Source organism: Pinus tabuliformis, chromosome J (assembly GCF_031772625.1).
Source record: "Pinus tabuliformis cultivar Carrire ecotype Pingquan chromosome J, CPIR1, whole genome shotgun sequence".
In the NCBI taxonomy this organism is placed as follows: domain Eukaryota; kingdom Viridiplantae; phylum Streptophyta; class Pinopsida; order Pinales; family Pinaceae; genus Pinus; species Pinus tabuliformis.
Window position 1 is genome coordinate 325,506,517 of NC_142295.1, and position 72,089 is coordinate 325,578,605.

General features: G+C 36.4%; 1 long non-coding RNA gene across 2 annotated transcripts; it reads right to left on the minus strand.

Annotated features, from left to right (window-relative positions):
• Window positions 1-27,455: 27,455 nt before the first annotated feature.
• Window positions 27,456-28,701, minus strand: LOC149227070 (uncharacterized). Of its 2 annotated transcripts, none has more exons than XR_016247093.1 (3): window positions 28,622-28,701; window positions 28,142-28,507; window positions 27,456-27,488 (listed from the first exon to the last, which is right to left on the minus strand). It is a non-coding gene; the product is annotated as an uncharacterized LOC149227070 (long non-coding RNA). The 2 variants fall into 2 exon arrangements; XR_016247092.1 differs by lacking the exon at window positions 27,456-27,488 and adding an exon at window positions 27,850-27,985.
• Window positions 28,702-72,089: the final 43,388 nt, after the last annotated feature.

The following is a 72,089-nucleotide window of genomic DNA, read 5'->3' on the forward strand; positions in this document are numbered from 1 at the left end:
ATGTAGTTGTACAATTATTGAAGAAGTGCAGACATTACTTGATGTCTAAGGAGTTTATACTTTATTCAGACAACCATGCATTGTAGTACATTATGCAACAACCAAAGCTTAGCCAGAAACATGCAAAATGGGTAGAATATCTTCAAGGTCTTAATTTTGTATTGAAGTATATAAATGGCCAATCAAACAAGGTAGTAGATGCCTTAAGTAGAAAAACCATTTTAGTTTAGGAAAGTCATATTCAAGTGTTGGGTTTTCATTTTCTTAAAGAATTGTATGAGAAGGATTTAGATTTTAAAGAGGCATTCGAAGCTTGTAAGAATCCTCTTTTGTTAGACATAAGTAAGTGGCTGGATCGTTTCTTGCAAGAACGGTTGTTGTTTAAAAGAAATCAATTGTGCATATCAAATTGTTCTATGAGGGAAAATTTGATCAATTAGTGGTGGACTTGGAGGCATTTTAGTGCAGACAAGACTTATGAGAAGTTGAGCCAGTTTTATTTTTTTCCCGAGCTGAGATCTAAAGTGGAGAAGTATGTGAAAAATTGTAAAGTCTTTCAATATGCAAATGGAAGGAGCCAAAACACAGGTTTGTATGTTCCATTACCTATTCCAGATATACCTTTGGATATGGTAAGTATGGATTTTGTTTTGGGTTTACCAAAAACACAAAGAGGAAATGATTCAATTTATTTTGTGGTTGACAAATTTTCTAAAAGGGAACATTTTATTCCATGTTATAAAACCAATGATGCTACTCACGTTGCTAATCTATTTTTTAAGGAGACTGTAAGGTTACATGGGTTACCTAAGAGCATTGTTTCATACGGAGATACCAAATTTGTTGGTCATTTCTAGAGGACCTTCTGGAAGAAACTTGGTACTAAACTGAGTTTCAGTTCAGCTTATCATCCTTAGACTGACGGACAGATTGAAGTTGTAAACAAAATCTTGGGTAATCTTCTGAGAAGTCTTGCAGGTGAACATCTGAAACAGTGGGATCAAGTTTTGGCACAGGATGAATATGCTTATAATGATTCTCCTGACAAGAGTACAGGGCAGAGTCCATTCGATATAGTTTATGTAATGCACCCAGGAGGAGTGTCTGAGTTAAGAGACTTGGGAAAAGTTGAAACGAGAAGTGCTAATGGAGAAGATTTTTCTTCAGAGATTCCAGAAATACATGAACAGGTAAAACAACATTTACAAGACAACAATGTAAATTACAAGAGCAGAGCAGATTTTAAGAAGAGAGAAGTTTTATAGAAGTTGGAAATTTGGTTTTGGCACACCTAAGGAAGGAAAGATTTCCAAAAAGGGAGTATAACAAGTTAAAATTTAAGAAAATTGGACCATGCAGAGTCTTAAGGAATTTTGCTGCAAATGCATATGAAATTGAATTACCCCCTAATATTGGAATATCTCCAATTTTCAATGTTACTGATTTGTATAGGAATGAAAGTGGAAATGCAGAGTATACAACAGTGGATCAAGAGGAAGAAGAGGTTGACTAGGTAAAATAGTTACCTACAACAAAGGCATTGCAGCCATAACAGATTTTAGACAAAATATTGTTTAATAAGACAAGGGGACAGGAGTACTTTCAGTCCTTGGTCAAGTGGATGGATCGACCAATTACTGATGATACTTGGATGACAATTGCAATGCTACAGAAGTTAGGCAGTCCTATAGAAGGGCTCATGGATAGGAGCCCATGAAGAATTTTGTCCTCGGGAGTCTGATGCGGGAGCATGAGGCTTGAAGACAAAAGGCTTCAAATTTTATTCCAAAATACAAAAAAATTTACAAGCAAAGGAGTGGGATCCTTTACCTGTCACTTTACAAAGCTTTCTAGATAGGAATTGAGCTAGAATTAAGAGATTTGAGTTATCTTGTAATTAATTCAAGTAGTTTAGTCTTAGTTGAGATTCTCAAGGAGAATATCGTGTAGAGAAGATTTTATCTAGGATTAAGCAGATTCGATCCATTGATTGAGGATCTGATTCTTGTATGTAAAAGTATTTATGTAAGTTTTGAGCTAGTGTAATAGGATTTGTCTAGATTTGGCTCAGGAGGATTTGATTGTAAAAATTCAAACATCTTTGTGTCTCTGTGTATTCTGCATATGAATGGCCAATCCTGGAGGTGTTTAATTTCTTTGAAATATTTATGAATTGTGTTGATTTCCAGTTTGTCCCTTTGGAATTAGAGTTTTTTGTAATCTTATGTTATCGCATCTAAACCTTCATTCACTCTATATTGAATAACGTGGATATGTTCTAATAAATATAACTTAGAAGTGGAGTAAACTTGGCGGAATGAGGAAAACGTGACAAATTTATGCTAAACCTAGAAGAAGAGAGAAAACCGTCTGATTGATAGTTCTAGCAGATCTAACAGTGATCGCGTGTCAACAAGCGCTTGTGTTAGTCAGAGTAGAAAAGCGGTATTCATATGTGAAAGTTTTTTCTCACACAGTTTCAAGGTGGTAAGTGGCATTTTAAAATTTCATGCGATTTCACTAGGTGGGTGACATGTAGCACGGGAAAATTGCTTTTCTCATATGCTCTTGGCTTGTTAAACATCACGCAAGAATCCACGCAAGATTATGTGTCAACTGTTGGATCAAGCAGGATTGATCAACGGTGGATATCATCCGGATAGTTTGCGAGTGGGGAAGTGATAACCATCAGATTGAGAAATAATATCAACCATGGAGGATTAATACGATAAAGGTTTGTGAAAAGGTAGACGCGATAAGGTTTTAAATTGAAGTTCTATTTCCCTTTTTATTCCATGGGAAAAAGTGGTAGTTTTCTATATTTTGGTTAAATTAACCAGTTCTACTATTTTACCAGAATATCTAAAATTGGAGGTTGATAACTGAAACTCCAAAGGAAATCTGAGAAGAACTTCAACCTGAACTTCAAACAATAGTTGCTCATTTTGAATGGTTATCCTTAGCACCTGCAACTAGCCAACCATTTTACAATATTTGGGTTCATAATATTCAAACATAGTCAAATAAAGTCAACCATTGGTTTAATTAAAGTCAACCAATTAATAATAGGTGTTATAATAAAGGGTTTATAATATTTAATCATAGTCAAATATAGTCAACCATTTGGTTTATAATATTGAGGTTTTTAATATCATGTTTTATAATATTCTGTTTATAACCTTATGGTTTTTAATCACATGGTTTATAATATCAATCCTAGGGTTTTTAATCCGTTGGATTTATAATATTAATCCTATGGTTTATAATCTCTTGGGTTTACAATATAAATCCTTGGGTTTAATATGGTTCCCTAGGATTTATAATATTAATAACCTCTTGGGCATATCATATTAATCCGATGGGTTGTTCTTATTGGGTTTATGATTTATTCAGGTTTATCATATTAGGTTTCGAGTTTATAATGTTAGTGTTTATAATAATAGGGTTTATAATATTAATCCCATGGTTTCTAACCCCTTTGGTTAATAATATTAATAACAAGTTTTAAAATAGAAATCTTAGGATTTAATATGATTCCTTTAGGGTTATGATATTAATCCTAAGGGTCAATGAATGTCTGCCAAGGTCAATGTCTCAATGTTACATTACATTGCAATTTCTCTATCGTCAAATATGCTTGACCATGATCAACCATAGCCAATCATATCCAATTATGAACAACCATTATCACCCATGCTCAACCAAGATGAGACATGGTTGAATGTGGTCAACATGCCTAGTCATGGTCAACCATTACAAACCGTTGTTTATAATATTAATCCATTGGGTTTATGATATTTATAATCCTTTCAGTTTATTTCTTAGGGTTTATAATATTGGTTGTAATAGATTTTATAATATTGGGTTTAATAGAGTTCACAATATTGGGTTCAATATTACATTATATGGTATAGGCTTTACAATATTTGGGTTTATAATATTCAAAAATAGTCAAATAAAGTCAACCATTGGTTTCATTGAAGTCAATCAATTAATATTAGGTTTTATAATAAAAGATTTATAATATTTTGGTTTATAATATTCAAACATAGTGAAATAAAGTTAACCATCGAGTTTATAATATTGGGATTTTTAATATGAGTTTTATAATTTGTGTTTAGTGTCACAGTTAGTAATATTAATATTAGGGTTTAATATTAACAAACTATGGTTTAATTGCTTGGCTTTATTTATTAGGGTTTATAATATTTAATATTTACAAACCATGGTTTGATTGTTCGGGTTTAATTATTATGGATTATAATTTTAATCTTAGTGTTTATAATCCATTGGGTTTATAATATAAATTCTAGGGTTTAATATGATTCGAGCGGGTTTATAATATTAACAATCCCTGAGGTATATCATATTAATCCCATCGGTTGATCATATTATATTTAGGGTTTATTTAGGTTTACTAATCCCCCTGGTTTATAATATAGCTCACTAATATGTATGAACATATATTAGGGTTTATAATATTAATCCCTTGGGTTTATAATATCAATAATATATACAATTTATTAATACCTTTCATTTATAATATTAATCCCTTAGGTTTACTAATCTCTCAGATTTATAATATTAATAAGTTCTTGGGTTTAATATTAGGGTACAACTTATAATATTCAAATATATTCAAATAAAGTCAAGCATTTGTCAAACATAGTCAACCATAATGGTTAGTCAAAGTCTCTATGGTCAACCATGATCAATGATCGTTAATGATAATGAACAACGGTCAGCCAATGATGCAGGAACATGAAGCTTAAAGGAAAAAGGCTATGAACTTATTCCAAAAATACAAAAAAACTTTACAAGCAAAGGAGTGGGGTCCTTTAGTTGTCAATTTACAAATCTTTCTAGTTAGGATTTAAACTAGAATCTAGGATTTGGATTATCATGTAATAAATTCAAGCAGTTAGATGTAGTGGAGAATCTCAAGGAGAATATTATGCAGATTAGATAGGATTAGTTAATGCGACCCTTTGATTTAGGATTTGTTTGTTAAACAAACCAATACTTATGTAAGCTTCGGATCATTGTAAGGGGATTTTGACTCATTTGGCTTGTTTTCCATATAAGATTTAGTTGCAGGAATTACATCTCTATGTATTTCTATATATATTTGGTCAATCCCAGAGGTGTTGCATCCCTCCGTAATATCTCTATGTATTATTGAAGTTCCAGTTTAGCCCTGAAAACTTAGAGTTCTGTGTGATCGCATTCAATCACTTCCATCATTTAATGGCAACTACGAGGTTAGAAGTGCATGAATTCTTGATCTAGGACTGAAGTACCACACTCATTGTTGACCATTGATTTCATTTTCAATGCATTGTGGCATAGTCAACAGCGAGGGTTGGCCCTGTTATTAAACCTTGTGTTAATCAAAGTCCTGCGAGCCATATATTCTGAAAAAAATCTCTTTCATCGGCGTCAATCTCAAGTTTGGACCTGAAGAGTTATAAATTGGGTTTTATAAGCCTATAGGCTCACTGAGGCGGTAAAATCGCATAGATCTTTGTGCGATATCATAGCGACAGATAGATCACTAATGAATGTTGAGCGTTAGATGGATCTCGCAATGCATCAGTTATAAGTGAAGGGATCCTGGCCTAGCAAAGTTGCAAAATGCGACATGCGATACAAGTGTGCCAATGAATATCACATTGCAATGTTAACAAATAAAGGAACCCTGCCTGGTGAGCTTGCGATTGTGATATGCGATGGTAAGCGGGTTTGTAAGGCATTTGGTGGTTGTGGCTAAATTAGTGGTTCTGTTGATTTAGCAGAGTATCTAATTCTAGAGGTAAATGACTGAGACTTCGAGGGTAATCCAGGAAGAAATTCCACTATAATTAGAAGAAATAGTTTCGGGTTTGAATGATTGTCACTTACGGCTACACCCCGGCCACCATTTGTGGTATCAAAGCAACCTACTCACATTGAACAAGGACTCAAGGATCAAAGAAAGGAATCCACCATGGCTTTCAGATTTGGAAGAGGACGTTGTAGAAGAGGAAGACCTGTTGCAAATGCTGAAGTGATGGAAGCTATGCAAAAAATGCAAGCTAGATTAGAAGCAATGGAAACATGGAGAGTTGCAGATGCTGGAGATGTCAGTGAACCTGAAGTTGAAGTTGCAGAAGAGGAGGAACCTGTAGAATTTATTCCTGAGATGAGATTCTTTAAGTTAGTGTTGAAATCAACATCTAGACCTAGAACTGATGTTTCAATTTACGTAGGAGGATTAAATCTTGAGGAGCTGATAGACTGGATTAATGACATGGAGAAATTCTTCGATTATGAAGAAATAAAGGATGAAAATAAGGTGAAATTTGATGTCACAAAGTTGAAAGGACATGCATTAGTTTGGTGGGATGGAGTTCAGGTGGAAAGAAGAAGACTTGGAAAACAAGCAATTAAGAACTGGAATAGGATGGCGTCAAAACTGAAAGGTAAGTTTTTGCCAAGTGACTATCATCAAACATTATATAGATAGATGAAAAATCTTAGATAGAGGTCTATGATAGTAAAGGAATACATAGAGGAATTCTACAAAGTGAGTATAAGAGCTGGACAAATCCAAGATACAGATGAGAAGGTGGCAAGATATGTGAATGGTCTTAGAATGGACATTCAAGATGAGGTAACTGTAATGTCTCCTAAAACAGTAGAAGAGGCTTATTAGATGGTACTGTAGGCTGAAGAAAAGCTCATGAGGAAGCAGTCTGCTAGAAATAGAGGTACTTTCCGAGGAAGGGGTAGTCAAGGTGGTAGAGGAAGGTCTACAACAACTAGAGATGGAGCAGTAGCTTAAGTTAGCATACACCCACAGGAGGTGATGAAAGTGGCAGAGGGAGTTTTTTTCTAGAGGAAGAGGAAGTAGAGGCAGAGGAAGACAGGTTATATGTTACAGTTGTAACAAGCTGGGACACAGAGCCAATGAGTGCCTACAAAATGTAGGAACACCTTAGAGAAATGCAATTGTTGCTCAGACTGAAGAAGAAGCAACAACAATGATGGAAGAAGAAAATATACCAGAGAGAGGAGAATCTTTGGTAGTTAACAAAGTATTGCTAAAGCCAGCAAAGGAAGTTGTTGAACGAGCACAAAGGAAGGCTTTGTTTAGAACTATGTGCAAGATTCAAGGAAAATGTTGTCAGATGATAATTCATAGTGGCAGCACTAATAATTTGGTCTCTACATAAGTGGTGGAGAAGTTGACATTGAAGACAAAGAAACATCCAACACATTACAAGGTGTCATGGCTACGAAAAGGGACATCAGTTGTTAGTAAATGAACAATGTGAAGTTGAATTGCAATTGGGAAAGTATAAAGATAAAATTTTGTGTGATGTGATGCCTATGGATGTATGTCACATATTGCTTGGAAGAACTTAGCAATATGACAAAGGCGTTATGCATGATGGAAAAAGAAACACATACAAATTTGGTAAAGATGGTGTCAATCGTACATTACTGCCTATGGAAGAAAAGGATGCATCAAGAAAGTCTAATCTGAAGACTCTACTGCTAAGTGGAAAACAATACTTGCTGCAGATTGAAGAGAATGAGGTGAATTTTGCATTGATTTGCAAACCCAAGGTAATAATTACTTCCACTAAAGTTTCTCATTTACCAATTGAAATACAAGAGATGCTGGACAACTATTGTGATATTATTGTAGATGATTTGCCTAATGAGTTACCACCCATTAGAAGAATTAGTCATCACGTAGATTTGATTCTAGGAGAAAATCTACCTAATAGGGCAGCTTATAGGATGACTCTCGCTGAGAATGAAGAGATCGGGAAACAGGTTTAGGAACTATTAGACAAGGGACTAATTAGAGAGAGTTTGAGTCCTTGTGCAATGCCAATAGTGTTTAGCTCAAAGAAGGATGGAGGCTAAAGAATGTGCAATGACTCGTGAGCAATCAATAAGATAACAATCAGGTATAGATTTCCTTTACCTAGAATCGAAGATTTGATAGATTGTATGAGTGGAGCTAGATATTTTAGAAAGTTAGATTTAAAAAGTGGTTATCATCAAATAAGGATTAGAGAAGGGGATGAATGGAAAACTACTTTAAAACAAATGAAGGATTGTATGAATGGAGGGTAATGCATTTTGGGTTGTCAAATGCACTCAGTACATTCATGAGGCTTAGGAATGAAGTTTTGAAGGTATTTATTGGTAAATTTGTAATATTATATCTGGATGATATATTAGTTTACAAGAGGTCTAAGGAGGAACACATGAGACATTTGAATTATGTCTTACAAAGGTTGCAGCGAGAATTTACTGCTAAATTTAAAGAAGTGTACATTCATGAAGTAAGAATTGGTGTATTTGCATTTTGTTGTTTCTACTGATGGATTAAAGATGGATCCAGAGAATATCAAGGCAATCATAGAGTGGCCTTCACCAAAAAGTGTACTTGAGATAAGAAGTTTTCATGGTCTTGCTAGTTTTTGTAGAAAATTCATAAGAAAATTTAGTATGATCAACACTTCTATTATCGACACTATAAAGAAAGACAAAGAACCATTTAAATGGATTGCTGAAGCAGAAAGGAACTTTCAGCTATTGAAAAGGAATATCATTGAAAGACCTATTTTGGTTTTGCTTGATTTTGATAAACCTTTCCAAGTGAAATGTGATGCCAGTGGTGAAGCCATCAGAGGTGTTTTAAGCCAGGAGGATAGACCTGTAGCTTATTTCAGTGAGAAACTGAATGACTCAAAGAAGAAATATTCCTCTTATGGTAAGGAATTTTATGGAGTTGTGTTGTCATTAAAGAAGTGGAGACAATACCTAATGTCTAAAGAGTTTATACTTTATTCAGACAACCATGCATTACAGTAGATTATGCAATAGCCAAAACTTAATCAGAAACATGCCAAATGGGTAGAGTATCTCCACGGTTTTAATTTTGTATTGAAGCATGTAAATGGTCAATCAAATAAAGTAGCATATGCCTTAAGTAGAAGAAATATACTGCTTCAAAAGAGTCGAATTCAAGTGTTGGGTTTTGATTTTCTTAAGGAATTGTATGAAAGAGACTTAGATTTTAAAGGGGCATTTGAAGCTTGTAAAAATTTTACTTTGTTAAACAAAGGTAAGTGGCTTGATTATTTCTTGCAAGATGGGTTGTTGTTTAAAAGAAATCAGTTGTGCATACCAAATTGTTCTATGAGGGAAAATTTAATCAAGGATAAACATAGTGGTCGACTTGCAGGACATTTTGGTGCAAACAAGACTTATGACTAGTTGAACAGGCTTTATTTATGGCCAAAGGTGAGGACAAAAGTGGAGAAGTATGTGAGAAATTGTAAAGTCTATCAGTATGCAAAAGGAAGAAGCCAAAACATAGGGTTGTTTTTGAATAATCACCGTACCTCTATGAAATCCGCAATTTCCACCCTAGGGATCCTAGTTACTCGTTTGGAACATTTACCAAAACCTACAGGTTTTGGTGTAACAGAAAACCTCTTCATGGTATCAAAGCCTAGACCTAGGTTCAATTCCCCCAAGTTGCGTTTGAGGGGGGGTGTTGGAAGAATCACTGCACCTCTATGGAATTTGTAATTTCCACTCTAGGGATCCTAGTTACTGGTTCGGAATGTTTACCAAAACCTGCAAGTTTTGGTGTAATGGAAAACCTCTTTAGGTTGGATATTCCATTACCTATTCTAGATAGACCTTAGGATATGGTAAGCATGGATTTTATTTTGGCCTTACCAAAGACTCTAAGAGGAAATCATTGAATTTATGTTGTGGTTGACAGATTTTCAAAAATGGCACATTTTATTCCATGTTATAAAACCAGTGATGCTACCGACATTGCAAATCTATTTTTTAAACAGATTGTAAGATTACATGGGTTACCTAAAAGTATTGTTTCAGACAAATACTCCAAATTTTTTGGACATTTTTGGAGGAAATTGTGGAATAACCTTGGAACTAAACTGAGTTCCAGTTCTGCTTATCATCCTTAGACGAATGGATAGACTCAAGTTGTAAATAGAAGCTTGGATAATCTTCTGAGAAGTCTTAGAGGAGAACAACCAAAACAAAGGCATCAAGTATTGGCACAGGTTGAATATGCACATAATGACTCTCCTAATAGGAGTACAGGGCAGATTCCATTCCATATAGTTGATGGAATGCACCCAAGAGGAGTGCTTGAATTAAGAAATATGGGAAAATCTTAGATGAGAAGTGCCAAAGGGGAAGATTTTGCTTCATAAATGCAAGCAATACATGAGCAGGTAAAACAATAGTTATAGGACAACACCATAAATTATAAGAGTAGAGCAGAATTGAAAAGGAGAGAAGTTAACTTTGAAGTTGGAGATTTGGTTTTAGCAAACTTGAGGAAGGAAATATTTCCAAAAAGAGAGTATAACAAGTTAAAGTTCAAGAAAATTGGACCATGCAGAATATTGAGGAAATTTTCTGCAAATGCATATGAAATTGAATTACCCCCTCATATTGGAATATCTCCAATTTTCAATGTTGCTGATTTGTACAGCTATGAAGGTGAAATTGCATATGATACATCAGAAGACCAAGAGAAACAAGAAATTGATTGGGTAAAACAGTTGCCTACAACAAAGGAATTGCAGCCAGAGTGGATTCTGGACAGGAAATCGTTGAAGAAGACAAGGGGAAAAGAGTATTTTCAGTATTTGGTCAAGTGGAAAGATCAACCAATTGTTGATGCTACCTAGGTGATAGATGCCATGCTACAAAAAATGGACAGTTTTGTAGAGGACCTCATGGATAGGAGCCCATGAACAATTTTGTCCTCAGGAGTCTGATGTAGGAGCATGAGGCTTAAAGGAAAAAGGCTTCAAAGTTATTCCAAAAATACAAAAAAAGTTTACAAGCAAAGGAGTTGGGTCCTTTAGCTATCAATTTACAAAGATTTCTAGTTAGGATTTAAACTAGAATCTAGGATTTGGATTATCATGTAATAAATTCAAGCAGTTAGATGTAGTGGAGATTCTCGAGGAGAATATTAAGCAAATTAGATAGGATTAGTCAATTTGATCCTTTGATTTAGGATCTGGTTGTTAAATGAAGCAATACTTATGTAAGTTCTCGATCATTATAAGGGGATTTTGACAGATTTGGCTTGTTTTCCATATAATATTTAGTAGCATGAATTATATCTATGTGTATTTCCATGTATATTTGGTCAATCCTGGAGGTGTTGCATCCCTCCGTAATATCGCGGTGTATTATTGAAATTCCAGTTTAGCCTTGAAAACATAGAGTTCTATGTGATCACATTTAATCACTTTCGCTGTTTGATGGTAACTGCGGGGTTAGAAGTGCATGAATTCTTGATCTAGGACTGAAGTCCCGCACTCATTGTTAACCACTGATTTCATTTTCAACACATTGTGGCATAGTCAATAGTGGGGGTTGGCCCTATTATTAAACCTTGTATTAATCAAATTCCCGCGAGCCGTAGATTCTGAAAAAAACCTTTGTCATTGGTGTTAATCTGAAGTCCAGACCTAAAGAGTTATAAATTGGGTTTTATAAGCCTACCAGTTCTGTGAGGTGGTAACGTCGCATAGATCTTTGTGCGATATCATAGTGACCATTGGATCATTGATGAATGCTGACCATCAGATGGATCTCACATTGCATCGGTTATAATTGAAGGGACCCTCGCCTGGCAGAGTTGTAAAATGCAACATGTGATATAAGTGCACCGATGAATATCACATCGCAATGTTAACAAATAAAGGAACCCTGCCCAGTGAGCTTGTGATTGCGATATGCGATGGTAAGAGGGTTGGTAAGGAATTTGGTAGTTGCGGCTAAAGTAGTGGTTCTACTAATTTAGCAGAGTATCTAATTCTGGAGGTAAATGACCGAGACTCCGAGGGTAATCCAAGAAGAAATTCCACCAAAATTAGAAGAAATAGTTTCAGGTTTTGAACGATTGTCACTTATGCCTACACCTCAACCACCATTTGTGGTATCAGAGTAGCCTATGGACATTAAAAAGGGACTCAAGGATCAAACAAAGAAATCCACAATGGCGTTTAGAGTTGGAAGAGGACATGGTGTAAGAGTAAGACCTGTTGCAAATGCTGAAGTGATGGAAGATATGCAACAGATACAAGCTAGATTAGCTGCAATGGAAATGGGGAGAGATGCAAGCTAGATTAGAAGCAATGGAAAAATGGTCAGTCATGGTCAAACATTATCAACCGTTGGTGAATGTCGTTAACCAAAGTTGAGTATTGGAAACCATACTGAATCATGATTGCAATCTCACTAACATAGGCACGGTGTGAAAAACATAATCACAATGAAACAAGCATTGTGACAATCATTGCCACAATGACACATTACATTGCAATTAATTCAATGTCGCATTATGGCATTGAATAAATTAGATTTTAATATTTTACTTTATAATATTGGGTTTAGGGTTTATAATCTTAAGGTTTATAATTGTAGGGTTTATAATATTAATTCTAAGGTTTAATCCCTTGGGTTTATAATATTAATCCTAGGGTTTATAATTCCTTAGGTTTATAGTAAAAATCCTATGGTTTAATAGTATTCCCTTGGGTTTATTAACATTTGGTTTTATAATATTAATCCATTGGATTTATTAATCCCTTGAGTTTATAATATTATCCAATAATATGTAAAATAATGTATTAGATTTTATAATCTTAGGGTTTACAAAATTAATCTTAAGGCTTATAATCCCTTTGGTTTATAATATAAATACTAGGGTTTAATATGATTACCTAGGGTCTATAATATTAATAATTCCTTGGGTAAATCATATTAATTAGATGGATTGATCATATTTGGTTTAGGTTTTATAGTATTAATTTCATGGTTTTTAATATGTTGGGTTTATAATATTAATCCTAAGGTTTACAAAACAAATCCTAGGGTTTAATGTGATTCCTTTGGGTTTATAATATTTGTCCCTTAGGTCAAAAAATGTATACCAAGGTCAATGTATAAATGTTACATTACATTGCAATTTCCCTATGGTCGACCATGGTCAACTATAATCAACCATTATCACCCATGCTCAACCAAGATGACAGATGGTTGAATATGGTCAATATTCTGAGTCATGGTCAACCACTCTCAACAATTGTTTATAATATTTATCCATTGAGTTTATAATATTGTGCTTAGTGTGAGGGTTTGAAATATTGGGTGTTTAATCTATCGAGCGTGACAATGTGACAAACATTGTCGCAATGTGACAATCGTGTCACAATGATTGTCTGTGTGATGCATTCCATTGAAATTTATTCAATGTCACTTTACAACATTGAATAAGTTAGAGTTTAATATTATGATTTATCATATTGGGTTTAGGGTTTAGCGTTTATTCTAACTTATAATTTTGGGTTTAGGTTTTATAATCTTAAGGTTCATAATCATATGTTTTATAATATTAATCATAGGGTTTTTAATCCCTTGGGGTTAGAACATTGATTTCTTAGGTTTATAATATAAATTCCTAATATGTATTAAAATAGATTAGATTTGTATAATCTTAGGGTTTATAATAGTAATAATCCCTTATGTTTATTAATCCCAAGGGTTTATAATATTAATCCTTTCAGTTGATTAATCACTTGGGTTTATAATATTAATAATCCATTGGGTTTATTAATCCATTTTGTTTATAAAATTAATCCCTTAGGTATATAATATTTATTTGTTGGGTTGATCAAATTGGGTTTAGGTTTATTCTGGTTTATAATTGTAGGGTTTAGAATATTAATCTTAGGGTTTTTAATTCTTTGGGTTTATAATATTAATCCTACGGTTTATAATCCATTGGATTTATAATATAAATCTTTGGGTCTAATGTGATTTCCTTAGCTTTATAATATTAATCTCTTAGGTTTATTAATCCCATGAATTTATAATATTACTAGTCCATTAAGTTTATAATATCAATAATCCCCGACATTTATTAATCCCTTGGGTTTATAATATAGCTCCTTAATATGTATGAACATATATTAGGTTTTATAATCTTAGAGTTTATAATATTACTCCCTTGGTTCAATGAGTCGCTTGGGTGTATAATATCAATAATTGATTGGGTTTATTAAACCCTTGCATTTATAATATTAATCTCTTAGGTTTATAATATGAATAATCCTTTAGGTTTATTAGTCCCTTGAGTTTATAATATTAATCATTGCTTGGATTTAATATCAAGGTTTATAATACTCAAACATAGTGAATTAAAGTCAAGCATTCATCAAACATAGTCAACCATAATGGTTAATCAAGGTCTCTATTGTCATCCATGATCAATGATGGCTAATGATAATCAATGAATGTCAAACAAGGTAAAAAATAGATAACAAATTTCTGTATGGTTAGCCATGGTCGACCATGATAAAGTAATTTGACAATCATTTCCACAATGTTACATTACATTGAAATTCATTCAATATCGCATTGCAACACTAAATAAACTAGAGTTTAACATTATGGTTTATAATATTGAGTTTAGGGTTTACAATCTTAAGTTTTATAATCATAGTATTTATAATATGAATCCTAGTGTTTCTAATCCCTTGGGTTTATAATATTAATTCTAGGGTTTATAATATAAATCTCAGGGTTTAATATTATTCCCTTGGGTTTATAATGTTAATCCCTTGGCTTTAATAATCCCTTAAGTTTATAAGATTATTAGTCACTTCGGTTTATTAATCCCTTGATTCTATAATATCAATAATTCATTCACTTTATAATCTTAATCCATGGTATGTACAATAATATATTATGGTTTATAATATTAATATGATGTTTGATACATTAATCTTAGGGTTTATAATATTAATCACATTGTTTAATATTAATCGTAGGGTTTATAATATCCTTGACTTGTAATACTAATCTTATTGTTTTATATTAATCCGTTAGGTTTATTAATCCCAACAATTTATAATATTAATCCCCTTTGTTAATTCATTGTAATAGTATTGGGTTTTTATTATATGTGTGTGTAATTCTATATTATATTTTAATTTAATATATAGTCCATATTATTAATACATTTCAACTATATATATAAAATATACTTAAAATTATGTTACTAAATATATAATAATTGTTTAGCACAAAATAATGGTGAGAGATAAATAAATATTATTGATAATAACTAAAAGTTATTATTGTATTATATGTTAATTATATTATGTTATACACTAATTATATTATAGTTTAAAATATAACTATTAATATATTAATATAATATTATATAATAATATATTATTATATAAATATATAATATAATTTCAATACTATAATCATTAATACATAAATATACAATGGTTTTTATTATTTATATAGTTATTAATCATAAAAAAAAATAGTTAGTTTTTAACAAGATATACATGAAAATTACTAATATAGTTAATTTATGTCTATCGATGTATATCTACCACATAGGTAAATGTGGTTGTGTTAATATTAAACCAATGTACAACCAAATATTCTTAGACACACCACTCTAACCAATGAAATTAGAAATCTTTGAATCATTTTTAGTTTCCAAACAAAAAATGACCAACTAAACTTAAATTTGGTTTATTTTGGCACCTGTTGACCTAACTATGGGCACCTTTTCAGCCCGATTGGAGCAACCACTTCCATTCTATTAGGTGAGTTCCTAAGCGTTTAGATTTAATATGGGTTTGCATTTAACTAATTCTTTCTTTCATTACCAATTTTATTTTTTTATTATTTCTATGCACTGAATGGTGTTTCATTTGTGCGTCCCAACACACACGCAACTTGAAAATTACTACAATATTGGGTTGATTATTCACTTGGATTAATAATATTAATAATATTTTGAATTTATTAATCTATTAAATTTATAATATTAATAATTTCTTGGATTTATTAATTTTTCAATTTATAATATTATTCCATGCATTAATTAATCCCCTCAGTTCATTAGTGTGATAAACAATTAATTTCAAAATTATTGTGACAAAATTATATTACATTGTAAATCAATTAATGTGTGAATGTGATATTAGGGTTTATAACAAGTGTTTAATATTGCGTTTAGATCATTGGAGTTTCTAATATTAAATTTATAATTTTGCATTTAATATCAAGGTTTGAAATGTTGGGATTATTAATATTATGAATTAACTCATTATTATTATAAACCCTAGGAATAATATTAAATGAATGATTATAAACCCTAATACTAATATTATAAACCAAAATGATTAATATGCATAAACTAAAGATATTAATAAACCGAAGGGACTAATAATATTATCAATTCAAAGAATTAATAAAATCAAGAGAATAATATTAAACCTTAGGATTAATATTATGAAAGTGAGGAATTAAATACTCTATAATCAATATTATAAACCCTACGATTATAAACTTTAATATTATAAATTCGAAACCCAGTGTTATAAACCAAAATATTAAATCTCAATATATTCAATATCCCAATCTGGCATTGAATAAATTGCAATTCTATATTATAAATCAAATGCTATAAGCCCCAATGTTATAAACCTAATTATAAATCTATCAGATAAATATTATAATATGAAAGATTAATAAACTCTTGGAAATAGTTTTAATTCCTCGAGTTTATAAATCTATCGAACATTGCAATATGATAAGAGGTGTGATAATCATAATGGCAATGATATATTACATTGCAATATATTCAATGTCGCATTGCAACATTGAATAAGTTACAATTTAATATTTTGGTTTATAATATTAACCCTAATTTTTTTAATTCCTTTGTTTTATAACATTAATGTTATGGTTTATAATCACTTTGTCTTATAATATTAATCTTTGGTTTAATACTATTTCCTTCAGTTTATTATCCCTGGGTTTATTAATATTTATCCCTTAGGTTTATAATTACTTGGGATTATAATATTAATCTTAGGGTTTAATATTAATCCTAGGATTTGTCATATCAATCATATTGTTTAATATTAACACATTGGGTTAATTAATTCCATCACTTTATAATATTAATAAAGGTTTGGGTTTATTAATCACTTGTGTTTGTTAATATCTTGTGTTTACAATATTAATCCTAAGTGTTTTCCTTATGTTTATTAATCATCTGAGTTTTTTTTTTTTTAAGTCAACATTCTATTCATTATAAAAAAGATATACATCAGATATTTCAAAAAGCATGTTGTCTCACCCCAATTGGTTTTTTTGACCATAGCCTAAAAAAGGTGGAAAAAAACAAAAGAGATGCTAGTAACAGTGTCCACGAAGGAGAGGGCCATACGTTCCAATAAACAAACAAAACATAAAGAAAACTAGAGGACATACTAATTGACTGAGGTGACTAAAGATGGGTTGTCTGGAGTAGTTCTTGGAGGAAGCGAAAGACGGAAGTTGCACTGAATGTTCCCTTTGAAGTGTGCCATCCAAGTTTCTAGTTGTTCCACTTTCTCCGCTACATGGTTTTGTCCCCGTGAGACTACCACCACTCGCTCCTTAACCTGGCACTAGAAGTAATGCATCCATCCTAATGTGGCCATTAGCTCATCTTGCTTTTCCCAATTAATTCATTTTTCTGCATCTACCTAGTCCACCAAGGATAGTATGAGACCTTGGTAGTTTTCCAAGAAGCAATGCTGCAATCCTTGTGGGTCCGGGGCATCACACTGGACATAATTTTGAGCTGCATTATCCATCCTATGCCTACCACCTCTCTGAGAGCTAAGAGTCTTTGTACTTATACCAGTGCGGGGTGTCTTCATGCCACCATTACTGCCACATTGAGTCAACTTCTGTTATGAAACTAGCTCAAGAAAAGATAGAAAAGATAGATCCACGCCTTAGAATTCAGCCTCTTCGAGGGGGCAACCTCCTTTACATTACATAAATGAAAAATTCTTGGATGATACAAATGACAAAACCTCCTTTCTATATATAGGAGTCTAAGGAGTCACAATATAACCCAGCCGACCTAACAATAATAATATAAAGCCACAAAAATAACAATAGAGGGATTCTATGGGGCACATTAATAACAATATGGGGATAATAAGGGCACAACAATATTAATAATGGATGCAACTACAATAGTAATGGGGTAATCACTAGTATTATAGGGACCCACCATGCCCCTCTCCTTCAAAAAAGTATTGTCCTCAACGCTTGAGTAGTTCTGGATGCTTCTGTATAAAATTCTCATCCTCCCATGTGGAATCTTCAGTGGATAAGTTCTTCCACTTGATAAGATACTCCGAAATTGATCGATTTCGTAGCTATCGAGTTCTTGTTTCTGTGACTACTTTCGGTTCCAATATAATTTTTCCTTCCTCGTCAAGTTCTGGCAATATTGTTTGAACTTGGAGCTTCTCGCCTATAACCTTCTTTAAACATGAAACATGGAAAATTGGGTGCAATCGAGAAGCTACATGAAGCTCCAATTTGTATACCATAGTACCAATCTTTTGCAACACCTTGTACGGACCATAATACTTTGGTGATAATTTATTATCCTTCTTAGCTTGCTTGAGGGACATTTGCTTATATGGTTGTAGCCGTAGGAATACCCAATCACCTACATCAAAACTTGTTTCGCTGCGATGTTGATCTGCCTGTTGCTTCATTCTATTCTGTGCCAACACGAGGTTATCCTTTAAGAGTTGGAGGACTTGTTGTTGATGTTCGATGTGATGTTCCACTGCTTGAACCTTAGAATTTCCTATTAAATATGATGTGATGGATGGTGGCTGATATACATAAAGTTCCATAAATGGGGTCATTTTTGTTGCTGTATGGAAGGAAGTGTTAGACCACCATTCAGCCAGAGGCAACCATTTGACCCATTATGTCTGTTTATCATATACAAAGCAACAAAGATATCCTTCCAAACATTTGTTTACTATCTCAGTTTGCCCATCAGATTAAGGATGATAAGATGAGCTATGCACTAACTAAGTACCAAGACAAGAAAATTATTCTGTCTAAAATTTCCAGTGAAAATGGGATCTCTGTCACTTACAATAATCTTTGGGTTTCCATGTAGCTTTTGAATTGTTTCCATAAATGTAGTAGAAACTGTACTGGCTTTAAATGGATGTGATAATGCACAAAAGTGTGCATACTTGGTAAGTCTGTCAATTACCACCACTCTTTCCCTCAGACTTGGGTAACCCTGTGATAAAATCCATTTAAACCTCCTCCCAACGTTGGCTTGGAATGGATAAAGGTTGTAATAGACCTGGTGTCTTAATTGTTTCAACTTTATTTTTTTGGCAAACCAAACATTCCGCCACAAATTTTTGAATATCTAATTTAAGGCCATCCCAAAAAAAATCCTTCTTAACCCTATGGCAAGTTTTTAAAAATCTTGAGTGCCCTCCTAAGGGAGAAGTGTGCAATTCCATAAGAATCTTTTGTTTTAGTTGGGAATTCTTACAGAGGTATAAGCGATCTTTGTACCATAAAGAATCATTTTGCGAGCTAAATGTATCAGACGTACTGGAATCTTGTTGTAACTTTCGAATAAGTGCCCACACTTCTTCGTCATTCTTCCATTCCTACCTTGCTTCATTTATTCAATCTAGTCGGATAATAGAAATGGCGCACAACAATGCTTCCACATCCTCATCCTTTCTTGAGAGTGCATCTGCCACGACATTTTGCTTCCCTTTTTTGTAGATGATTTCAAAGTCATAACCCAACATCTTTGTGACCCACTTTTGTTGCTCTTCAGAGGATAATCTTTGTTCTAAAAGTATTTAAGGCTATCATGATCTGTTTTTACCTTGAAGTGTCTTCCCATTAGGTAGGGTCACCATTTCTTACGTGCATGAAGTATTGCCAACATTTCCTTCTCATAAATAGCTTTGTGTGAAAACCTTCCCTTGATTGGACGACTTTCAAAAGCAATGGGTCTTTCATCTTGCATTAAAACAGCACCAATTCCATTTCCTAAAGCATCACATTCCATAATAAAGGTTTTTGTGAAGTCCGGTGTAGCTGGCACATTGCCTCTTTAAGATGTTCGAAGGCCTTTGTTGCTTCTGGAGTCCATGAAAAGGCATCTTTCTTCAATAATTCTTAACAAACTTGCGATAATACCCTATCAACCCAAGAAATCCTTGCAGATGCTTTATGGATGTGGGGATTTTCCATTCCTTAATGGCTTTAATTTTGCTAAGGTCTACCTTAACTCCCTCATGAGATATAATATGACCCAGATATTCCACCTCTTGTACTCCAAAGAAACATTTGGATCATTTTTCATATAATTGTTTCTCCTCCAATAGTTGTAACACCCTGTCAACATGTTCAACATGATCCTTCCAAGACTTGCTGTAGATTAGTATATCATCAAAAAATACTAACACAAATTTTCTAAGGAATGGTTTGAAAATGGAATTCATCAAACCTTGAAATGTTGAAGGTGCATTGGTAAGGCCAAAAGGCATGACCAAAAATTCATAATGACCCTCATGAGTTCTAAATGTTGTTTTTGGAATGTCTTCAGTCTTCATTCTGATTTGATGATATCCTGAACGAAGATCCAACTTGGTGAAGTAAATTGATCCATGCAATTCATCCAGTAATTCATCAATAGCGGGAATGGGAAACTTATCTTTAATAGTGAGCTTGTTGAGCTCCCTATAATCCGGACACATCCGCCATGATCCATCCTTCTTGTGCACTAATACTACTGGAGCAGAGAAAGAACTTTGACTCGGTTGAATTATACTAGCCTCTAACATTTCTGCAACCATACGTTCAATTTCACTCTTTTGGTCATATGGACATCTGTACAGCCTGATGTTTGGAGGAACACTTCCTGGAATCAGATGAATAGCATGACCATGATCACGAATAGGTGGGAGACCTTTGTGAGTCTCAAATACCTTGGAATGATTGTCCAAGACTTTTTGGAGATCTGGAGAAATAGATCATTGCAATGTGGAAACATCTAGCGAACATAATTGTGCAATTACACCCCTTTGTTCCTTTTTTAGAAGCTTTGTCATATTGTTAGAGCTGATTATCTTTCTCGGTTTCCCTACAATACCCCTTAATCCAACTTCCTTTCCTTCCACAAAAAAATTTATGAAAATTTCTTGAAAATTAAAAGCTATTGTACCCACGGATTGTAGCCATTAGACTCCTAGTACAACATCAGCACCTCCCATTGGAATGGAAAGCATTGGACTAGCCAATACATATTCCTCCATCGATAGCTTGATATTATGGCACTTTCCAGAGCAATTTATTGTTCCTCCATTTGCAGCCATCACTTGACACTCTGGTGCTGGATATAGGAAGCAATTCAATTCTTTTGCTACCTTCCAATGAATAAAATTGTGGGTACTTCCTGAATCAATCAACACTATTAACTTTTTCTTCTTGATTTGTCCTTGTATCTTGATGGTTTGAGGAGTAGTAATTCCCACCAATATATTACAAGATATGGTTGTATTCATTTCTTCTTTATCTAGGCTTTGTTCCTGGAGTATATCCTCTTCTTTTGACCTTTCTTTCTCCTTTTATTCTTCCTCTTTGCAATCTATGTAGAATAATTTCTTCTCAGCACACTTACGACCTTTAGTGTATTTGCTATCACAATTGTAACAAAGCCATTTTGCTCTTTTTTCTTCCAATTGTTGTGGTGTCAACCTTATAGGTTGTGGAAGAATAGGGGAAACAACACTTCCATCTTTATAGTTGTGAGTGGTATGCTTCCTGGTTGCCATAATTTTGCTTTCCATTTTTCGTGCTAACCTGAATGCCTTCTCTAATGAATCAGGTTCCCAAAGGCGAACATCATGTAGGATATTATCCTTTAAAGTCCCTATGAACACATCAACCCTATGCTCCTCTGGAATATTTTTTACCCTTATGTTCAATTTTTGGAACTCCTCAATGTGCTCCATTATTGAACCCTTTTGTTTGAGACTTATCAATTGGCTAAAAAAAGTGTTGCTTTTTGTATCCTCATAATGTGCTGTCAATTCTTCTGTAAAAATTGCCCAAGTGATAATTTGTTTACGAGAGCAAAGCCATTGATACCATACAAACTGATTTGGTTCCAAATATAAAGTTGCAATACGTACCTTTTGTGTGTTTTGCACATTATTGAGATCGAAAAATTGTTCCATCTGTAATATCCATGTTGCGGGATCCTTGCCATCAAACTTCCTCATATCGATTTTTGGAATATGGTGGGTCTTCGATCCCACATTTTATTCTAAGAAATCATGATTAAAATTTCTTTTATTCGCGTCATGAGTTTCCTTTACTACCTTTTCACCATTAGTAAGTATTTCTTGTAGAAAATTTGTCAAATTTGTCTTTAAATCTGCCATGTCTCTCTTCAAATCTGTCTTCAAATCTATCTTCAAATCGTCCACCTTAGCTTCCATGCCCTTTATCTTAGATTCGATGCCATTTATCTTAGCTTCTGTTAGCTTTTGTGAGAGTGACATTTGTTGCACTTGTTCTTGTAATTTTGATATATCATGTAGCATTTCTTCCTCTTCTTCATGAGTCATGCTAGAGGTTTCAAGTTGCTTACTAGGTGTTTGCATTTTCTTTCCTCGGGGCATCAGTTACTGATAATAATGCTCTACTATGCCCTTTGAATTCCTTCAAAATAAATTTTCAAACTAAGCTTAAGCAAAAATTTAAAAAAATCTACACACCTTTTTTCACTTTGTAGGAGCTAGATATTGCCTCTGATGTATCTCTATACTTTTTGATCATCTAGTTTTGAAATTGTGACCTGCATTAGCCCTCTGTGTCCTCTTTCCAATGCCACCAGTCTGACCCAAATTGGATTCTCCAAGGAAGAGTTATGCGAAATCTCCCATAGTGACTTGATTATAGACTAGTTCAGTAGAGCTAACTTGTACGATGTGCCACGAGTCACTGTTCTAACCTTTGGCTCTGAAAAATATATACAAGAAACTACAGTCTATCCTCTTTCTGTAACTTGTTACGAAATTACAATCCGATGCTCAGAGAGAAAGTTATGACGATTTTCCCCAGGTCACCTGTTTGGAATATAATTCATAAGTCTGCAAAAAGACCAACTTCTTGAGATCATATCTCCACAAATATAGCGACAAGCTCTGAAATTTGGACCCGAGGTTCAACGCAATCTCTTCTCAAATGGGTTTTTTTTAGCTTCTGAAATGTCGCAGAAAAAAGTTATAGCGAAAATGCCACGATGACCTATTTGGAGCAGCGAAACCCTAGAATCCAAAGCTCTGATACCAAATGTTATGAAACCAGCTCAAGAAAAGATAGAAAAGATAGATCCACACCTTAGAATTTAGCCTCTTCGAGGGGACAACCTCCTTTATATTACATAAATGAAAAATTCTTGGATGATACAAATGACAAAACCTCCTTTCTATATATAGGAGTCTAAGGAGTCACAATATAACCCAATCGACCTAACAATAATAATATAAAGCCACAAAAATAACAATAGAGGGATTCTATGGGGCACAGTAATAACAATATGGGGATAATAGGGGCACACCAATATTAATAAGGGATGCAACTACAATAGTAATGGGGTAATCACTAGTATTATAGGGACCCAACAACTTCCCCCAACTCTGGCCACCTCAACGACCATGATGAAGTCCACCGCCTCCCCCTTCGTGTGCTCCAGTACATGCACCTCAAGCCTTGCCCACTGATTTTCTCCAACTTCCATCGACCATAGTTACTAATGCAAAGGACTTCCCCCTCCCCATCCCTAGCTTCACTCGGAGGTTAGACCATCCCCATCGAGTATTAGGATGCATCTGTCGCTGCCTACTCACACCCAATTATGCTGGTTGTGTTGCCTCGTCTGCTAAAATGAATTGTTTCCCTCTCGTCCATGAGGATAGAGTTAAGGCAATGCTGCTAGCACCACCTTCACATTCCCCAGCACACTAGTCACTCCACTGAACAGAGATGACTACGAGGAGTACGACAATTCTCCATAAGCTTGACACCTGCCAAACACTGCCCTCACCATGGAATTGCCACATTTTACATAGATGCTCCTTACTCCAAATGAAACTGAAATAACATTTGCCTTCACACCATGTTTTCCAACCTAGTTCACCCTTGCAAAGCCCGAGCAAAACCAAGAGTTGGGTTTTGTTATACGTAACAAACCACAATTTGCCAATGAAAATCAAGAAAACACAATTCGTTGTTGAGAAGGAGGCTAAGTATAGTTTGACCACCAAAACTGTTCACTGAATCGAAATCTCGACCTCTTCCTCATCCCACTTATCAACCCAGTGTTGCAACCCTTTCCTAATGCACCATAAATACTCACACGCCTAAGAGCTAAGGCTCTTGTATGCCATTCCCTCCTTCGCATGGTATGCGGGGACTTGGAGGTACAACTCTCTCCACCTACCCACTTTCCACTCCTCACCGGGCCCAATGATCATGTTAGTCTCAGTTCTCACCCCCATTGGGGAATATAGTTTTTCAATATTAATCCTAGGATTTGTATTATTAATCCCTTTAGTTTATTAATCTCTTGAGTTTAGAATATTAATAATTGCTTGGGTTTATAATACTAATAATACCTTGGGTTTATAATATTAATCTCTTCCGTTCATTTATGCCTTTGGTTTATAATATTAATATCTTGGGCTTATGATATTGATAATACCTATGGTTTGTTAATCCTTTGGGCTTATAAGATTAATCGTAAGGGTTTATAATATTAATAATACCTTGGATTTATAATATTAATCTCTTAGGTTTATTAATCCCTTTTGTTTATAATATAAATCCGAGGTGCTTATAATATTAATCCCTTAGATTTTTAATATTAAGGAATTGGGTTTATATTAATAATCCCTTAGGTTTGTTAATTTTTTGGGTCTATGGTTATTATCATGATTTATCATCATCATCATTATTATTATAGTTAATATTATAGATATAGTTAATATTATATATGTAATTAAATTAATGGTTAAAAATAAATAAGTATTATTAATAATAATCCTATGTTATTATTATGTTATATTTTTATTATATTATAGTTTGAAATATAATTATTAAATATATTCATATAATATAATATAATATAATAATACAATATTGTATTAATATATAATAAAGTATTAATAAAAGATTCATATGTTTATATGTTTATATGTTTGTGTGGTTGTTATTATTTACATAATTATTAATAATCTTTAATAGGTATCTTTACATTATAAAGTAATAATTAGTAATGTGGTTGACATATATATATGTACATATATCAACCAAAATTATTGATGTGGTTGTACATGTAATTCATATAAGCTTATAGATGTGTATCAACCACATAAGTAAAAGTGGTTGTGCTAGTTATTATGTACAATAAGAAGTAAACTGTAAATTTGGTTAATATTAACCACATAAATGATCATACCTTATATAAAATAGGTTATTCATACTAGGGCTTCAAAGTTCAAATAATTGATCATGTAAATTACTCTCTGTGTATAGAACTGGAATGTTTAAGTATTATGGTTCAACTTTATGCAAAGGATCCATTGTAGCAAATGTTTATATCAACCTACATGCTATTTTAGTTGGGTAAAAATTTTAATAATGTGAAGCGGTCTATAATGTTTACTATCACAAATATAAAAAAAACAAAGGATTAAGTTACTTCCCAAACAATGTAATGTATGATAATTTTTGAGTTGTAATAAACCCATGCTGCATAATTGTGTCTATAGGTGTATATATTTCAACTATCGAAATGTGCTTGTAGGTTTTTTTTTTAAATGAAACAAATGGATGAGATTTGATGTCAATCAAGTATTCTTAGATACACCATTCTAACCAATGAAATTAAAAATATTTGAATCGTTTCAGTTTCAAAACAAAAATAACCAACTAACTTTAAAAATTGTTTATTTTGGCACCTGTTGATCCGATGGAACCATCACCACTTGTTCAGCCTGATTGGAGCCACCACTTCCATTATCTTCCCTTATATTCTATTATGTTGGTTCCTAAGCATTTATATTTAATTTGGAGTTTCATTTAACTAATTCTTTGTTGCATTACGAATTTGCTTCTTCTTTTCTATGCAGCGAATGGTGTTTCCTTTGGGTGTCCCAACCCATCGATGCAACTTTAACATTACTACAACATCAATAGAGTGTACAATTAGTCATGACCATGGATTTTGTTGTAAATACCACACCTTCATTGAGCTATACTCTATGAAAACACTATCCATTTATGGTATTGGATGGATATTCCTTTTTTGTGATGCAGGTGAATAGATGGATAATGGAGGAGCATCCTAACTTAGCCAATAATGTGATTGTATGTTCACATGTTGTGGCAATGAATTTCATTGACCCTAGTGGTCAAAAGTCACTTTTAGTAGAGATTGTATGTTCACATGTTGTGGGGATGAATTTCATTGACCCCAGTGGTCAAAAGTCAATTTTAGTAGAGAGAGTTGGACTCTTGAATTTATCTTTATATTCAATTATTGTAATAATTAGAATATTGTATTATTTTTATAATAGGAGATAAGTTGTTAGTATAGGTGTGCCTGAGAGCTTCAGAATAGAGATTTAACTGTGAGATTGATAAAAATAGGGATCCAGTTGTCAAAGCAGTTAGGATAAGATAATGATAGAAAGATTAGATGATCCAAAACAGAGTGAGTAAGCTAGAGGTGTGACAAAAATAGGGTTTGAGTTTGAAACAAGTCAGACAAACTGCATTCATTCTTTCCCATACCTTCCATGCAATAATAATGTACTTAACCAAAAACAAAAGAAAAGAAATGGATGACCTCTTTGTGCATATACTACAGTGAAGAAATATTTAACTAAGTGTACTGCACTGAAGAAATATGAAGCAAGATATCACATAAATGTCTATAAATATGTAATAGTAAGTACACTTAAATTTAATTAGATACATTTAAATTAATATATACATTAAATTTAATTTTAATTAATAATTTTTTATTTAATTAATTATTCAATTAACTACTTATTGGGAGACATCATTGCCCGACCATAAAATCATTAAAACAAAGTAACCAGGCAAGTAGGTTTTGTTCATACATAAATCAAAATTACAATACACCAGCGTCCATCTTCTTCTATTTATAAGTAAATAGAGTATTTGGCTATAAACTAACTATATATCAACACGTAGTCAGTCTTAGATAAACAGATAATCATCCATTGCATTTATTCTTTCCCATACCTGCCATGCAATAACAATGTAATTAATCAAAAGAAAAGAAAATCATTAGGTCTTTTTGAAGATGAAAATTACAATATAGCAGCATCCAACATGTTGATATGGGAATGCCTTATAAGTAGTCTATTTGGCTCTAAACTAACTATATATCAACACATAGTCAATCCATAATCTTCAACTGTATTTATTCTTTCCCATACCTGGCATGCAATAATAATGTACTTAACCAAAACCACAAGAAAAGAAATTGATAACGCCTTTTTGTAATAAAAATTTAAGAAAAATCATGAACCATGACATATTTGTGCATATACTACACTGAAGAAATATTTAAAGACAGCATAGTTTAGTGGGAAACTTCACTGAATTACATATCTATAAATATGTAACAATAAATGTACTTAAATTTAATTAGATACATTTAAAAGAATATATACTTTAAATTTATTTTTGATTGATATTTTTTATTTAACTTGTTTATTTATTTAATTATTCAATTAACTACTTAGTGGAAGATATCACAACCCGACCATAAAATCATTAAAACAAAGTAACCAGGCAGGTAGGTTTTGATCATAAGTAAATCAGAGTTACAATATAGTAAATAGAGTATTTTGCTCTAAACTAACTATATATCAACACATAGTCAGTCTCAGATAGACAAATAATCTTGGACTGCATTTATTCTTTCCCGTACCTGCCATGCAATGACAATGTAATTAACCCAAGGAAAAGAAATTCATGACATATTTGTGCATATATTGCGGTAGTGAAGCAAAAGCTGAGCATAAATTTTAGAGAGGAAAACAAAAGGCACTTAGTATAAAAGTTGGTCTAATTAAGTTGTCATTACCTGGTGTTATAAGTTGCTCTACTAGCCAATGCTGACTTTGTTGCCGCTGGCAGCTTTGCCGGTGTTGTTGCTGTTCACCATGTTGTTGTTGCTGCTGTTGATTTTGTTGCCGGTGTTAGTGGTGTTGCCACTGTTGTTGCCGAGGATGGGATTGCCGTCGATCTTGGTGTTGGGGCCGATGACGTTCTTGTCGCCGCTGTTGCACCTGTGGTCGACCTTCTTGTTATCGCCGCAGAAGTTCCGCCCTGCTTGTTGCAAATTGCTCATGTTGTAGGCTTATGGATATTGAAACTGGAACGCCTTTGAAGGCTACAACATTCCCACTTTTGCTAAAAAAACGGCTTCGGTTCAACTCAATCTGCTAAACTGTAACAAGACATAACGTGGACATTGATAAGCTACTGTTAATCAATGCTTAACGTGGACATAGAATATGAGCAAATCAATGATATCTCACAGATTAGAAATATACAACCATACCTAGAACTGGAGTAGGGAAAATTCCATAAGCAAGAGGTGAGAAATACAATGGCATAGCCTGCCTTGTATAGAAGCAGGCGAACTCCAAACTCGGATTTGAAAACCATCTACACTTCCAACCAGGGTCAAGTTTTGAAGTTTTCATGTATTAAATTTACATGAATGACATGATCAATCATGCAAAGACCAGTGTCACGAGGATGACATATTGTGGACGCCCTATTGGGCAGACGAGTTATTCTTTTTGAGAGAAAAAAAAAGTTGCACAATTCACTGATGTGACAAAGATTTATTCGCCCAATTGGGCAGAAGAGATATTCTTTCTTTGCCCCGAAGAAAGAATTGTTTGCCATCTTTACATATGTAACGACTCATATTTATTCGCCCAAGGGGGCAGGCGCGTTATTCTCTTTTAGCGAAGAATAAAAATTTGTCATAACTACTAGGGTTTCTTCGGGCAATGGTCAGAGGAGTTGTTCTTTTTGGGCGGCAAAAGATAAAAAGATATTTGGTATCATAATAGACGTAAAATATACCAGCATTTTTAGCTTTTAAAAATAATGTACATACACTTTTAAAGAGACAACTAGTCACTGTAATATTTGTTTCACTGTACTATTTCAAAGGAGTTATTTTTCTTAGACACCCACACATTGTGGCCATAATTTCTCTTAGCAACCCACTTATTGTGGCCTTGCTAATCTATTGTTCTCGCAAAATACCATTTTTTAGAATTTATTTATCAGTGTGCTACTCTCAAAAATCTTTGTGAGCAAGCTATGATGTCCTCCTGAATAATAAGCCATGACGTCTCATGATTATTTCCCAATTATTTTTACTCTAACTACATCTCTATTTCTATTTTCAAGATGTCAATACTTTCTAAAAATACTTAAAAACAATGAAAATCCGTAGTCACAATATAACTCCAATAACAATTCAAGTAAAACACCTATTGTCTCATTACCTCCTAAAAGCAGTGACTCCTCTTGAAATTATCTTTCCTTTCGAAGTTTTCTTCTTCTAGAGAAGAAATTTTGGTTATTTCTTTCGTACTAGGATATGATGATGAGAATATTGCAGATGAAGCTATGTTGGGAATGATCGAATATTTTTTTGGCTAATCCCCCATTAAAAACACACTATAAATACTATGCTTATATGCATGCATGTTAGCGATTTATTTGCTATATGCATATTTGGATCTATATTTTGATATATACGGATTATACTTAATTATGGAAGTAGCGTTCATTGACTATTTCATTCAAAAAGAATAACTTGCAATGGACTTTAACCCCATTGTTGAATGGTGATAATTTTGTCAAAATATTAGAAAAACCATGAAGACACTCTAGTTGGCTTATAGGGCTCCACTAACATCCAAATATTGCATGATTGAATCTTGTAATATCCCAACAACAAAATTTTAATGAGATACGGTACACTCTATGTGTTCTAATGAAATTCATGTAGTGAAAACACCTAACACAATAAATATCTAAGAATGCAGCCTCTTCTTTATGTAAATAAATAGAAACAAAATTACATGCCCACACAAGACCTACTAAATCCTGTGCCTTGGCATGTATGGCTGCCCATCAACAAATAAATTAAATATATTGAAGCACAATTGTAGATCCTAGATGGATCCACTACACAAATTACTCCCAAGGGTTTTCATACCTAGGATCAACTAGAACTAGCTTTGCCAAGTTCACAACAAAAGCCAAATAGATAAATAACTCCCCTATCCCCTTTTATAGGCTTGATTGACTCTTTAGAGACTTTATTTTATTGTTTTCCCTCGAAAAACAAAGCCAAATACCATGGGCCAATGCCATGGGCAACTGCCACATTAAATACCATGGGAAGAGTGCATCCACTTTGACCATATCCAAATATATATATATATATATATATATATATATATATATATATATATATATATTACAAATCCTCCCGCCCAAAGATTGTTTGCCCTCACGTAATCCACTTCTATCCACAAAAGAAGCATTTGTATATTGATACCAGGATCCCATACAACCCAATGTGTTATTCCATGCCTCCATTCTGAATGATCATGAATCGATCCTTCGATACCTGAATCCAAAACAATCCTTTGATCAATCGTGCCCCCAATGGATTCTCCTAGATCCCAATGCCACCTAAGTCCTAGGACATGTTGGTTATGGCACCACCTCAGCCCTACATCATTGCTTGTGCTTAAGGGCCCAGGTTGCAATATTCCCTTGGCTAAGAGTATCCCATCAATAGAGTTCCAACTCATAATATCTCGTAAATCCATCTCATGGGAAGTACATAATGAATGAATCCCTGCACATGGAATAAATCTACCATGTTGATGTTGCCTAATGCTCAACTCATGTTGCTCCACTCGATCACCCATCATGATCCATTTGTATAAATCTTCCTTGCTATCCCCAATGTATAATCGTAGGTTGGTAGAGTTGCAAGCCTTATCTATGTACTCTTGTAGAGGGCTGCTCTGCAACTCCCAAATGTACTCCTCTTCCTGCCTTGTGAGGGACTTGATTCATTCCTCAACACTAAGCAACTCGGTCATTGATTTAACACATACCCTTATGAGGTCGTCAAATTTTCTATTCTCTTGTAAGACAGTGTCTCAGGTTGCCCCGACTCTCTATTTCAACATCGTAAGATTTGTCTTGAAATGCATGATCCTTTCCCAAAATTCCTTTACTAGAAATTCTCGTGCCCTACAAAATGTCTCTATATTGACTGCACCAGATGCCCCATGACCACAACTTTAACTTGAACCTTTGTTTGACCCTCCAAAAATGGCTTATCCTGCATACTATATTTGTCATGATACCCTCCATGATCATGCTCATCATGTCGGTTTATTATTAATGGCTCCTCATTTGGTTCTCCTATAATGTCTTCTTCTTAGCTTTTTGCACATGTGGGGATAAGTTGTCCACCCTCTTTGACTATCAAACATGGATGTATTGGTGGACTGTTATCTATACCTGATTTCCGATACTATTTATGGATGTTCTCCTAGATATCTATAGACTCAACTGCCACATCATCAAGAGGAATTCCCTCCTTCCTTTCACGATTTACTTTGTCAAGTTGATTGATTATCATCGACCTGTCCTATAAGTTTCCCTAAAAAACATGGTGTTGTTGCTCACCATTTGTACTTGACTGCTTAAGCCTTGGATCCTTCATAGGTTCTCTTCTAAAAATAGGTGAAACCGACTATGGATGAATCTTCATGATCTACCCTTGTTTCCTCTTATCACCTCAACATGAATGGTTAAGGGCCCAAGGTCCATTACACATTGACCATAGTCCTCTCATCCTTTGCTCATTCTTGATGCATATTTTGTTCTTTCTTCCTCCATCAATCCTTATCACCTCCTTCGTAGTGAGCACCCTTCTGAGTAATTTTATGTTTTTCTTAACAATCTTCTCGACTAGATCATAGAATTGTTGTGGTTCCTTCCTCCAAATGTTCAACAATTTACATCTTAGTATCATACAGATGTGAGCATGGCCTTCTAATAATAGAGACACAATATTTTGCATGCTTGTTTTGACATGGTCTGAATAAGCTGATTTAATAATGGTGTAAAGGTTTTGGGGCAACTCCCTTTTGCCTTCCATTGAAACGAATCAGAGGTTGAAACCAATCTAACACCTCTACTCGTTAGATGGCTTGGTGTTCATTTTAGTGCCCAAAATTACCCTCCTCACGACTTTGACTACTACTGAGGAACATCACCCTTCATATCAACAATGTGACTGTTTGGTTATGGGTGCCTCGAATTCCCTTATATTAGTGGTATAGTCCCATGTGATTGATTTGATGGGTTTGCACGATTTTTGGCTAACCTCCTTGCTCTAGTGGTGTGAATGCTCCCTTTCATGGTGAGGTGCCTCTCAGAAGGTGAAACAGTGGATGAGACCATTGTTGACCTGATCCATGGCTCAGTAATGTAGGTAGAGCGTTTTGATGCAATCTATGCATATGGCTATTAGTTCTATCATCAATGGCCCTGAGATTCACTTGCTAAATAGAAACATTCCACCCTCTTTCCTTGTTTAGGTCAGTGCCCTTTGATGAATGTGTTATCACCAAAAATTGATCATCTAGCCTAATTTACTAGATAGATCAAAGTACACCATGTAAATTCAATTTCACCATAGTAAAATTGCTTTCATTATGAGAAATTACTTAATAAACCACCATTGTTAAGTAATTTATAATTAAAACCATGAAGAATAATTAAATAAATCACTATTTATTTTATTTTCTTCTAGGAATAATTAATTAAACCATTGCTCAATTATTATTCCTTGTCAAATTTGACTAAATCCCTTATGAATAACTAAATAAATCATTATTTCTTTATTATTCCTTAACCAATTTCTTGAGATGATAAATAAATCATTTATTTATTTATTATTTCTAAATAAAAGTTTAAATACATTTTCCCTCCTAACCAAATATAATAAAATATTCCAAGTGGTTATTCCAAGAATGGGGTTAATAATATTTTATTATTGCTCTTTATTCGAGGATAACTCAATATTTTGTTATAAATAGAGGGTGTTTCCATTCATTATTCACTTTTGATTATTTTTGTTGTTGCACTCACTACTCTAACTCTTATTATTTTCATTGCCGCACACCATTTCTCTACAATTTGAGTTCTCATTAAGGTCAAACATTTTATTTGTTGGGTTTTCACATTATAGAAGAGAGAGACTCTACACAAGTTGAAGACATTTTAGGATAGAAAAGAAACCATCCCATAGAGAGGGACTCATGAAATTTATTTGTTCCCTTCACAGGTGTTATAATAAAATATATTCTTTGTATATCTCGTTTACGTTGGATGATTGGAGTTATTACTATTTCTTTTTGTTGTTTAACTATGATTGTGTCATGGATCAGGACTTCTATCATTTGCTTCTATCATTTGCTGCAAATCTACAACATTTAGTAGCCATTTATATTGTTGAGATTGTTTGTCATCTAGAGTCTTAAGTAGGTTCTTTTCATACATCTTTGAGACGAAAACACTACAACAAAATTGGAAACTTCGTTGGTTTTTTACTTCTGATCCAAAAACTTGGGTGACGTTCAGTTTTTAGGTTAGGTTTTCTTATTTTTTTAGACTCTTAATTTTATTTACTAGCTTTCTAACCCTAGATATGTCAAATTTCTAACTTCTGCAAGTTTTCTCGTCTTTTCCGCTGGTCACAAGAATGAGCTGCAATAGAGACGATAGTTTTTTTTGAGATTTTCCGACTGAGAATCAAGGAGAAAAAATCACACTTTTTAGCCCAAAAAGTGCAATCTCAAGTCTAGAGCACACCTTTCACCCCAAAAACTGCAATCACCCCTAAAAATAGATTAGTACCTGCGACTTTAGGGTTTTCGGGTTTTTATGAGATCTGTTTCTCGGTTTTGTTGAGAGCTATGTGTTGGGTTGTCTTACCTCTATCTCATCCTACTTAGGCCTTGATCTACTCCAACTTACTCCTCAAAGTGGAATTTATCCCCTTAGGGCTTCTAGTACACTTCCACCTTTATAGGAGGAGTTTAGCTGAGTAAGAAGTCTGAGTTTCTCCATCACTTTTAGCCATATTTTCTAGATCTGTACCCTTTCTTTTCAAATCTCCAAAGATAGGTTGTTTCCATCCATAGTTTCATATTAAACCTTGTTTGGTCATTGGCCTTAGGGTCCCATCAGTTTCCCTAGGATTTACACCCATTTCCCAATCTTTTTGTAGCGATCTTCCTCTTTGGTTTTTTTTCTTGCTGCACCACTTTCTGGTAGCCTAGTGTCATTTCATCCCAGTCACACTGACACTTAGATCCCTTGAATGTTTTAGTATGTTTTCAGTCGATTTCGCCACCAACCACCATAGTGTTTGGAAATTCAGTTTGGGTGGGGTTTAGTTTATGGTTTTGCTGTTCATTTACTATTGTTAATTTCAGTTTATTTTCAACAATCTTTTTTCCTTTTTACAAACATAATCTGGGCTTAATCAATAAATACACTTGCACACACAAGTACACCTTAAGTGAAGGGCGATTGGTTTACACCCCCAAGCCAAGACTAAACATAATAGATTTATCTCCCCTCATCGAGACAAAGTCATATTGTTGATCTCCCTTCACCATTTTCATGTCACATGTGTCTTACCACCATTGCGCCACCAAGGCATTTGTCACAGAGCCTCTTATACCTTCATCCCCATTTTCCATTCGGGCATATTACTCCTCCCCACTGGGTTCGAGTTCATAGCCCTCTCAGTTGCCATACCGACTCTTCTCCTGGTTCATCTAATTTTGAGCCTCCTTCGCCACCTATTGTCACCATGTTTGGACCCACAACTGGTGTAGGAATCCAACCTAATGTTGGCTCCTGTTCCACCCTAGCGATCACATCTAGAGGAGTAGTCTCATGAACCATTTAGGAAACTCCCATACTCCCTTTTATGGCTGGGTTAAGTCCTGGATTTTAGCCAGTTGATAAATGACCAAATACACCATATAGCTGGTTGACATGCTATCCAAACTAAGCTTCCCTCAGATATCACAAAGTTTGAGGGTAATTCTAGAGAGGATCCTACCGATCATGTTCACTCGTTCCACATGTGGTGTTCATCCAACTCCATTACTGATGACTTCATTCATTTTCGTCTTTCCAATGCATGCTCACTAGAGATAGTACAAAATGGTATGTAGACTAGCCCACCACATTTTATTCCATTTTCATGACGCTTGCTAAAGTGTTCCTCTCATATTTCCAGCTACCTCTCCAATACAACACTGGTAAAAATATATTGACCTCATTCCGTCAGTCCTTTGCCACTCACCTTTTCGACCATGTTCAAGAGTGGCATAGAAGGAGGAGCACATGTCTTGCCCTACCCTTCAAAGACTGTGTCTATCTAGATTGGTTTCTCAGGAGCCTTTTAGCACCCATGGAAAAAGATGTCACATCCCATTTTCCTCAGACTAAGGAAGAAGCTCTCCAAACCACTCTGAGATACGACTAGATTTATGTGCAATCTGGTTCTGTTTATACCGTCATTCTAAACCTTCCCTGTCCTAGAGGTTCCAATGCACTGGGGGAACCTCACGTTGTTGACAATATCATTAGAACCCTTTCACATCCTTCCCCATATACTGAGCCAAGATATGGCCATCCACAGGGGGGAACCAGTTCCTCCAATACTTATGCCCCTCTTGCTAGCAACATTTTTTCAGGGCCCCAACCTATCTACCAAACCATTGCTCCTCCTTATGAACAATCGAGCACTCTAGCCCCTAAAGAATTAGCACTGCAACCTCCCATGCATCCTTAGCCCCATCAGCTACTGCCCCCTCAGGGTCAAGTGTTTGAACAACAGAGTGCAACCAATCCCCAAAATTTGAAGAAAAATAATAAGGGGAAGGGTAACAATGGTAACAAGGGTAACCAGGGTAATGAAGGTAATCAACCTAGTGAATCTCAGGGGAACCAGCCTAACACCAACAACTAGCAATAGGGAAGCCAACCTAAGCAAAACAGACATATTCGTATGAACAAGAGTTGTGCATGTTGTGGCATACATGGCCATTATACACATGAGTGTCCTATCTTACCCTAGATGCGCCAAATGTGGGAAGCTCAAGTAGGTTCTAGAGGCCAACAATTGCCTTAGAATCCTACACCATCTTAACTGACACTGCTTAAAAATCCATTCCCTCAACAAGGATTTGTTTCTTCTCAACCTCACCCAGGTCAGGCAGCCCACCCTCCCCAACCTTCTAGTCCCAGTGACTACCAGATCCTCATGATGAACTTTGATGAGGTTAATCCTTCTGATATCAACTTGCAAACTTGATTGTGTCAATATGATAAGCCATCAACTTCGTTTGCCACTGAGTATAAAGCCAAAGCTTCTACTGAGCCTCTTACGACATCAAATGTTCCATTACAGATCCTTCAACCTAAAGCTAAGGTAATTCCTAAGATCCCAAAGGGGCCATTACATCGTAACACGGCTTATAACCGAGTTGCCGATACATATAGTATAGTAGATGACTTGGCGCAATCACTTGCTGCCATGTTAACGCTGGATGTACTCCAGTTGTGCCCATCTCAAAGGAAAGCTCTAATAACTTCTTTGGGCATAGTAGATCCTTTTCATCATTTGATTATCTTCCCAGTTGATACATCAGAACATTGCCCATTGCTTTGCTTTGTTGCTTTCTAGGTACTAGTTCGAGTCCATAATGCCATCATCTCCTAATGCATTATTGACGATGGTGCATCTACTTGTGTGATGTCTGCTACCATTTGGAAAAAAACTTTAGTCACTTGAGTTGTCCCCCTCCACCATCTCTTTGCATGCTTGGGACGGACACTCCTCCTATCCTTTTGGCATGTACTGCAACTGTCCAGTGACCCTTGCAGGTAGGACTGTCCATGCAGATATTGAGGTTATTGATGCACCTTTAGATTACAACATTCTCTTGGGCTATAGTTACACATATTCCATGTCAGCTGTTGCATCTACAGTTTTCCGCAAGATGTGCTTCCCCCATGAAGGGAAGATCGTTACCATATATCAGTTGACTTACTATGAGACAACATCCGTGACATCCCCTGAGTCCATTATCTCATCAGCGTTAGATAAGAAGTCTTCAAATCCTCTCACTAGTGTTTCACCCAGAGTCTATAAAGATTCCTCATTGTTGGATTCTTTCCCTACTCCTCCCCCTCTCATCTTAGAGCCTAAATCTTTTAGTGTCATGGGTTGTCCTCAAGCAGTCTGGTACATTCGATCCACAACGAGCTCCTCCACACCTTACGGTTACCATCCCAGCCGAGCCATCCAGATCCACCCCCCAGGACCTCCTCCATTTGTTGGTGCCTCTCCTATCTTCCCCCCAGGAACTGTTCCTCCAGGTCTCAACCATCTAGGAGCTGTTCCGTCAGGACATTACCCTGCAAGCTAGATACCTTTCTTATTTCCCCCTCCCACAATATTTTATGTCCCTGTCATGGCTTCGTTGGTCCTTTCTAACATGACATTAGGGATCCCAGTATGTTACATTGATCTCCCTACAAGCATTCTTCTTGGTTAGCTAAGACCTTATCGTGCTTTGATCCTGGTTCAACTGGTACCTACGGCCTCTACTGCTACTTTAGTTCCATCACAACCTCAAGGGCAAGCCACTCCTATTACGAAAACATTTGGACGGGGGGAAAAGCTAAGAGGAAAGAACCTAAGGATAAGGCTCCCCAACCTCCTCCAGTCCCCAAGGCCCCAAAGTCATCACCTCCATGTACTTTGTGTAAAGTTGTGGGGAATGCGACCAATAATTGTCCTGAGCTTCCTTATCTCAAACCTTTGGTTGATGAAACAATCCCTAAGTCAAATATCCCTAAATTCAATGTTAACTTACTGGGTCCACCCAAGAAACCTAGAACTTACGCAAAAATAACCCTTGTGCGCTGTGTGAACATCATGGTGACTACTCCCATTGTTGCCCCCATCTCAATGAATTTTGTGATTTCCTTAAGGCACTTCGCAAATACGAGACCACTCATAATGGATCATCTACTCCTATACCTATGGATTTTTGTACCAATAGTAAAGCAGAAAAGGGGGAATTCGGTCCCACCATCGTGATCCCTTCCCTAGATGTCTAGATGACAGACACCACAGCCATATCCTTTACCTGTCATCATCCTTGAGTTCCTTGTAGGCAATCCTTCTAAGGTTTCTGTGCATGCTTCTATTCAACCTCTTTCGACAGAATCGCAGGTCTCAACATACATAGATCCTTCATCTACTATCACGTCATCTACCATTCCATATGATGTGTATGTGAACCTTCTTTCTCAAGTTGATGCACTAGGTACCTTCGTTGCATGACGTAGTCAATATTCCTCTCATCCACCCATATTCCATTTTGATGAGGACATCATGGAAGCTACGTCTACCCCTAATTACCCTTGCACTTAGGCAAGGGGGGATATTTTTTGGAGGATTCTAAAGGCCATTTCCTTCCTAATAAACCCAATGAAATCTACCTAAAGAAATTTTTGTCATAGCTTATCTCTTTGATTTGCATGTCTTTATTTATGTCATGAAGTTAGGTAGGATGCATCATCTCATCTATCATCTTTTGCACCTTTCAGATGAATCCATCATCCACACCATATATTGGTCATGTTGATGGTGCAAGTCGCTTCTCCAGGAATATAGCCTTGGCAACCTGGGCCATTTTTACCCCCTTGCATACATTAGTCCTTTTGAACCGTTTGTGCATTGGATCTTCCACTAATAACCAGGTTGAATATGATGCAGTGATAGGTTTGTTAGTCAATTCCTTTTCTCATAGCATCCTTCATCTTCATGTTTGTTTTATATTCGTTGCTACTTGTCATGCAATTGAATGGTGTGCATCATGTGCATAACGAAGTCATATTTATAAAATATCTGCGTGTTAAGCTATTGGTACATGAATTTGAAACCATTACTTTTAGTCAAGTTCCTAGAGACCAAAATAACTATGTAGATACCATTGCAAATAACATTCTAGATTGGTATTGATCATGTGTATACCACAGAAGACAGCCATAAACAAAACACATCGAGAACCATCATCGTCATAAAAAAATGCATAATCATATTATGTATCATATAAGTGTTTGAAGCCCATAGCTGTAAATACATTCGACATGCCCATAACATGTTACAAAAATAAAAATCAAAGGGACCCACATGTCCCCATATCTAGTCACTATCCAAGGGATCATGCACCAAAGGCTCTACCCCACCTGCATGTATATCACGTACTGCATGACCAGCCATCACCATGTGGCACATGATATCTTGCCACTCTAAGGGAAGGTCGTTACACTCATATATGTATCAATCATCTAGCTCATGCCATATGTGCTCAGAAACTTTGTTCAAGGTTACCCCACATCTATGTTGTAGATAAACGAGTAGCACACTATCCTCTAGACCCTCAGAAGATGACAATGTTCACCAATCTGCAACCACAGGCACTGCGGCTCGGCTCGTCCTGCATTTCCTCCAGTTTTACCGGTGCTATGTCTACATACCACATATTTTACACTCAGTACCATATACATGTGATAAAAATATGAAATGCACCATAAAAATAGCAACTTAACAATTACCGTCTGGTCCCCATGCTCACCTGAGTGAAAGTGGCAAGTTAGCATCTCCATGATAGTTCATCTTGTTATAAGGATAATCGTTAATCTAGAGGGGCATCTGATCGCAGTGTGCAAAAAACATGGGTTGGAACACCCGTCTGACTCCCCATCCTCCTCTCCGTAGTAGTTGCCCCAAGTGGCGGATCCTCGGCTCCTGTGGGCCCCCATCTCAGATCTATACATGAGGAATGATGGTGGGTATCTTCTCAACGAAGAATGCACATAATACTATACCAAAAGCATAGTCATGGTTCACCTACATAGACTTAACTATCATTTCACTGATGATAGCATCATCTTAGCCCACCCATAGTAGTTCCTAGCCAAAACACTATTAATCAGCATCATCTACCCACCAATGATGTGGTGGAACACATGGCTACCTAAGACCCATAGCACAGCCGCAGAAACAACCTATGTCTCTAGCCAGTTTAAATCACCAATTAGGATAGTCGTAACCTTCACATGCACATCCCATGGACAATGGCGCTCCCCAAACTTTGTAATTTTCTTCCCACAAGGAAACACCATATGGATATCCCCCACCAATCTCAGGGGAGGTAGTCCGGTGAAGAAATAAATATCCTGTAATGTGAGCTCAATCTTGTGCCCCTGCATGGCAAATACATCATGGTCTGGATCCCAATAGCTCAGAATTCTCAATAGCAAGGGCTTACCTGCCATCATCAATGGGCCCTCTACCAACTTGAGAACCCCATAGCGAGCCAATGCCCCTCGAACCCCCTGATCCATATGATCTAGAATCGCAGGGTATTCAAGTCTCACTCACACCTGTTGATTTTTAGCTCTGCAATCCCTGTAAAGCACCACATGTCTTGTCACTTGAGAGAAAAAAAAAAACTGGTCTACACTGATCAACCTACAACCCCCACCAAGTGAGCAAACCACCCCTCTTTTCAACCCTAAATCACAGTTTTATGCTTAAAAAGTGTGAACTCGCAGGTTTTCACCTATTTCCTGTGATCCAAATTGCACTTCTGGGCACCAAAAGTGTGATGCAACTATGAAGAGGAGCAAGGGTCTCCTAGGGAGCTGCCAGGAGCAAAAAATCACGAAATAAACAATTGAAATTGAAGAGATGAGTAGGGCCACCTACCTGAAAGTTGCAGATCTTGATTCTGATGGTCGGTTTGTCCGCTAGGATCTCCACAAGATTTAGTGCCTCTTCCTCCTCTCCAAATTCACAACAACTCACTTAGAAAATGAATTCGAATTGGAGGGAAAATGTCCTTTCATAGAGAAATCCACAATTTTTCTGTCGCCCGATTTGACCAAATGGTTGCTTAGCTTGACAAACCATCAACATCATTGGAAATCTCTCATCAAGTACTATAATGATTCTATCTCAGTTTTGGATGATTTGACACTTCACTAGGAAGCCATTTTTCCAAGAAGAGACACTTCGCCGCCTCTGAAAATCTGATTTCTTAATATGCGATGCTTGTAATTTGGGGACCACCTTCCCTTGGAACTTGTCATCTCACGTGTCAATTTTCATCATGTGTAACCATCATTTACTCATTTTTGCATTGTCCCCACCGGGCCTATCCCTGTGATGCAGGAAAGTGTTCCCCCTATGGATAGAGGCAACCCCTCTAGCCCTAGAGTGGGTCTAGTCACAGCAAAGATATATCAACAATTGATTTCCTAAATAGTCGTTGTTGGAAGACTACCTCAAATTGGTGGTTGGTGAAGTTTCGTTGCAGTGCTCCAACTTCCTTTTCCTTTTCCCTAATGAGTAATTAACTTGAAAAAATATAAGGAAAACAACAAAACATGTAACCGAGAAACAACAATGATCTATTGACTCACAAAGTCAAGAATTCATGAGCTATCAAGTAAGTAACATACAAGGCATAGGAAAACATCATTGATTGTATTAATAATGAATCAAGAGCAAGCTTACAACCAATTCTTGATGTCACAAGCCTTCTCAGAGGATCCAACTAGTATGTTTCTCAAGCATTCACTCTTCAAGGATGAATCTCTCAACATGCAATTTCTCTCTCTTACTCGTAAGCTTTAATACAAAGTCAAGGGCACTCCACAACCTTCCACAAGCTATCAACAATCCCACACTTGTCACACCCACACCAGCTATCTATTAAACTCAAAAGCATTAGCAGAACTGCCCAACCAAAAGAACTAGCAGATCATAGCAAAGGTGAGTGCTTTAATAGGAGAAGGAGTCTCCATGAAATGTGGAGTAGGAGCTCATCCTCAAGGAAGGTAGCACAAATGACGGAACTACCATACCAGAGGGGGAAGGGTGACCCAAACTATCCCAACAACGAGGTCTGGAGACATCCAGAAGGACGACTATTGAAACTAATTCGCCCAATCTGGATCGTCGCGAGCCGTAAACTAATTCTTCGTCACAAAATCACTAGGAGGCAATGCACACAGACCCATCGTCGCTATATACAACTCGTAACCTCGTGCCGGGTCTAGAAATCCAACCATCGCAGGAAACAAATGTACACCTGCAACAGAGTTGCGATGAAACCGTTATGGACATGGGAACGTTGCGTATATTAAGGATTTACTCGCGACGAGGCAGAAACTTAGGGAATGAAGGTCAATTGGTGGCATTAGACAGCATTTGCTTAATCTTCTTACATTAGTGGGAAGATATGAACATGTTTATTTGATACATGACACAGCAGAGGGACTGAGATGAGGACAGTGAGAAATTACTATGTAACAAATGCCCCCTAAAGCGTGAAGCCTGAGAGAGTGGGAGGGGTGAAATGCTTTATGAAACTCTCTGAACTGGAAACACCTTGAAGATCCTACAGGTGCAAGTACAACTGATATCTATGATAGTGAAATACATATAGTCTAGGCATGGGCGCAACCATCCAAAAGGCATATGAAACTTGGTCTGTGGTATGGACGCAACCACCAAGTTGATAAGACCATAATAATGACAAAGTTATGGTTGCAGCCATCCATGAAGACTAAGGCATGGTCGCAGTCATCCATCAAAGAGTCATATATGTAATCACGAACCAATCCACGTAGCCCAAACATATGTAATCTTAGTTCCGGGTCTCGAAACCCAACCGATCATAGTGAAAATTCTATCATGTGAACATATGTGCAGAAGTCGAACATGATAGAAAGTCACTTGATTACTAGTCAATGATGAAAACCGTTAACAAGCACGAGAGAAACCACCAATAATGTCAGTGGCTCCCAAGGTACTGTTCAGTACAATCCAATAAGTGTGAAAAATGAGCTGAAGTTGAACACTCGTGGAATCACCCAATCGAAGATCAGTGATGAAAGTCTAACGTTAGGCACAAAGAACTTGCCATTGAGGCATGCAAGCTCTAAGGTACCGAAAGGGACCTCTAGATTAATCTCCTGGATAATGAGCTGGTGTCGACAGGAGACGATCCATCGCAGGAGGACCATAATGTTTCCCCCATCAATGACACGAGATAAGGAACAAGTGGTAGATGGTGAGACAGAGTATCAGAGGAGGAGGTAAGGGTGTAACTTGCAGAAGGATTATAATCTTGAACATATCGGCAACACGACTCTGGAAGGTGGCAACATTTTGGCACCAAGGGATCAGAGGCTCGATGGAGGCAACATGGATCAGATGGAATGAGGAAAAATGGCAACCCAGAACCACAGAACGCCAAATGACGATGTGTGGATATCCCAACTCAACAAGAAGCAAAAGTGTCAATGTTCAAGAGTGACTAGCTACCGCAGGTAACCAATGATGACTTCCAAATTTTCCCCCACCATTGTTGGCAAGTACGCCAATTATTTTTGAAAACAAGCTTGAAGGGGATAGCATATGGTTGTAATATAAGCTCGACCTTTAGTCAAATCCAACATAGTGATAGTTTAACGAGCCCTAGGGAGGAGAAGCTCGAGTCTCATCATAGTGACAAGCCCAATGTCATCAGGGTTTAACGAGTCCAACATAGGTGAAACTTGGATTCTTTTTCATGTTTAGAGAGTTTGAAAAAGACACAGAAAAGAAAACTCTAGGAGGGCCCTTTTTCATAAATTTGTGTACCTCGAGCCCGAAAAAGTATTAAATAATACTCGAGAGAACCAATTGAGCATTACGATCAAGGAGTATTGTTCGTAATTAATGACCTTGATCTGAAAAAGTAGAAAATCAATCGAAGACATGTCATTTCGTAACCAATATTGAATTTGAAACGAAAAAAGTTTGGCAATCTTTTTACGTTTATACAGTCGGAAAAGAGCTCAAAGTCGACCGCCTCTTATTTCGTTTAATGAGTCAAAAGGAATAACTCAGCAATTTTTTTGTCTTTTAAGTCGGAAAAGAGCTTAAAGAGGACTTCGCGGAAAATACAGACCAAGTGTATACGGATCATGACATGGGCCAGCCATCTCTATTTCTATGCAAAACATTACACCATAAGATCCATTCGACATAAACAGATTATACATGTGGAAATTAGGTCAAAACTCAAAAACCCTAATTAAAAACCCAACATAAATGAAAAAACCCAACACCCTATAGTGTACAATTCTAATTTTTTTAAAAAACACTATAAAAGGGGAGGTGTGGTAATTCTATTTTTACATTTACATTGTGCATTTTTACCTTTGGTACTTTGGTGTACAAACTTGAGCGGACTTTTGAGGTCAATTTTGACATCAACAATCCACGATTTCGCCCGAAACTTTCTCCAAGTAAGTAAACTTCCCCTTGCAATGCATTTTAGTAGTTTTTTAATTCAATTTAGTGTTAGCTAGGTGGATTTAGGCAAATTTTCAAATCCGAGTCCGCCTCTCGGTCATCGCAGAAAATCCGCTCGGGTTAGCGACGACCGAGCGTGGTAACACGTACCACCATCAAGATCGTTGCGAGAGATAGATGTACTCTCATGATGATTGCGGGAAAAATGAACTATTGACCTCAAGTTGTTGCCACTGTTTGGAAAATAGTCGCAATGGTGCTGTAAAGTTGAAATTTTTTATAATTTATGGATTTAAACTTATGAAAAGAGTTCTAATCCATTTTTCCTTTGATGCAGGGAAACATGGCATTTGTATGGCAAGAAAGAACTCACGATATCAACGATGAACAAGCATTTAATGATCCCGGGTGCCGAAGAGCTTTACTCGAATGTGGATTATTAAAATTCTTCCTCACTCCACATCTTCGAGCACAACCTGATTTGTTAGAGTTGCTAATTCGCTCTTGGAACCCGACGGATGGGAAGTTCATCATCTGAGGCAAAGACATTGAGTTCGATGCTACGGATATATATTTCCTGACTGGATTGTCTTATCGTGGCAAGAGGCCAATCTTAGAGGGCCAACGAGTCACCGGTGAGTCACTAGACATGTTGATAGCACGGGTGTGCCCATGGGCACGCAAATCAAACTCTAGCGGGAAATTACAAATCCCGATAGTAGAAGACTTGACTCTCTGCTCGGTTTTATTCATGGTGACGAGAGCAAGGGCTCTCAAGCTCAACATGAGGCGACAAAGACTCACCTTCAGTTAGCGCTTGATTTCCTTAACCTGACCATGTACAATTGGGCTGAAGCTGTGGCCAGTAACATGAAGAGGCAGCTCACAAAGTGTCGTCATGGGCAGGCGAAGAAGTTTGGTTACGAGTTGATTTTGATTCAGCTCATGCTGGAGTGAGTGTCGTCACTTCAGTTATAGGAGATGGACTTAGATAGACCTAGGCTGCGAGAGACCTGGATCACTTGTTGGGCACATGTCATGCCATGAGGGGGTGGCAGCCGACCAGTATCATGAGGAACATTATTCTGAGAGTGGCTAGATCACCATACGATCTTTGTCAAGGACTGGCCATACGTAGGCATGGAATTTCACGGGGACTCCAACATGATTCTTCCTGCTGGTGAGCAGTGGGATGATGGAGGTAAAACACTTGACGGAAACATCACACTATTTTTGTATTTTTCTTTTTATGATGTTTTTGAGATTTTATCATGGATATGTCTTAATGATGTATCTTATGTTACTTGTAGATGTGGGACTAGAGAGGCCTATGGGACTAGCCCCGGAGGCATGGAGGGATCCACAAGGCATCAGAGAGCTAGCCTTGGTTCCCCCAGCTGGCAGTTCAGTGGAGACGGAAGCCCGTAATCTTGAGGGCCTGACGGACGAGATCCCGAATTAAAGGGGGATCGAAGAGGTCCCCATAGAGTATCAGATACACACAGTCGGAGTGACACCCATGATGCATAGACTCTTGAGATGAGTCGCACGAGAAATGGTTTGCTATAGAGAGCATAACCCATTGCAGTGGATGCCTAGGTTTTACTTCTTGCTGATTTTTTGAGAGACATGTGTCTCGGATGTATACAGACTCTAAATTTTGACATATACACTTATTTTTTGAGCGCCTCGGTGTGCCACATGACATGTCTATATATATATATATATATATATATATATATATATATATATATATATATATATATATATATATATATATATATATATATATATATATATATATACATGTATATATATATATATATATATATATATATATATATATATATATATATATATATCTATATATATATATATATATACATGCTATCTTATGGTTCATTACTCTGTCCAAATTCTTCTCTACAATGCTTGACTACATGTTGCGTAAATGTCTGTCTAATACATGATTTACTAATGCATCAATTAATGTGTTCAATCTCCTTGGAATGTGTTGATATGTAATAAAATCAAAATTTCTTTCCTATAATTTAACGCATAAAAAAAACCTTAAAATCTGATGATCTCTGACGGAATAATGCCCATTAAGTTGGTGGACAACAAGTTAAGAATCCACATTCACAACCAATGCACAAATATCAAGGTTAACCGCCTCGATCAATAATTCAATGATAGCATTGTATTCAACAACATTGTTTGTGGTACAACCTATACAAACACCCTGAAGGTCTACTAACTCACCGTGAGGACCGTAGATCACCCATGCCGCAAAGGAAAGATTCAGGATACTACAACAGGCACCATCAGCGAAACCAATGTAAGGTGTAGAAGACATCTACAAAAGAAGTAAAACGACACAATAAGTGGCAATTACCCCTGCACACCAAGCCATACAAGTAAACACACACTAAAAACACACATGTTGAAAACACACTTATGTATAAATCAGATGCATGAGATTCATGCATAATATTTTTTCAGATAAACCCCTTTTCGGGGCTTATCTAGAGGATTCCCTTCGTAATCAATTAGCTCATAAGCCCCTTTTTGCGAAACATGTTTCACAATGTAACGCCCATCCCACATAGGCTAGAATTTGCCTGCCCCCAGCTTATCATTCGCTTGATCATAAAGTAGGACTAGGTCTCCTTCAACAAAATAGCAAGAATGAATAGTTTGGTCGAAGTCAGTTTTCACTCTCTTCTTCTGCGCTTCAATGACTAGAGAGCCTAGTCGACGGATCTCATCTAACCATTCTAGGTAAAGAAGATGTTCTTATACCAGAGTAGTGTTCGTGAGCAATTCGATGGCTAATTTAAGCGAATTGATTTCACACTCAATTGGAAGAGTGGGCTCCATACCATAAACTAATTGGAACGGGGTGAACCCAGTGGAATCCTTCAAGGAAGTTCGGTAGGCCCATAAGGTAGAGAATAACATCAGATGCCAGTTGGACTTGTGCATGCCAATGGTGCATTGAAGCATCGTGACCAACATTTTGTTGATAGCTTCTACCTGGGCATTGGCCTAAGGATAGTACAATGTCAAACTATCATGCCGCAGGCCCAACTGGGTTGTTAACTCGGCCATCATATGATTATGGAAATGAGAACCATGATCAGTGATGATAGCCTGAGGGACTCCGAAACATGAAATGACATGATTAAATAAAAATTGTGTCGTCGTCTTACGGTCATTAGACAGTGTAGGCATCGCCTTGGCCCATTTCATGAAATAATCAACGACAACGATGATATACCCATGCTCCCTAGCCAAGCAAGGTTTACAGGTCATATAATCAATGCCCCATTTGGAAAAAGGGCCGACGATAATGATAGGGTCCAAAGGAGCAAGGGGCACACGCATCTTCCATTAGTAGATTTGTCATGCATGACAAGAGCGGACGACAAGAATGAAATCCTTGAGAATAGATGACCAAAAATAACCAGCACGGAGGATCTTTTGAGTAGTACCATACCCGGACATATGACCTCGATAGGCGCCAGAGTGGCAGTCATTCAAGACTCATTCTGCTTCCTCGAATGTAAACCAAGAGCGAGAATTTGATCAGAGAAAAACATAGTGGCGGATTGGGAGGAGGTTTTGGAATTGATAAAACAATAGCTCTACCGAATGAGATTTATTATTAGCTTAGGATGATTGTAGATGTAATAATAATGGTGCAAGGATGTAGAATATGCCAACATGCAAAAGAAGTGAAGTGGAATATAAGAAAGTATAGTCCATTTTCGATACCAAAAATGTTGTGGGAACACATTAGTATGGTTTTAATAAGGTAATGATTTAGTTTTTGTTGTTGTTAAAAAATTTCCATAAATGGCTCATTTAATCTCAATTGTGTTTCATCGTGAACTTTTGTGTTCCATATGATCAGAACAAATTCAAAAAACTGTGTAATATTTCAATGTCAAGGATCATTATATGTGTATGATTTTCTAAACTAAATTACCTTTCCATTTGAAGATAAACTAAAAATATTGGAGCTTAAAATTTTATAATCATTGTCACTTAAGTTAATGAAAGTAATGATGTGAACAAATTTGAATACATTTTTATTTCTTCCTTTACTAGTTCTTCTCCCCCAAATTCGTAGGATAGTTGGTTGGTTGATAGTGGGGCCACTCATAATTTCTCTGGATACAAGGAAGTCCTATCTAATTTGGTAGATAGGGAGACTACGCTGAAGATTATTCTTGGAGACAACTCCACTCATCCCGTGAAAGGATTTGGGTCTGTCAAATTTTAACTAAATTCTAGGGAATCAGTTTTGTTGCATGATGCTATGTATGTACCGCGATTAATGAATAATTTGGTATCTATATCCTTGGAAGATAAAGGGATGAGGGTTTCCTTCATCAATGTAAATTTTTTGAATTGGCCTAGTAATTCACCTATGACAGATCCATTCACATTATGATCGAGATTTGAAGGAATTTATAGAGTCACTAGAAGACCTCTTCTAGAATTGGTTCATAATACCAATCATTTTAGTGAATTATGGCACCACAGAATCGATCATTTACACTATGATTCACTTTTGAAGATGAAGAAATTAGTTTCAGGTACTCTTGATGTTCAAGCTCATCATGATGGAGCTTTTCCAGGTTGTAGAAGTGGAAAGAAAACAAGGTGACCATTTCCCTCTAGTTAGAACAAGACAAATGACATCCTCTATCTCATTAATTTTGATATATGTGGTCTAATGCCTGTACATTCTGTTGATGATCATCGCTACTACATCACCTTTATTGGTGACTTCTCAAGAAAGACATGGATATGCTACCTTAAGCACAAGGATGAAGCCTTTGAAATGTTCAAGGAATGCAAATCCTTTGCAAAAAATCAATCAGGAAAGAGAATCAAAGTCTTCAGGCCCAAAAATGGAGGGGAATACATGTCAAACAAATTGATAGCTTTTTGCAAGAAAAAAGGGATGAAGAAAGAAACAATTGTGCCATATACTCCTAAATAGAATGGTCTAGCTAAAAGGAAGAGCATGTCTATATTAGAAGTTTCTTGTGCTATGCTCCATGATCAAAAGGTTCCAAAGTTCCTTTGGGATGAAGCTACGTCTACTCCTGTATATGTTTAAAACAAGGTTCCTCATCAAGCGTTAGAAAACAGGACCCCTGAAGAAATATTCACAAGTATCAAGCCTGGTATTAGCCATCCTCATGTATTTCGATTCCCCATATATTTTCATTTGTCAAAGGAAAAAAGGAACAAATTGGAAGCTATAGGAGGAAAATGTATGTTTGTGGGTTATTTTGAAAATTATAAAGCATATAGAATGTATATTCATTTTCAGAGGAAGGTCAAAATTGGTAGGGGCGTAACATTCAATGAAGATGAAACTCTTGGAAAAGTATGAGATATTCCTCTGCCTCCTCCTCCCAAGGAAGAGAATGATGGCTGGGATATTCTATATGGTCCGTCTGTGCCTGAGTTTGAGATGGTTGATGATCCCATGGAGCCTATGGATATGTTATATTCTCCTCCAAGTTATCCTCCTACTAGGAAGAGACCACTTTGGCTCCACAATACTCTACAAAATGTTGAAAGAAATGTTCCCCTTCATAGATCATTCAGAGAAAGGAAGCACCAATACAGGTATCAGGGATATGTTCCAGCCATGAGCACTATGATTCAAGCCCAACTGAACTCATTCGAAGAAGCAGTAAAAGAACAAGTTTGGAAGGATGTTATGGCCAAGGAATATGAATCAATTATGAAAAATGATATATGGGATGTTGCACCTAGACCAAACGGGAAGTCTATTGTGACTTCAAAGTCTATATTCAAGATCAAACATGGAAATGATTGCAACATTGAGAAATATAAAGCAAGGTTCGTAGCTCAGGGATTCCCTGAGAAAGAGGGAGAAGATTATGATGACATATTTTCTTTCATGGCTAGATATATAACCACCCATTCTATATTTCCCTTGCTTCAAGTCACAGATGAACTCTTAATCATATGGATGTAAAGATTGCATTTCTTCATGGAATGTTATAGGAAGAAGTACATGTTGAACAACCATAGGGATTTGAAGCAGAAGATCGAAGAACACATGTTTGTAGGTTGGAGAAGGCATTATGTGGTTTGAATCAATCTCCTCGATCTTGGCATGTACACATTCACAGTTAATTAGTGAAGATGGGATTCACAAGAAGCAATGTTGATCCCAACCTCTACTTCAAGGTAGTCCAAGGTATGCCATTGATTTTGGTTTTATATGTTGACAATCTATTCTTGATAGGTAGTGATCCTTTGATGATCGAGTATAAGAGGAAGCTAGTCTCTAAGTTTGAGATTAAAGACCTTGGTTTCATGCACTACTTTTTTGGCCTTGATGTGCGGCAAAGGTCTTGTGAGATTTTCCTCTCACAAGGAAAATACATTGTGAAGCTGCTGGAAATATTTGGAATGAATGAATGCAAATCTATGGTTACAACGATGTAAATGAACTTCGAGAAGTTATGTGGAGAAGATGCAAGACCCAATTTCGAAAATTCATCCTAGTATAAACAATTGATTAGGGCTCTGATGTTCTGTGTGAAAACCCATCTAGATATATGCTATATAGTAAACACATTGATTCAATTCATGACCAAGCCCCTCCACGCACGTTGGATATCTTCCAAACACATATTGAGATATTTTCATGGGTCGATCACACTTGGCCTCAAATATTCTACTGGAGATGTTCAAGTTCATGGATACACCGATGTTAATAGGGCCAAAAATGTTATCGGCAAAAAGAGTACATATGGATGTTGTTTTAGCCTTGGATCTTACATGATATCCTAGATGAGCAGGAAACAAAATTTTGTAGCATTGAGCACCACTGAAGTAGAATAAATAGCCACTAGCATGGCTATATGCGAAGCAGCTTGGATGATAAAGCTCTTTGGAGAGTTACTTGAGAATGTCCTAGACAATATAATGACATACTGTGACAAAAAGAGTGAGATGCATTTAGTAGATAATCCCATGTTCCATGAAAATTCCAAGCACATTGAGATTCGATATCACTTTATTCAAGCCATAGTGCAAAGAGGAGTTGTCAAGATCCATCACATATTGAAAAATGAATAGATTTTAGATATTCTCACCAAGGCATTACCAAAAGGAAAGTTCTTGATCTTTAGAGAGCAACTTGGACTGATAGATATGGCCCTTCCAGATAAGGGGCAATGCTAATTGAGGACACTGGGCCAAATCCTCCTACCATGTTTGAGCTATGAGGGTGAGGAATTGAGATAGAGGGTTTCTAGGGTTAAGGGATCTCTAAACAATAAGGTACTCTTATACTTGTTACCCATATGGTTGAAGATGTTGCTCCCCTATATTCATAGGGTCAGAGAATGTTGCCCCTATATTTGGTCTTTGCAGAGTATACCCCAGTTAGCATCATACCGAAAAGAAGAGCTTATTGTGAGTACTGCTCCTTGTTTGTCCAATGAGTTGAGACTGTATTTGCGGTGTACAACCCAATTTGATTATGATGCAGGCATTCTAGCTCATGAATATTGAGATTAATTTATGGGAAGATTGGTAATTGATAGGAATGTGTTGAGATGATTCTCCCCTTCTGAGATTTCGGGTTGAGGATAAGCTCTCTGATGATATTCATGGTTGAAGATGTGTTCCCCAGTATAATGAGTTATCTTATTTCTTGGTATGGATGGTATTTATTTTTCCCCAATTCTTCTTCTTTTAGATTTGAGAAATTTTCAGTAGATAGATTTGAGCAGAGATAGTCAAAGCATTACGACAACATGACATGATGATGTGAAGATCAACTGACAGATATTGGTAGGTGGAATTCTTCCTAGTTGAGAGAGAGTGTTAATTTTTGAAACTAGGGTCAAATTCCACATTGGATAGCTCATATGATTTATATTATGCTTTCATTAAATTTCTCTTTTTTGAGAGGACCAAAATCGACCTAAAGATCACCCAATTTGGTCAAGTGGAAGTTAAGTTTTGAATTATTTTATTCATACATGCATTATGGAATGGGTTAGCCCTAACCACATGTGTAACTGCTTAGGATGGCCTTAACCCTAAGTGGACCCTCAAGAAATCTTATAAATATAAGCGACCTCAAGCTCATTTCATCACAAAGATCAAGAAATTTTCTATTATCCTCTTTTCTCTTCATTCACACAAGTTTGACAGAAGGAGTTCATGCAAGGATTTGAAATATCAGGCATGAAGCTAGCTTTGACTTAGGGTTTTCTGATTCCCGGACGTTGGCATAGAACAAGGAATTTTGGTCCCTGGACACTAGCACATAGTGGACATGAAAACGTCGAGAGGTCCCTAGACACTAACACATGGGCTTAAGGGAGTTTCAAGGGGTTGAAAGATAGATCAAGCTGTATAAGTCCTCAGACGCTTGCACAAAGTGGTCCTGAGAGCATCCACGTGATTCCTAATGTACGCAGTAACTGTAAGGGAGCATCTAAGCGTTTTTGGTGTGTTTTACAATGGAAACATGCACAAAGTCTTGTTGATAGCAGCTAAGTAATTAGATACACCTTGAAATAGTGCCTAAGAGAGTGCTCAAGGAGTTTCGAACATACGCAGTTAGTTTTGATGAGAGCATCTAGGGTTTAGATCTAGGGTTTTACATTTTGACTTTAATTGGCTTCAGTGATCTTGCTTTCTCTCTGTTGTTATATAGATATGTGGATCTGTAGATTTGATTTGTAAATATTAGCGGTAAACATATCTATTGGGCTCATTGTACTCTTTGTTGAAACATTTTATGACGACCTATTAAAGAAGAATGTATGAAAGGTTTTTTTCCTTGTGGGGTTTTTCTCTGCTCTTTGACAAATCTACTATCTCTTATGATTGTCATGTTTTCTTCTTTGTCGCTAAATATATTGTTCTTTTTTCAGTTACATTTATGATTGGTTATATTGCTAATAATTCGAACATTTTTAATGAAGAAGTAAAGTGGCTAAAGTTACTGATACAACATAGAACAATCAGAAAATTTAATATTGCAGGGGATGGTGGAAGTTATAGGGCTAGTATGGCCTCTCTTATATCCTTTCTAATATGTGGAGAGATAATGTCTAGCCAAAAAAAGAGAGGAACGTAGGGGGAGAAAACCAAGGTTGATAACAGAAAGAAGCAAGGAAAGGTTTGAATTAGTGAAGAAGCTAAGAAAAGAGGTAGAGAAGAAACCAAGGGATCCACTGAAACATGAAAAACAAAGATAAGAGGCCAAAAAATAAAGGAGAGGAAAAACCACCTTAGACTTATATAAGTTAGCTAGAGAGTGACTTGCATAGCAAACATAAATACTTACAGGAAAAGTACTCACAAAGAGGATAATAAAAACAACCCTCGGAGAATTATCAACATAAGGGAGGGTAGGAAGAATGAGAAAATAACAAAACCAACAGTCATTCCAATTCTAAAATTAATAAATTCACATGTAAAACTCTATTCCAAACCAAAATAACAATGATGTGGAACCTATATTTACTTAGCACAAGTTCATAGTTAACCAAAGGTGACATGCCTTGTGCTTGTTAATTTTAAATTGATAACCACTGCCATCCCTACATGCATTGATAGCTCCAATGTAGATTTGGTATTGCACCTCTCTCCTCTTTACCAGGTGCACTACTAGATTAGAAACCATGGAAGAGACCTTAATAATGCACAAAGAGTTAGCATTTGTGATGTTATGAGAAGTAGCGAGAGCGTTAATTAAGTTGTTTATAACCTTCTCGCCTTACCCTATGTCATGATACATAGAAAATCATCCAGTAATATCCATAATACCCTTTTAAATGGTACTTCACACTGAGTATTGTTCTTCGCTAGACTCCCACATAATCAAAGCCATCACTTTGGCGACCTCCCACAAACTAGCCATATTTCTTTTAAAACTTATTTGTACCATATTACGTGGAAATTTCCATTTAGAAACCACCCTGCTACCTTTATTATATTTCCTATCACTCATATCAACCATGGAAGGACACCGCATGCAAACACTTACCATGGGAAATAATACTATTATATGAATGTTTAAAACAATTTTGAATAATAAAATTCATCATGAATCTTTTTTTTATTGATAATCAACTATATAAAGTAATATAAAATTATAACATAAAATCAACATAAATCCATTTATATAAAATCATCATATATTTAGATGGATCAAATTTCTAAAAGTGTACATGAATTAGAATTATTTAATGATCTTGAAAATTGAAATACTTTATTTATGACTTTTGTTGAATATTTTTATATGTATGGAAAAGTGTATTCACCTCTACACTTTTCCATACATATAAAAATATAAGATCTATTTGAAATTATTTTCTTTTCTTTTTAATTTATAAAATTCATATTAATCAACTTGATTTTTGTTATCAATCTTGTTTTATTATTAATAACTTTTATATAAAACTAATAATCATATAAATTAAATGGCGGGTAAATGTTGATAAACATAAAAACACTTCCTTTATCATACATCTCAGGTTATCAAGATTAAAAAAGTCATAAAATATAATTAAACCATAAATTTATTATTATTATTAAAAGAATCAATGTTGAGTTAAAGTATGGGGGTTTACGCAGTGCATTATATTAGATATCATTTTGGGATTCAACTGCGTTAAGTAAGTCATTCACGTATGACCATTTCCATGAGAGGTAGTCGTAACTGACTAATTTCTCATGATTTTTGAATAATTCACTTAGCACTCATTGCATCGGGTGATGCTCACAGGGGTGAAGAAGTGGGATTGAAACTAGTGAAATGTGGAGAACGAATCACATAGCATCAATCATCACTTCCAAGGCTTGCACCCGGTAACCAGGACTTCCCAGGAGGTCACCCATCCCAGAACTCCTCTGGCTCAAGCGCGCTTAACTGTGGAGTTTTTCCCCACAATCAAGCCCACTTAGCTTGCTACCCCATTTGCAAAACCTTAGCAAGTATTGTGCCTCATGAACCATTCAAGTAGAGATCCCTTGACTCTTTTTGAATTTAAGTATGGGGGTTTACGCAGTGCATTATATTAGATATCATTTTGGGATTGAACTGCGTTAAGTAAGTCATTCACGTATGACCATTTCCATGAGAGGTAGTCGTAACTGACTAATTTCTCATGATTTTTGAATAATTCACTTAGCACTCATTGCTGAAGAAGTGGGATTGAAACTAGTGAAATGTGGAGAACGAATCACATAGCATCAATCATCACTTCCGGGGCTTGCACCCGGTAACCAGGACTTCCCAGGAGGTCACCCATCCCAGAACTCCTCTGGCTCAAGCGAGCTTAACTGTGGAGTTTTTCCCCACAATCAAGCCCACTTAGCTTGCTACCCCATTTGCAAAACCTTAGCAAGTATTGTGCCTCATGAACCATTCAAGTAGAGATCCCTTGACTCTTTTTGAATTTAAGTATGGGGGTTTACGCAGTGCATTATATTAGATATCATTTTGGGATTGAACTGCGTTAAGTAAGTCAATCACGTATGACCATTTCCATGAGAGGTAGTCGTAACTGACTAATTTCTCATGATTTTTGAATAATTCACTTAGCACTCATTGCATCGGGTGATGCTCACAGGGGTGAAGAAGTGGGATTGAAACTAGTGAAGTGTGGAGAACGAATCACATAGCATCAATCATCACTTCCAGGGCTTGCACCCGGTAACCAGGACTTCCCAGAAGGTCACCCATCCCAGAACTCCTCTGGCTCAAGCGCGCTTAACTGTGGAGTTTTTCCCCACAATCAAGCCCACTTAGCTTGCTACCCCATTTGCAAAACCTTAGCAAGTATTGTGCCTCATGAACCATTCAAGTAGAGATCCCTTGACTCTTTTTTAATTTAAGTATGGGGGTTTATGCAGTGGATTATATTAGATATCATTTTGGGATTGAACTGCGTTAAGTAAGTCATTCACGTATGACCATTTCCATGAGAGGTAGTCGTAACTGACTAATTTCTCATGATTTTTGAATAATTCACTTAGCACTCATTGCATCGGGTGATGCTCACAGGGGTGAAGAAGTGGGATTGAAACTAGTGAAATGTGGAGAACGAATCACATAGCATCAATCATCACTTCCGGGGCTTGCACCCGGTAACCAGGGCTTCCCAGGAGGTCACCCATCCCAGAACTCCTCTGGCTCAAGCGCGCTTAACTGTGTAGTTTTTCCCCACAATCAAGCCCACTTAGCTTGCTACCCCATTTGCAAAACCTTAGCAAGTATTGTGCCTCATGAACCATTCAAGTAGAGATCCCTTGACTCTTTTTGAATTTAAGTATGGGGGTTTACGCAGTGCATTATATTAGATATCATTTTTGGATTGAACTGCGTTAAGTAAGTCATTCACGTATGACCATTTCCATGAGAGGTAGTCGTAACTGACTAATTTCTCATGATTTTTGAATAATTCACTTAGCACTCATTGCATCGGGTGATGCTCACAGGGGTGAAGAAGTGGGATTGAAACTAGTGAAATGTGGAGAACGAATCACATAGCATCAATCATCACTTCCGGGGCTTGCACGCAGGTGAAAGTGTGAGTTGGTTTGAAATCTGATTGAAGGTGCAGGCAGACGAGTGTAGGGCCGAAGCGCCCAAGCCGAAACGAAGGAAAGTCGTTGGAAGGTGTCCATTCAGAAAATTCGTTCGAAGGCGTCCGTTCAGCAAAGTCATTTGAAGGTGTCTGTTCAAGAAAGTCATTTGAAAGGCGTCCGTTCAGGAAAGTCAATCGAAGGCATCTATTCACGAAAGTCATTCGAAGGTGTCCATTAAGGAAAGTCATTTGAAGGCGTCCATTTAGGAAATTCGTTGGAAGGTGTCCATTCAGGAGAGTCGTTCAAAGGCGTTTGTGTAGGGTTGTTTGAGGGCGCAGCATGGCATCTACGCGGATGGTCGTTCAGGAAATCATTCGAGGGCATTCGTACGAAGAGTCGTTCGAGCGCGCGGGAGGGTGTTCAATCGAGAAGTCGGGTGAGGGCGCGGTAGGGCGTCTGGCCAAACGAAATGTGCGAAGGGCGTTTGAGTGAACAACACGTTCGGGCAGAAAAGTTGAACAGTGAATGAAGGGCGAGTTGGTGAAATGCGCCCAGGTCAAATGAAACAAAGAATTGTGCAACTGTTGAAGGTGTTAGTGAACAGGCGAGCCATGCACGAGGCAAACAAGTTGAATGACAGGTTAGGCGACTTTAACCAGGGTTGGGCAAGGCTACACGATGAGTGCAGGAAGTGAATTTGTATAAGTGTAAAGGTGAACTTTGGGGTTTCCCTTAGATGTAATCTTATATGTAATTCTGAAGATTAACATTAAAATTATTATTACGGGCAAACTCATTACAGGGAGTTTCCCCTCTCAGTTATAGTGTTGTGTATTTCATGTTAATGCAGATTCATGGTATGAAGTTACTATGATAAATGGTATAACGAAATATATGCTTAGTTGTTTAAAAATAAACTAAGTATCGAAAGTAGGCTTATTCCATGATTGCAAGTATTGGTGAAAAGAAGGTGGTAGGTGGTGCCACACCTCTTATAGTGTGGTTGGAAGAGTACCGCTAAGGGCATGACACGTGGTGTCAAAGCAGGAAAGTGTTATACTTCGTGACAGGTTTAGCAAGGGTAAAGCATTGTGCTTGGACCAAGCTAAATGAAAATACATGGCAAGTTTGGAAGAATGTGAAGGGAAGCTGTTGCTAACCTTATACAGGTTGAAGTGGATGAAAGAAGTGAACCCATGGATTCGAGATAAACTTGAAGTCTTGGAAAGGAATGTTGAAGACGAACTTCTTCGACTTGGTTGGGCAATGGAGCAGGCTGTAGCTGCAGATTGCGATGATGAAGAAGAGGAAGCCGTGATGTTTGAGGATGTTGTAGATATGACAACGATGGAGGAAGAACTAGAAATCGTTTAGGTTGAACAAGGATCATGTAGTTTGCAGATATTGATGGATGAGGAAACTCACATGGAGGAGCCTCATGAAGAAGTATTATTGATACTTTTGTTTCAGTGAGACTTTTGGAAGATGAATGGTATGCAGGGAAGAGCAAAAGCAATTTCTCGATGCAAGGTAGGATCTTACCATGGATGTCTACGAAGAGACCGTGTATGGAAAGGCAAGAATCATTGATTGTTGCAATACTTCTTGGGGTTGTTTGTGATGCTATGACAAAAGATACAAGGGCCCGTGACAAGGGAGGAACATGATGATCATTGCAGAAGAATGGGTCATGCTTTAGCCACATGGAGAATTGGCTAAGTGTCTGTCATGACTCATGGACGAAATGAGAGAGGGAACACACTTTAGTATGGTGATACTTTGGTGGAATTCTCATGGCCAAGACCAAGAGGAAGTCTTGGTGGAACCTTCAGTGGGGGAGCCATGGTGGAAGAGACTCATGTGATAATGATATGGGTTTGGTGACCAAGTTCACTAGACCGATTTGTAGGGCTTGGATGAGGATGACCATTTGTTGTGATGGGTCTACCTAATTAGACAACATGGGAAACTTGAGTCATGGACATCAGGTTGGAGACATGGAGCATGGCAGTCTTATGCAGAGACATTATGCAGGAGCACTTGTAGAGGTGTCACTTATGGGCATCTAATGAGGAGTGCCAAGGCAGGGATGTTGTGCAAGTTGATTTGCTGGTGTGACATGGAGATGTTTTAGTTATGAGTCGATGGGGATGTTGTGCACTTGAGTACAACAAGGCCATGGACTGGTGGGATTTGTGAGTAGAGTATGGAGCATTCCTATGACATGGAAAGCTGAGGCATCTTGCAGAGTCCTTTGGGCCGAGACATGTATGCCTGCTAGAATGTTGGTTGGAGATGACTCATGGAGCTCATGACGACATGAGTTTGTGACTTTTAGGGACTTCATAATATGGTGGACTTAGAGGATCTCATGCATTGAGAAGCTGAGGTCAGAGACTTTGATGCAGGATGGGGTGTATACTTTTGAGTACATGTATGAGTGTGCTTGAGAGAGTGACTTGATGTGGAGGATCAATATGAGACACTTTGGAGTGACAGAGTTGTAGTGATGGTGATGCCTTGGTGGTAACACGTGGGCATGGGTTGAGTCAAGACTTGAAAACTTATGATACACGGGAGATCAGACAAGCGTATACTTGTTTCTGTGGTAGACTTGAGGGATGGCACATTACAGATATCATGGAGGTGGCTTCATGGACCTGGATGTGGCACATCGAAAGTCGAGTTTGATGAGAGGATCTCTTCCTATTGAGGAGATGGATTTTACACATATGGATGATGATGTTAGGATAGATGTGGTTGATTTAAATCAGCATATTGATATCAAACATCATGGAAAACATGTTACAAATGAGATGAGGACTACTTCATGGACCTAGGCATGGCTTATAAATGTGTAATCTGTTATTGGTCAGATGTTTGATTTCCATTTAGTTTAATTGAATCTTGAGTAGTAAGGGTCGAAGCATCAAGTGAACTATGTAGTAGCATAATTATTAATTAACCTTTGTGTGACACTTGAAAAGCCCAACAATGTATCTTTAATGATCAAGGAATAAAAAGGTTTCTGGAGGGCCTTTGTGAGCCATTGAACCCAATTTTTCTCGTATTATTTGTAGGTTATAAAGTTGTATAAAAATTAGGTGCAAACTAATTCTTAAGAAACAAAAAAGATGTAATGGACCAGTATGCAAAAGATATACAGAAAGTATGTTTGGGCCCAATATGAAAATAAATGAAATGGTGGTGCATGGTATTTGTGGATATGAGGGTGTGTTGAAAGTGCTTGTTTGTTACATGATAAAGTTGAGGCTTCTTAGGTGGGAGAGGTCAACAAATTCATGTAGAGGGAGTGGTTTCTCTTAGTTGGCAGTGGCCAAGAAACCAATGTAATGACATTGAATGATAATAAAAGAAGACAAGCAAAGAGAGTTAGTTTTTCTCCCAAAATGGTTTCTACCTAAACTTCTTTGTATCCATATGTGTTGATTCTCGTGTTGTGTTCTCATGTTGTTTCCATGCTTAGTGTTGCTCTTTAATTAATGGTTTAGTTGATTAATTAATGAATTGGTAAAAAGTGATTAACCATGAACTAATAAAGTTTTTATTCACACCCAAGCTTTCCACATTAGGCATAATATGCATGTACCCATTGTAATTATGTCTCTCATAGTTAGTTTTTAATTGGGGGTTAGTGAAAATTACTTTTCATTATTCCAAGTTAGCTTCATTTACACTATCATCATCATCATCATAAGCTAGTATGATAGAAATCACTAAAATTGCTTCTCTAAAAGGCTTTGGGAAGATAGAAGCTTGGAAAGGAAGGATAATTTCAAGAAGAGGGGTTCCTTTTGGAAGGTAGAGAGGCAATAAGTGTTTTACTTGAATTTTTGTTAGGGTTTTAAATATTGTGATGAGGGATTTTCATTTCCAAGTGTGCAACATCCTTAGAAATTATTTGCATCTAAGAAATAGATGTCGTAGTTATCGGAAAAATAATTCGAGAACAATCATTGGACATCATGGCTTGTTTAGAAGGATTGTCAAGTTTGGCACACTAAGAGACAAATTCTAGGAAATGATAGGTTGTAGTGACAATAGCCTTAACAAGGCCACAATGAGAGGAGAGAATTCAATGTGAAGCATCTTAGAATTATCCAAAAGCTACTTGGCAAATATTGTATGGGGTTTCTCTAGTGATGTAGGTTTTGAAAAAGTCCCCATCAAGGTCAATAAGGATCTAGGATTTGGGGCTGTGAGAAACGGTTTTAGAAGGAAAAACAAATTTATTTATTTTTTTAAGCCATAGAGAATATTAGTAATTGTACATTTAATACAAAGGGGAAAATGAGAGTACAAGAACAATCATAAGTGAATATTTCACAACTTTTGACAGTGGATACTGCTTGATATTTGAAATGGGGATCCAAATTTTGGCCAGTTCTATTATGGTATACCTTAATGGAGCTTGGATGAACACTAACTTTCTAGATGATGTTTTCCAACCATGGAATTGGGCTTCCATTGGACATAATTACTTGGGATTAATACTACCCTATTATTCAAATATATTCTCAATATTTATTTATTGTGCTCGACAATCAAGTCATCACTAATTACTTTACCAACCACTCTATAACGATTCCAGTGGAAACCTGATTGGGGTTTCTAAGTGGTTCATGTAGGTTTGACCAATGGTTTTTAAAACTACCATTCACTGTCAACAATCCATGTGTTAGTTCCATAAGTGTAAGGTTTCCTTATGATTGTGAAATCTTGTTAACCTTTCAAATATCTTGCAACCTTTTCTTTGTAATGTATCCATATGTTGATCATCCTATCATGTTTTTCATTCAATAATCCTTGGATTTACTTCCAACTTGGGAATCCATTTTATTGAGACTTGTAGATTGATGTTTCCATCTATTGACATGATTTTAATGGTGATTTGTGCTAATAATTACAAATCATGCATAATATTATATAACACAAAGCCTTAATTTTCCCATGAGATCATCAACCTAAGCATTATTTATGAAAAAAAACTATGCAATCTCAAACTCTTTCTTAAAAAAAAATTTAAGAGGTCAAAGGAAGGGCTCTTTGCAACCCCTTTTTGATCTAAATCAAAATATAAGAGGGCATGAGATGGGTTCTCTAGCACCATAACTTAATTTCAAATGGATGATTTATAAAAATGAATAAGGAAAATGTTGAGCTATTGGCAACCTCAATTCATCACACCCCAGCCACAAAAAAATTTAATAATGATATGAACGGAGAACTCTCAAGTTTTTGAACTCAAAACCTTTTCCATAAAGACTTCTTCAACAATAACTAAATGTCTACATTAGTAATAGAATTATGAATGCAACTAATATTATTGCATGAAAATAGTTGAAAGTGCTATATTACATTTTCCAAGGTAAAATTATATACATACTTAAAGACATTAACTACCAAAATTACATTTCTAAAATAATAATGAATAAGACAATTTTGTTAAAATGGATTCTCAATAAATTTTAAAAAAATGTCATTAACAAAATTGCCAAAACCAAACTATCTTAGAGAGAAAATCCTATTATTATTAACGAGGGTGTGGCTAGAGAATATAATACCCATAAAATACACTAGATTTGCCTTGAAGAGTATACAGTGATAAGTGATACCTATATTCACATGCAAGATTATGATAAAAAACCACTAAAAAAATAAGTGTTACATGAAAAATTATGCTAAAATCCCACTCCAAGAGAAGGGTGGCCTGATAAAAGTAATAGTTTTTTAACAATCACAAATATTAAATAAATCATTTTTTTTATTATTCAAATCACTCCAAACTCCAAGTTCTATGTGCCTCCAAAACTTCAGGTGCCTCCAAACTCCAAGTTCTAAGTGCCTCCAAAAATTCAGGTACCTCCTTAATTCAGGTTTCTTGATCTTTCAGGAATCAAATCACATTAACAATGTTCCAAACAACTCCTGTCCAAACCCTCAAAAAATACTCTGCTGGTCACTGTAGTCTTTGTTTCAAATAATATAGCGTTTAGTAGTTTCTTGAAATGTGTATGTGCATTATTTTTTAAACCTAAAAAAGCTCGCATCTTTTCATTTAATAATAACAAAGATTTCTCATTGTTTTATTTCTTTATTTCATTTTTTTTTCTCAAAAGGAATAACTTGTCTGCCCAATTTCACGAATCGGAATAGTTACATATTTAGATAGGGCAAAGATATGTTTTTTTTTTTTTTCATCAAAGCATAATTCGTCTACCCAATTGCCCCAGTAAACTGTACTTGCAAAGATTTTTTTTCGCCGAAAAAGATTAATAGTCTGCCCAATTGCGCGAATAAATTGGAACAGTTAAATCCCTGGATAATGCGTTCACTGTATCGATCGCGGATCCGTCTCATCCTCGTGACGCTGGACTTTGCATGATTGATATTCTCGTGACACACTTCCTCAACTTTATTGGGAATTTCTCTTGTATCACACTATCCATCTCATCCTCGTGACGCTGGACTTTGCATGATTGATATTCTCGTGACACACTTCCTCAACTTTATTGGGAATTTCTCTTGTATCACACTTCCTCAACTTTATTGCGAATTTCTCAACATTAAAATTTAATACATGAAACATCAAATGGTCCTCGAATGCACTGAAAACATCAAAATTTTGACCCTGTTTGGGAGTCTAGATGGTTTCCAAATCCGAGTTTGGAGTTAGCCTGCTTCTATATAAGGTAACCTATGCCATTGTATTTCTCACCTCTTGCTTACCGACTTTTCCCTACTCCAGTTGTAGGTATGCTTGTATATTTTGTGTAACCTAGATTGAGGCTTTCCAATCAATCACAGTTATGCACCTTTTCAGTTGAACCGAAGGCTTCTTTTTTTTGCAGAACTTGAAAATTTGAGCCTGGTTGGGAGTCTGCATGGTTTTCAAATCCGAAAAATGAGTTCGCCTGCTTGCGGGCTATCCGATTACATTTCTGAGCGCTTGCCTACCGACTTTGCCCTAGCCCAGTTGTAGGTATGCTTGCATATTTGGTGTAACATACATTTAGGCTTTATAATCTGTGAGATATCAATGTGCATTTTCCAATGTTGCAACCCCCCCACCAGCGCCCACAAGAACAGCAACAACAAAGGCAAGGGCAACAACCCCTTCATTTGCGATCCCATCATTTGCGATCCCATCTTGGGCAACGACAACAACAGCAAGAGCAACAACACCATGAACAGCAACAACAAAGGCAAGGGCAACAACCCCATCATTTCCGATCCCATCATTTGCGATCCCATCATGGGCAACAACAACAACAGCAAGAGCAACAACACCATGAACAGCAACAACAAAGACAAGGGCGGCAGCGACAGCGCGATCAAGTTCTAGAGCAAGGGTAATGACAGGTAGACCAACTTATACTAACTGCCTTTTGTTTTCCTCCGTAAAATTTATGGTCTGCTCTTTCTTCAGTGCAGTATATGCACGAATGTCATGGTTTATGATTTCGCTTTCTTTTTATCTGCACAAAGACGTAATGATTTTTTTTCCTGTTATTTTGCTTATTACATTGTTATTTTATCGCAGGTATGGGAAATAATAAATGTAGTCGAAGATTATCTCTTTATCTAAGACTCATTACGTGTTTATATATGGTTAGTTTAGAGCCAAATGTTATATAAATAAGGCAGCCCCATATCAATTCCATTCCATGGCGGAATAGGCATGGCCATGGATTGTTATGCAATTATGTTCGCATTAGCCTATGCCAGATTGATGTGCATCACATTCACATTTTAGTTGGAGACTGGTATATTGTAATTTCGGTTTCTATATTAGTAAATTCTCTGCCTGGCTACTTTGTTACTCTAGTTGCTTTGTTTTAATATTTTTAATAGTTTGGTTTTCATAACTCCAAAAATAAGTTAATTGAATAATTAAAAAATAGATAAATTATTTTAAAAATTATTAATCAAAATTAAGTTTAAAATCTATATTTCATTAAATTAATATTTTAGTTAGACTGTCATATGGTTACTATATCACTTGGTTACTTTCTTTTAATATTTTTAATGGTTTGGTTCTCATAACTTGAGAATAAGTTAATTGAATAATTAAAAAATAAATCAATTAATTTAAAATTTATTAATCAAAATTAAATCTTTAAAAGTAATTATTATCATGTATTTTTATATAAAATTTATTAATCAAAATTAAATTTTTGAAAGTAATTATTATCATATATTTTTATATATGTAATTTAGTGAAGTATTTCACTTCATCATGGTTGTGTTATATTTCTTACCTAAGAGAGGTTCTCTAGCTCTGTAAGAGATATATAAGAGATATATAATCCTGTTATGTTATGTAATTTTGATTTGGTCAAAATAAAATAAAGAAGAATAACCCCATACTAAAACAAAAATTTTGATTATCATTTTTTGTTGGGTAATTAAGGTAAATTTGAAATAAAAATAAAAATAACCCTATGTTAAAATAAAAATTCTAAGTTAATATTTTTTCAAATTAATTTTGGTTGTGTAGTTAAGTAAACTTGACTGGTCAAGTTCTCTAGTTTTATGAGAACCCATGGTATTTCCCATGAGAATATCTTAAGATGCAAAAAAAATTCATCCCTCTCTATACTTAGTAGATGAGAGTTAAGGTGGATCTAGCGTGGTCTATTAAAAGCCAAGTTCTCTTTGTAAATGTTAGATTTTAATTATAATTTTTTTTAGAACATTATTTTTTGTAAAAGAAAAAAAAATGTAATTTTGTTTAAACTTTTGAAAAATAGAACAAAATTACATTTTATAGATGTTATCCCCATTGGCTAAGAGTAACTTCTCTCCTTATAAGCATAACAAAGATTGCAAATAAAAAAGAAACATGAGTAGTTGAGTGTTATAGTAATCACTCGAATTTTCTTTTTGTCCATTCTTTCTTTTGACTTTCTCCATAGCCTAAGTGGGGGACAACTCGAACCATTGCCAAATAGCTCAAGGACCATTGCGACTGGAACGACTACCAAATAGCTCAAGTACCATTGCCAAATCACTCAATGTGTGAGTGTGAACTTAACATGGGCTCTCTTTGTTCCCACTGTCACATCCTATTTGTGTGTCATATTTTGTTGTTGTTCTAATTCAAGAATTACTTCTTATTTTGTACCATTATGCTTGTCAGTTGAATTTCCAACATGTGAGTGAATACGATGTTCTTCTTTGTTTGATGGGTTTTATGAGATTCCCCCTTATTCCTCCTTCATGAAGAAAGGATGGTAAGGTTTCCATCCTTTTGTTTTGCAATCTATCCCTTTCTTCAGTGTTATTTTATTTTTCCTGGGGATCTGTCTTGCAAGTTTAGAGTTTGGTAAAATGAGGGGTATATGAATGTTCTATTTTCGTAATCGAGAATTTGGGTCCACTAAAATGTTTTATGTTTCATGTTAATATGGTTGTAGGTAAATAACGTTTTCTCCATTATTTCGACACCCATTTTTTAAATGACCCCAACTTATTTCCAATATGGTCAAGGACCTTCTGATTCTCTAAAGGAAGGGTAACATTTGAAAACCTCACCCATACTCTTATCTTTGATACCACCATTGTTGTGGAATCAAAATCTGGAAGGTAAGGGTTGATGAAAATCCCTACTCTTCCCCAAAACTATCGTCATTCTTTCAATACTCTATCCAAATCTTCCTTAGTATCAAATTGAACAATGAAAAAACCTTTTGAACATAGGTATATATCATAGTTCTTCCTCCAGATTGTGAAAATCCACTAATGCAAACCGTAATACCTTAGCCAAAACCCATTGAATTTACACATCATTGAAGAACAAAACATATGATTTACGTTCTTTACTTTTACCTCTAGAGAAGGTGCTTGTTACATTAGTTTTGACAATGTAAGTTGTGGATTTTATTGTGGGAGATTTGATCAGTTATTTCCTTATCTGATGTTGCATGCCTGTAGGAGACTAACATCCTAGGTCACTAGATCTCGAAGCATACCCTTGCAACCTCAAACTCAAGATAATGCTGCAATTTCTCAAAGCATACCCTTGCAGCCTCAAACTCAAGACAATGCTGCAATTTCATGAAATGTTGTAACCCTACAACTAGGATAGATCTTGAAGCTACTTCCCTTCATGAAGAAGGCTTTGTATATATGCATAAAAGCCCATCCAATTGTCTATACTCTGTTTAATATTCACCGCATAGTCCAAGCTAAAGACCTAAAAAGTCTAAGCTAGAGACCCAAAAGAGTAGAGACTTCTCGTTTATTATCTTAATAAAAATATAAAAGTCCTCGGGGTGATCAAACTCTTCCAACCCTCCACTCAGCTCAGATGGATTAGAAGAACGAGTTTTTTTTTCTGGTGCATATATGTCATTCAGAGAACACTAGAGATTGTGTTTGCTTATATGTAAAACTGCCACCCTAAGGGCTTTTGAACGAGGGCTTGTCATGCTGGTTGTCGCCGGACATTTCCTCTTCTTGATGAATAGAAGAACAACTAAGAGGCAATCTTGAGTAGCTACTCGCAAGTGATACTGTTGACACCTAATCCTCAGCGGTTGGGTGTACCCGGAATGTGAACAATCATCAAGTAGATGAACTGTTCAGTCACATTTCTGTATATAAGCAATAGTTACCTAATGAAATAATGCAATCAGTTTTCTTCTGCCAAGTCTGGAGTTAACCTGGCCTGACATGGTATCAGAGCCAGTCCTAAGAATAGTCGTAACTCCTCTCATTGATTCTCTGCATGAATACCTGAGCGCTGCCTCTATCCTGCGTCTCATTGATTCTCTGCGCATCGGTTTCGCTGCCTCTCCACCCCTGACAAAGGCTCAGATCCCAGCATCCGTTTCGCTGCCTCTCCACCGCTGCCTCTCATTGATTGTCCTGCGCATCTGCGGGGTAAACGTTTCCAAGCAAGTCTTTCTTGCTGTCCGAAGAAACCCGCTACCAGAAAAAAAAAAAAAAGCCTCTGTCATTTTCCCTGAGGCCGAGGCCGGACTGTATTTTCCTCACTGGTCCTTAGCTGTCTCTGGCTGTGGAGGCTCGTCCAAGTACCTGAATACATCGTTTAAAACAAAGTAGTCCTTGTCCTGAGGAGCAAGGAAGAAAGACTGTGTGAAATTCCGTTTTAGACCATCTTTTCCATTCAATACGCCCGAGAGTCCACAGTCTTTATCTCTGCTATATAGTCACTATAGTCTAGTGAGATAATCTTATCATTTATCGCCACCATGGTTGTTGTACAGCTCATCTCTCCATTTGGTTCTGGGCGGCCAAGCTTGCTCGAATCCTGATAAAACCTGAATACCATTTGGGGCGACTGGTGGAGAACATGGTAATATTGATGCACAAAGGCGTTTCCAACCGCTGAGTCAAGAGGGACAGCAACAACTGCTGTAGGGTTCACTTGTTGGGTCATCATGTTTCGGAACCGATCCGTTGAAGCAACTTTTGGACGCACTTAGTCTTCAGTTTGGAGATCTTTGAAACCATCTTTTTGCATGCACTCTTGGCGTTGTTGGAGCCGACTTGTCGCGGAGACTTGATACCATCTTTGGAGCTGTATTGAGAGAGCACGTTGGAGCATTTCTTGAATCATTGTTGGAGTATTGAGAGAGCACGTTGAAGCATTTTTTTGAATCATTGTTTGGGAGAAGATGACATGTTGCGAACAGCATTGTAGAGAGAAAGCGGGGGTGCCGAGGTATTTAATCCAATATGTTTTGTTATAGATTGCCTAAGCAGGCTTCCAAGTCTACTTACAAAAGCCATTGTGCCCCTTCAACATGCAAAACCCAGAAGTGCTAATCGGCCCTCAACACGATTACTTCACTTAGAAATCACCGAACTGAGACCAGGACGAAACCCTGCTTAAACGCTCGTTGTCGGAATCTATTTCTCCCGTCTTGTATCGGGCATACACTCCCTCCACGAGCCCCTTGCCGGATTCGAGGCCGTCCTGCTGGTTCTCTACACCAGTGAAGTCAAAACGTTTAAAGTATTTATATATTGCGCTGCTTTCAAAATAGTGATATATTAATACAGTGAAATGATATAGTCATATACTGCGCTGCTTTCAAAATAGTATTGCATATATATTGAAGTGATATATTGATATATATTGAAGTGATATATTGAAGTGATCCCTTGAGCGTTTTTTTTCAAAACATAGTAGTATTGCAGTGATATAAGAAATGTTGATGCTTCTATCAAACGTTAGAAGAAAATAAAGTGCATAAGGCTGTGGCATAAGGATTTTTTTTCAGCAGAAGAATTTTTACAGAATGCATTCAATCATTTCTATGGTAGGAATAGTTCTCACTGGCAAGGAGAACTATCCTGAATGGTCCCAGATGGTAAAACACACCCTCATCTACAATGAGTTGTGGAAGGGAGTGTGTGTCAGAGAAGGAGATAATGACCCAGTACAGCCTACATCAGACAAAGAGCTCGTCATTTGGGATAACAAGAACATCAAAGCATATGCATTAATCGCAGCATCTGTAAATGAAGAAGTAAGTCACCATATTTCATCATATTCAACTACCTTTGAAGCTTTACAAAAGCTCAAAGAACTCTATGACTCACATTCTGCACTTGAAGTTGTTCAGCTCATGATTAAACTCTTCACTCTTGAACTGAAAAATAATGATCCTCTTGCTCTTGCATCTGAAGTTAAATCCATAATGCATGATATCAAATCCACTAAAGTTGAGCTGGATATCCCTCTTATTGCTTTTCTCAAGGCACTCTATCCTACTTACTCCAATTATCTTGAGTCTTTACAAGCAAATGGAAACCTTAAAGATATAACCTTTGACTCTCTTGTGAAAAAGTTTGCTGAAAGAGAGAAAGCCTTTGGAAAGAAGACAGTCCCTGAATCTTCTGAAGAGACTATTTGCCTTGCTCATAAAGAAAAGCATCCTGCTCAAGATTCTACAAGAGGAAGAGGTGGACGAAGAGGAAGAGGAAGATACTTCAGAGGCAGGGGGGCAGACATTCTCAAGGAGAAAAAGCAGATCTGCATTGCATTCGCTGCAAACGAAATGGATCACATGATGCTTCTACATGCAAGCTACCATGGGACAAAATTGAGCAGAAAAGAAACCAGCAGAAAGGTAAAACTGATGATACAGACAAAGGTAAAGCACCTGAATCCGCTCACTATATTGAGGCACAATGTAACATTGGAGTAAATGAAGATTTGTTTAATGCTTCACTTGCTTCTTCGAAAAATGATTGGTTGCTTGATTCAGGAGCAACCTGTCATATGACTCATAGGAAGGATTTTTTTGAAGATTTCACTGACAATGTTGATGGAGCAGTATACTTTGCAGATCAGTCAAAAATAAAGCCATCAGGGCTTGGCACAATCAGGCTTAAACTGCCTGGTCTTCTAGACTTTCTTCTGGATCATGTTCTATATCTCCCACAGCTCAAGAGAAACTTGTTGTCCTTGGTCCACATCCGCCAGCAAGGTCACTCCATTCATATGTTTGATGGCAAGCTTGAGGTAAGAAAAGCTTCTGACCACTCACTTGTCATGAGGGGAATAGAAGAAGAAAGGCTTCTCAAACTGCAAGGAACCTCTACTCATGCACAACATTTCTCATATATTTCTCATCATGAAGAAGGTACACTTCCATCAAGTTTATTATGGCATGCTAGATTTGGACATTTAAACTATGACAGTCTCCGCTTATTGAAGAAAAATGGTGTTGCTGGTTTGCCTACAATTCCTAGAAAACATAAGCAATGTGATGCTTGCATTCTAGGAAAGCATAGCAAACAGTCTTTTCATGATTCACATTCAAGAGCACATAGAAAGCTTGAACTCATTCATTCAGATTTATGTGGTCCAATGCATGTTCCTTCTGCAAATGGAAATAAATATATCATGACATTTATTGATGATTACACCAGAATGTGTTGGGTTTATTTATTGAAGAACAAATCTGATGCTTTTCAAACATTCAAGAATTTTCATAAATGGATTGAAAATGATGCACAATCTCATATCGGGTCTATACGCACTGATAATGGAAAAGAATATACATCAAATGAATTTGAACACTATCTTCGCCAACATGGGATCAAACATCAAACAATTGTGCCTTATAATCCCCAACAGAATGGTGTAGCAGAAAGAATGAATAGAACAATCTTGAATATGGTACGATCCATGCTTTTCTTCAAAAATGTAAAGATAATGTTTTGGGCTGATGCTGTTCTATGTGCTGCATATATAAAGAATAGATGTCCATCTAGTGCTATAAGAAACAAGACTCCTTATGAAATGTGGTATGGACATGTTCCTTCGGTAAAACATCTCAGGATCTTTGGTTCCACCTGTTATTCTTTGATAACAAAGGTACATAGAAACAAACTTGGTGCTAGAAGTCGTAAGTGTATCTTCCTGGGGTATTCAAACACATCTAAAGCATACCGCCTCTATGATGAAGTAAATAAAAAGTTTGTTGTATCTAGAGATGTCATTTTTCTTGAATCATCCAAATCTGACAATGTTGTTGAGCGGCAACTTGATCGCTTGGATAGATTCGCAAAAACAAAATCATTTCAAGAATTTGATAATCAGATCCCACATCTTGAAGGGGGGATTCCTATACTAGAACAACATGTGGAATCTTCTTCTGAAGAACAATCTCCCCTGCATGAAACTCCAACAACGGATGATGCTTTAAGTGATGTAATTGATAGAATTGGGAGACTCAATCTTGATTCAGTCCCAACTCAATCAACAGAGCAGCCTGGACCATCTCAGAAAGGTCCCCCAAAATGGCTGACAAAGACACTTGAAAGTGTTCATCCTGATGAAATTGGAAAAACAGGAACCAGAAATTCAAACCGA